We start from the raw sequence: 72,089 nt of genomic DNA on the forward strand, positions 1-72,089 counted from the left end.
GAGCCTATATGGCAGGATGGAAAGCGTCTGACCACAGATTGGAAGCTTTGATCCTCGGTTTACCTTTTAGAGAATTGCTCTCGCCTGTCGGGTCCAGGTAAAAACCCACTTGTATAGCACATGGAGTATACAGTTGAAGTCAGAATTATTAGCCCCACTGAATATAACTTTTCCAACACATTTCTAATCATAATAGTTTTAATAACTCATTTCTAATAACTGATTTTGTTTATTTTTGCCATGATGACAGCACATAATATGTACTAGATATTCTTCAAGACACTAGTATTCAGCTTAAAGTGATATTTAAAGGCTTAACTAGGGTAATTAGGCATGTCATTGTATAACAGTGGTTTGTTCTGTAGACCAGGGGTGCCTGGTCTTTTTCTTATGAAGGGCCAAAAACCTTGATTGAGGGTGGTGGGCCGAAGGTAAATATACCAAACTCTATTACATTAAAGTTGCCATGGGGGATTTTCTGATTTATTTATTATTTAAAAATTACATTGCTTTTATATTTGAAAACATCACTTTAGATTAACTAATACAGTATATATTTTAAAACTTTACACTGAACTTATTACACTCTCAGAAAAAAGGTACATAGTGGTACAAATAATGTTCCTTAAGGTTGTAAAAGTTGTGTGTTATATAATACAGAAAATACCTCTTATGATACTGTTCTGTACCTTTTATGGTACAATTGAAGTGAAGGTACACAATTGTTCTCATAAAAAAGGTACAAAAGTGTTGGACAACTCCTTTATTACAATATCTATTAAAACAAATATGACTGAAAAGGCAAAGTGATTTTAAGAATAATTTCCATATTAAAACATGAATCATCATTTAAAAGCATATGTCATAAACAAAAGAAATTCATAAGCATTAATTATTAAGTTCTATAATACAAACAACTGGTAAAACAAAACTATAGGTATTGTAAACTAAACATTTAAGACATTTTTAATAAACATTTGGTAAGCATTTTCTGATAAATGCATTTTCATTATTGATATCCGCACCTTTCCATGATGCACGTGAGCTGGCAAAAGTTCTGCAACATTGTGCATGTCTCGTTACAATACTTTTGCATAATTCTACTTCTGTTTTAAAATCAAGTAAATAAATCAAATTAACTTCTAAGTGATTACAAAGGTGTTGTGTAAAAATTGGAGAAACAAACATTTTTGTGAAAAGTGTGAAATGTTTAGAAAAAAATAGATCTTTTGCTTTATGTTAAAGTGTTTTTATTCGTTATTGTAAATGGAAAAGGGGCATTTACACAAAAATAACCTTTTTTAAAAACATTGTTTATAGATGTATTTGAAGTTTTAAATTTACTGAAAATACATTGACGCATTTTGGATAAAGCAAAATGCCTTTAAATACTTCTTGAAGGAACACATTTTATACTGTTAAGGTACAATAAGTCTTGTCACTGTAGTGGGACCTTCATGGATCAGATTTGTACCTTTGATGAAGGCACAGTATTGTATCTGCAGGTCTTAAAAACCAAAGGTACATTTTGTCCTTAAAGGTACAAGGGTCAAATTAGTTTCTTTGTTGTAAGGTACAATTCTGTTCCATAAAAAGGTCTTGCTCCAGTGACAAGGGTTTTTACCTTCTTTGGTTCAACATTGTACCATTTTTTTCTGAGAGTGTACAGTAAAAAAAACAATCCCGTTTATAACAGAATGGAGATGCACTAGTCAAGCTGCACCTGTTTTTTGCCTTTTATTTGCTCACCAATGTCTTCTGTTTTGTCCTCTATTTGTTGAGTATTTCTATTTTTTTAAATCAGACTCATTTACAACATTTAATTCAAATGTTTATTTTAAGTTCACTTTTTTGTAGCTCAGCAATAAAACAGACAAACAAATTAACCAAAAGAATTATGTTGAATTAGAAATTACGTTCGCTGTTAAAGGCACCCTCCCTATCATTGTCACTATCTTTCCATGTGGGATGGTGAGCCAAATCAAATGTTACCATGGGCCTACTTTGGCCCGCACGCCCTAGCTTGGACTTCTGTGCTGTAGACAATCAATAAAAAAAAAAAAAAAAAATCCTTAAGGGGGCTAATAATTTTGACCTTAGAATGGTTTTAAAAAATTAAAAACTGCTTTTTTTCTAGCCGAAATAAAACAAATAAGTCTTTCTCCAGAAGAAAAAATATTATAGGAAATACTGTGAAACATTCCTTGCTCTGTTAAACATCATTTGGGAAATATTTGGAAAAAAAAATCACAGGAGGGCGAATAATTTAGACTTATATAACCGTGTATATAACACCAAAACCAAATTCACACATATGACAACACACCTCACCTGTTTTAGGCTCACAACATGCCTTGTTTATTAAACAAATCATTCTCAGATGGACGAAATGCTGTGTAAATGAGTTTCTTCCTCATGCTCGTTTTGTGTTTAACAGCCTGGCACTAATTTGTTAAAACATCAGGAACTATTATCACAGCGCCGTCTACCTTAAAGGTGAAATTCTTGATGCATTGTAGCATTTATTGTAAGTGTTAAAGGCACAGTACACCCAAAAATGAAACGTCTGTTATCATTTACCCTTTATAGACCTTTTTCACAGAATGCAAAATTACCCATTATGCTTTGCGTGTATGAGTAAGAAGGATACTTCGAACTTTCGGTAGTGCTTTATGCACCATTTAAATTGAATTAATTTTTTCTCAAATATATTACCATCCCAAACAAATATACATCATATCGTTTGATACACATACAGACAAGTTGATTGAAAGAGTGGCACAAAGTGAAAACAAATGGTCCTACACAATACAAACTAACTAAATGAAGCATAAACTGCTCCCGATTAGAATCAACATGCAAATCAGCCAGCATAGTATCAGTAATTTCCTTTTTTTCTTTGTAAATTGCATGGCTTAACATTATGTACATACATCTTAAGTTTTATGCCAGTAATATGGTTTGCTCTATAATGCGGTGATGTATTGCGTATGATGTGTGTGTGTGTGTGTGCATTAAAGAAGAGCCCGCTGAGCACATAGCACACTTGAACCACATCTGACAGAAGTATAACAGCTTTAACACAAGTTGTGCATCCTAAAAACACTCTGTAAGCCACTCAAAAATGCAATCAATTGAGATTTACACGTTGTAAACGCTGTAAATGGAAGTTCTAAGCATCCACTCGGAAGATGCTAGCCGCTATAGCGCCCTCTATGGCACAGCGAAGAAAAAGGTCTTGCAATCCTGTTTGAGTTGCTTCTGTTAAACACAAAAGAAGATATTTTGAAGAAAGCTGACTTATAGCATTTGTTTTTCTTCCATGTAAGTCAATAGTTACAGGTTTTCAGCTTTCTCCAAAATATCTTCCTTCGTGTTCAACAGAAGAAAGAAACTCATAAAGGTTAAGAATCACTTTTGGGTGAGTAAATACGCACATTTTCATTGTTGGGGGGTGAACTATCGCTTTAAGACTGCTAGATGAACTCTCCTGAACCGATGCTCTTGGGCTCACCTGTGTCCAATCATCAGCGTTGCATAAGCGCTAAAACAACATTAATGGTGGCCTTTAAATGACATTGCTACCAAGGTGACCACCTCTATATTGTCCACCTGCTGATTAAATTGCACCAGGACAGGATACAAGACTGTACAGGGGATTAGTCTTTAAGTAATCACTGGAAATAGTAAAAATGGCTATGCGTTATTCAATAAGGTTTCATTAGTTAATGTATTTGTATAGTAACGAATATTTGACAGCATTTTTTAATCATAGTTTAACATTTACTAATGCACACTGCAAAAAAATGCCGTTCTTACTTACAGTTTTTGACTTTCTAGACCAAATAACAAAAAATTCTTACATCAAGAAGCATTTTCTAGACAAGTATGCAGGAGGGTTTTGTTTTTAGAAATAATGTATCAAAATTAAGGGAGTTTTTCCTTAAAACAAGCAAAATGATCTAGTTTTTGCTCTGAAATACCCCACTGGCAGATTGTTTTCCTCATTCTAAGGAAAAACTCACTTTATTTTGACATATTACTTCTGAAAACAAGACAATATTTTTACCTGTCTAGAAAATGCTTCTTGGTTTAAGATTTATTTTTGATTTGTGAACTAGAAACAAGACAAAAATTTTTGTTTTTTTGCAGTGCATTATTAAAATCCAAATTCATGCTTTTTAAAGAGTCATGAAACCCTCTGGATGCTGTCCTCACTATTCTCCTCTTTGGACGCGCCGGCCCTGAGTGCAGCAGATCTCCTGCCCTAACTATTTCAATCATTAGACCTGCTGGTAGTCTGTATGATTTTAAACATAGGCGAACACTGCGGCACAGATGTAGGCGATGTGTCTGAATGGTAACAAACTCAACTGATAAAAGCAATAGTATCTGGATGCAGCATTTTAAGATGCAAGCTGAGATGACGTCACTGTGTGGGGTGGGGTTAGGTGAGCCCATTCAAAAGCATTGCATGCAGCTCAGATTGCATCTGCACCAAGCCTGCAGCCAGACCCCTATTGATAAAAGACAAAGTCCGCCATTCTCCAATGGAGTATATGCACACAGACTTTTAATTTTAGCCAGCCAGCCTCAGTGCTTCCAGCGAAATGTCTTTATATTATAAAATTGCTACGTTTTGGTCTGGTTTCTTGAAAGATCAGTGATCTTCACTGCCTAATAGATGTATGATATAAAGTGGGTCTCAGACCAGACAAGAAGCACTGCATTTATATCCATTTTCCCCTGCCATGTCTTTAAAATATGAACATTTATTTTACCCCAGTATTTTCAATAGAGTTTGTGCATGATCCTGATGGCACTAGTGGTCACACGGTCTATCATCTCTTTTAATGCTTGAACAACTAAATGAATGCTTAAGTCTATTTAGCTGAATGTATTGTTATTACATTACAACATCAATGCTGTAAAAGGAAAATAGTCACATTAAGCTTTCACCGGAGGTTTATCATTGGCTGAAAAACACTAGCTCATACCCTATTCTCGTACAGCTCTCCTGACAAAAATGCTTGCTACATACAAACAGCTTTGCTGTATCAGCCCTGACAGCATCACAGGGAAAACCATGCAACAAACCCCCGTGGATAATGGAAACGAACACATACGATCTTTCACAAACTGCTAAATACTGCGTGCCATGCGTGGCTGTGGTCTCACAGCTTGGCAGGTCTGTCTCCAGAAAGAAAGTGCTGTCGTGAATAAAGAAGCAGGGTCTTCTCATAGGATAAGAAAGCTCAGCTATGAATAATAATGAGAAACCGAGATGTCATCTCTGGACAGGCAGTGCAATTTTTGACTATGTCACAGATTTTGATCCCACCCAAAAGTAAAGTTTATTTATAAACTAGTTTATAAATTAATTTCGTGATCCTTTATACTTGTCTTTCCATAATGCGTTGCAGTTTGGAGTTTGGAGCAAATGTGCACTTGACTCACGTAATCCAGGAGTATTTGCATCACTCTCCCCGCCAAGTGTGCCATCCATGACACGCTAATAAACTCACAAAACAAAAAAAAACACACACAGATCAGAATGCACAATTAGGCCATCATTAAATAAAGATGTGGAATATTTAGGAGAATGGGGACATCTTTTATGGTGCATTTGTATTGACCACAGAGATCACAATAAAACAAATGAAGTTTATAAACTAATTTCCAGAGGATCACATGCTTATGATTGCTTGTGGCTGGTCCCGCATTATCCAATTCATGATTCACCAATCAGACGATTCCTAGGCCACTATAAATACCCTAAGTTCCATATAACAGCCATCTTCGTTTTGAAGAATCCCCCCTTCCACCCCTACTCCTCCTCTTTTCCTAGATAGGTGGCACGGTGGCCCAGTGGTTAGCACCGTTGCCTCACAGCAAGAATGTCACTGGTTCTAATCCTTACCAAGCCAGTCGATGTTTCTGTGCAGAGTTTACATGTTCTCCCCGTGCTCACGTGGGTTTCCCCCGGGTTCCTTCCACCGTCCAAAAACATGCAACTAATCCAAATCGGCACAATAGACATGCTCCTAGTAAGCAGTCTTAAGAGCAAATCACTATCTGCTCATTAGCTACTAAAGCAGGGGAGTTCTCGATCTACCTGAGCTCAAACTCCCCTCTCACCTTGCAAACGGCAACGAGCCCCAAGCTCGAGGATTTTATGAGCTCAGGGCTCTCTCCAGGGACAGCATGCCAAACACGCTTTACAATCAATCATCAGCTAAGTGTGAACTCTTGAAATGATTTTAGACCTTGAAGATGAAATTAGCTGACAAAAGCTCAAAATTATCCAGGTTTATCCACAATTAAAGCTAAAAGTTGATGCTCAACGCACACAAATCTGTTAAAATCTCAAATAAAAAAAGGACTTAAGGATTTCTTGAAGCTTTACCATTAGTTAACATCTTTAATTTCACTAACATTAGCATAGATGAATAAATATTGTAATAAATGTATTGTTTATGTTAGTAAATGCATGAATGCAACCTGATTTTAAAGTGTTACTGTGACAATAATTAAGTGGCTGAGTTCAAGGTGTGATTTATAAACCAGATTCATAGTAAATCATGCAATAAATTCTGAAGAATTCTACCTTTGACATGGTAAACCGTTACTGTATTCTTAAGCACTGTTAAATAAGACCTTGACCTAAATGATTCAGAAGCTGTTATGTAAGGTGTAGGGAATGTGCTAAACGTTGTGATTAATTCTAAGGAAGTCTGCAGAGTTTTCATGGAGTTCTGCCAGTGCGGATTCCTGGTTACACCTACTGTATAGGCCACTCGAATCAAGTAAAGCATGCACACCCAAAAACAACTACTGCCTATGAAGTCAAAAAAAACGTACCAATACAATATGCCTGAAGGTATGGTTACACATCAACATGCATTCAAACAGAAAACGTTTGCATCTGTGTGATAACGTTGTCAAAACAATCCCCGTTCTCACAGATCTGTGAAACTGACTGAATTGCTGTATGCACGCCAGGCCAGTAGTTGGCAATTTCACTCAGTATATCCTCTGTTGTTGCTTTGGTTGGCAAGTGCTCATGCATGCTTAAAGACTGATGCCACTGTTTTCATAAAATTGTGTTTTAGTTTTACGTGAATGTGATGAAAGTGATGGGAGTCTCAGTAGAAGACTGGAACATTTGGTTTGGTGCTGGTTAGTCATCGATCTCAGTTGTAAGAGCAAAAAATAATAACTTGATGAATCATCTGTTGAACTGCATCCCAATTATCATGAATACTGCAGAAGACCTACTGAAACCCACATGGACTCAAGATTCTCACAGAAATCAGTCAAGTCTGGTGAAGGATAAATCATGGTTTGGGGTTACATTTCAGTATGGGGGAGATCTGCAGAGTGAAAGGCAACATCAACAGCCTGAGGTATCAAGACATTTGTGCTGCCCATTACATTAGAAACCACAGCAGAGGGCAAATTCTACAGCAGGATAGCGCTCCTGCTCATACTTCAGCCTCCACATCAAAGCTCCTGAAAGCAAAGGTCAATGTGCAACAGGATTGGCCAGCCCAGTCACCAGACATGAACATTATTGAGCATGTCTGTGGTCAGAGGAAAGAACAGGCATTGAATATGAATCCAAAGGATCTTGATGAACTCTGGGAGTCCTGCAAGAACGCTTTCTTTGGCATTCCAGATGACTTTATTAAGAAGTTTATATTATATATCTATATATTCTACTGTACATTATTTCTGTAAAGTGACAAGAGATTTATCTAAGCAAAGTCAGACCTTACTGTCCGAATTAAAGAATTAAAAAGCAAGGCTTGATCTTATTAATCAATCATTAATTAATACCCAGCCCCCTAAATGAAACCCCAGCCCCTACCAAAATATTACATTTCAGTCGGACATACCAACACAATCTCACGGCAATTCGTAATTCTTCAATAGAAATCTGCTCTATTATGGAGCCAGCTAAATTACCATGAACTGGAGTTTCAGTTATTTCCGTATTTACTTCACGAGGGAGAGCAAGAGGTTGACGCTTGGTTCAGGCACAAATTAAGCCCTGTTATCGGCGTTGAAAGTGTGGAGCTGGGGTGGTGGAGGGATGCTGAAATCGAGAGAAAACAGAGGTAGCACGTGCTTGACTATTTATAGTAGTTTGGTCTGAAGTTGATTGTATAATAGAATGATTGTCGATAATGATATAGACTCATCAAAACTGATCGTGCTTCCCCCGACATTACATAGTGCATTGTGTGTCATTTGGGACACAATAAAAACCAATAATTGGGTTATGTTTCTGCCTCTAAATTTGAAGACATTTCTCTAAACCGTTTAGATTCCACTTTAACTATTATTCCAACAAAAATGTCATACCCTCGCAATTTCCATTCAGAGAAACACATCTAATGCTTTCTCAGGAGTACTAGCGGTCTGACCTTGCCGTGTTTCGTTCCTGGTTATATCTGTACCAACGTGGGAATAAATGTATTCAAGTGAGAGTTCTCGTTATCTTGCGTATTGTATTTGAGCATATTATGGAAATACACACTTAAATGGCCTGATTAATTTTCAGGGTAATTGACTTTGAAATATTATATCGCGCACTGGCTGTATAGTGCACTGACTTTATTTTCCGACATGGCACTTGACAACAATAAGACTCTTTTGAAAGGGGCCAATGGGAAACCCCCTCTCGCAGGCTTGATGCAGTTTCAGTGCCGCTTAACACAGCGAGCTAACATTCCCCAGCGGGCTCTGACCGCCGTGTTATCTGTCTCTTGTGTTGTAGCAGTATTGCTTAACAACTCTCGTATGGTATTTGGCGCTTATCTCAATGGGCAATCTAACCCTGCGGAGAGAGAGCACTCGGCTCCGCTCTCCCAGCAGCCCAGCAGGTAAGCTGAACCCCGGGCCTTGAGTTACGCTGCTCTCCCGGGCTCGCTTTTCAGGTCAGTGGTTGCTGCGCTGTCGGATTCGCCGCACAAAGAGTACAAGAGAGGCCCTGTCTGCAACCCCTCCACAGTCTGGACCTGGCCAGAACTCCCTGGTGTTTGTGTGAACGCCGCGGTCGGGTCCGTTTGAACAGAAACACTTTAAAAGACAAAGCTAGAGGGAAGAGTTGACTGAGTGTGGATGCTCAAGGAGCTCGATGTAAAATGGGAGGAGAAGCAGTACGAGACCCAGGGGAAGAGAAGCGGTATGGCAAAGACTCAACACTTCCACAGGATACAAGTTAGGGAGAGTTGAGGAAAGACCTCCAGTGAACGCCTAAGTGTGAGAACAAAGTAAATAAATGAGGAGAGGCAGGAACAGGGAGGCCTCGTCCACCTACATTTCCACAGTCGAGCTGCACCAGACATGACTCTTAAACGGGAAGGTTCTTTATTGGCATCAAGGGCACTTTGGTTTACAGGCTCTTCATGAATCAAATTCTTCATATTATTCATAAACCAAAAGTGATTCTTCTACACTGAAAAATTAACGTTGTTTATTAGTATTTATCAGTGCTTCACTGCATTAAAGTTTCCAAAAGTCTTTTTACAAAAAAAAAAAAGATGTTCTTCACGTTAAATCTGCCTTGAAGTTTCTGTGCGTCCATAGAACCTGAAAGATCCCATGTAAGCATTCAATTTTACAAAATGTTCTCTAGATTACAACCCAGGCTCATTCTTGTCGAGTACCCCTATATATATTTCTTTAGAGAGCAAAATACATCCCAGGGGCTGCGTTTTTATTTTTTATTTTTTTATTTTAGTTTTCGCTAATCCACCAGAGGCCGCTGTGTACACTTTTTTTCAGATCTCAAATTTATCTCGCGAGTGCCGTTCATGCCTGCTGTTCACACTTAAATCCACCAGAGGCTGCTGTCGACTGACTGACTTACCGACTGACCAACAGACCAATAACCCCACCCCCTCTTTCCCTAAAGCCAACCAATAGTGTTTTAAAAACAATTCAGAAAAAGAAAATCCCTCTGATTTTACCACATTTTCAGATTTTACCACATTCTCACCCTGTTATTTACTTGTTTTTGTTTTTTAGCTTTTGTTTCTGTCTTACCTGCTTTCTGGAACTATTCACTGCTTCACTGGACTTGAACCTCGTTGTCATGGTCAACTCCTTTCTGTGTCTCAAGTCCACCGACGTACATGGCGAGCTACTGGACAAACTGCTAACAACAGGAAAGCCGTCCATATGGAGGTAAGCAGCCAGCTGCTAAGCGAGAAAAGGAACGCCATCATACTGCCCCATAGCGTTCGTTTTAAAGATGAAATGCAGCCATACGTAGCTCTGGCTACGTTTTCAGAATGAGCCTATGTTGTAGATTAAGAACTGTTCATCGAATAGAACCACACTGAAAAAAGTGTTGCATGCAAAACTGTTGCAAACAATTTGTGTTGAATTTAAACAAACAAATTATATTTAATAATGTTCAACTTAATTTTTTTGTGTAAATTCAGCGCAAATAAATTGTTTACAACCACTTAATGTAAAAAAATTGAGTAAATCCAAGGAATCATCTTTAAATATTTTTTTTCAGTGCAGAATGGTTCTTTTTTTAGCATCAGAAGTTCTGCAAAAAACATTTTATATTCTTTGACTCTTTCCAAAATGTTAAAATTTAAGTTTATAAAAGGGTGTTTCTACAGTGATGTCATAGAAGAGCTTTTTTGGGTTCTACAAAGAACATTTCAGTGAACAGTTCTTGAATGAACCATTTTAATAAACTGATAACATTTTACGAAGAACCATTTGAGGAATGAAAGTGTTATATGGATTCCAAAAAATAACCTTTGTTTTAAATGTTCTTCACGCTAACGCAAAATGGCTCTTTAAAGAATAGTTGACTGAAAAGATTTCAGTGTTTTTATCAGCATTGATGGCTCTATGCATCCATGAAAACTTTAACATCCATTGAATCATCCAATTCCACAAAAGGTTCCAGAAAGTTCACTTCAAGGTTCTTGGGGGATCTAAAAGTATTAGCATCAGTGTTTTCACAAAAAACTCACTATTAAATATCAGAGGGTTTCACACAGTGAGCATCTAGAACTACCAATTTTGGTCCTTTACAAAACTTTTTAGTCCACAGTTCTTAAACAAACAAACAAAGTCTTTGACTAGTGGCACTGATGTACTGTATTTATTCAGTGGTGTTTAGGGTTGGTTGGGGCGAACTACCAATTTTGGTCCTTCAAAGGACTGTTTAATCCATAGTTTTTAGTTTTTTGTTTAAAAAACACCCTTTTTTATTCTAAAGATCTCTTTGGCTAGTATATCTGGCATTCAATCAGTGGTGTTTGGGTAAACTACCAATTTCAGTCCTTCACAAAACTTAAAAAAAAAAAAAAAAATGTTTCTTAATGTCAAGAACTCTTTGATTAGTTTATCTGGCACTGTTGTATTTATTCAGTGGTGTTAGGGCAACTACTGTACCAATTTGGGTCCTTCTCAGAACTTTTTAGTTCATAGTTAAAAAACCCCATTATTTTTAGTGTGAAGATCTCTTTGACTTGTATATCTAGCTCTGCTGTATTTAATCAGTGTTGTTTGGGGTTGGCTGGGGTGAACTAAAAATTTTGGTCCTTCACAGAACTGTTTAATCCATAGTTTTTAAAACAAAAACACACAATTTTTTTAATCTGAAGATCTCTTTGACCTGTATATATAGCGCTGTTTTTACTCAATGGTGTTAGGGTGAACTACCAATTTTGGTCCTTCACAAAACTTAATCTCCAGTTCTTACAAAAACAACTGTTTCTTAGTATCAAAAACTGTTTGGCTAGCATATCTGGCACTTTTGTATTCATTCAGTGGTGTTGGGGGGAACTACTGTACCAATTTTGGTCCTTCACAGAACTATTTATTCCATAGTTTAAAAAAATAAAAAAAATTTTTAGTGTGAAGAAGTCTTTGACTGGTATATCTGGCTCTGCTGTAGTCATTCAGTGATGTTTGGGGTTGGTTGGGGTGACTGTTGCAGTTGGGCAGAAACTCGATCTGACCTTCAGCGACAGCAGCGCTCCCTCCTCTTTCTTTCAGTCTCGCTGATACGTCTTTCCCACCTTCCCGTCTAGCCATGGCTTACTATGACGAGGGGCAGAGATCAACACCCTGATGGCCTCAGAGCCAGGTGGAGGACACCCCATCTATCACAAGAAAACCACTTCAGTGATGCCCGGACAGGACAACAGACCCATTGTGGGTGCAGGTGAAAGTGCTGAATGCGAAAGCGCAAACTGAAGGAGCGTGTAGAAAAGTTCCTGTGGTCTGAAACGTTAACTCGGCCACCTATTGTTTATGCTTGTTCAACCTCAGTACATACAGTACACTTCCAGCGAATCTACTTATATGAATACATCAAGTTATGTAATGGCTTCACAGGAATTCACAAGGAAATCAGATCTTTAGCACATAAATTACTCCATATTTCTTAATTACTCGTCCGTGTATTTCCTAAAATCTCTTTCCTACTAGTGTAGATACAAAAAAACGACAATGTAGTGCAAATAGACCATCACACTTGAAAATACACATATAGAAATATTGGCAATTTGCACGGGCCACATAATTCATTGGTGACGTAAAGATACTCAAACAGCCCCATGTTTTGATGTGCTTGGTTAAAGAGCTGTCTGCGGGAGATTTACTCCACGGGTGATTCAAAAGGCTCCCCGTCATTAAATGAAATAAAAAGCGTACTTTACAACAGGGAACTCCTTTAACCAACCGCAGGTGCCGGCATTGTTCCTCCTCCGTTGTGTCTCTTTGTGTGGCGCTGTTTGAAAGGGCAGCAGTAGCCGTGTATGCTGAGGTTAGCAGAGCCCGCTGTATGCCAGCAAGGTGTGCCCTGCATTCCTCTCAAACAAAACACACACATACACACACCACCTGGACAAACCACTCGGCATGCTTGTAAAACATTTTGTACAACTTTAGGGCTGACAGCATGAGATGAAGGAGCATTACACTTGTCTTGCTTCAGAAATGTAGTTTCTCATCTTGAGATCAACGGAACCAGTGGTACAATGGAAGACACAGATGTATTGGATTCAAGGTCATCAATGATGCTGCAATGTACTGTAAAATACACACTTCTGCTGAGTTCTGACTGTATGATTTTCAAAGTGTCATGGATTGTTTCACACTGCATGACTATCTGGGTTAGCATTCTGCCGCTGTCTTGTTTACACTGTAGGATGGATCGGTGACAAAGGGTTTCACACTGCATGACTTTACAATAGAAAGAATCGCAGATAACCTTGTCTGGATCCAAAAACTACGTCTCACACAACCAACACACGCGAGAAGTGACATAGAAACAATGCGGGATCTCGTAGTATCTTTCATTATTAACTACATAATGAGAAAGAAGCCTTTAGTGGGGTAGAAAATCTACTTATTTTGCTCACCTGGCCTTTGAAGGGAAGTAGCAGTTTCTCCTCAACCTTTTTTTTCCCTTTTTTGACCCGGTTGTGATATTGCTGACGACACAGGTGCTCCTGCTAAATTTACACTAGTTTTTCCTCCATTTCTTGGGTTCAAATGGACTGAGGAGAAGCGCTTTTAACTTCTTCTCCACCTTCAGCTGGCCTGCAGATACCCACACTAGTGGATGCTGCTCTCTCATTGGCTGTAGGTGATCGCAGATGTTGTTTTCTGTCAAAACTCATTCAAACAGCATGATTTGAATCGTCGACAGCTCCAGATATTTAGCATGCCAAATATCTGACGGGTGTCGGCGACTCGTCAGCGATTCTCTTAGATCGCGTCTTTGATAGTTCATACTGTGTGATTTTTACTCGTCGCAGAGCCAAAATCATGGCTGAAATCAGAAGTCTGAACTCGACATTAAGGTCACTTAAGGTGTGTAAAATATTCACTTTGCACATTAAAGTCTAAAATTTACATCTGCATTTTTGGGGATTTTTGTTTGTCCGCCACATTCTGTCTGGTCAAGTGACGACCTTCTCTATTTTGCCTTTAACTTGTACAGTGGCTCTGAACAGTCAAAACACCTCTCAAAGTGCGTTTTTAGGTGTGAAAAAGGGATAAAATCGAACCCCATTTGAATTTTTTTATGAGGGACGAAAGTTACGGAGGCAGTATATCAATACGATTGACACAATGTGAGGTCGAATTTGTTTTTAGCGTGCAAAAATAATGGACGAAAATTTCGTCTTCATGTCCAGGAGGCATCTGAAACAGATAACCGAGCCACCTCGAGAGAAGTCAGCTGAGGTGACTCGGACATCTGTTTCAAATGCCTCCTGGACATGAAGAAGAAATTTTCATCCGTTTATTTTTGCACGCTAAAAATAAATTCGACCCAGGTGTTCCAGGCACGTCCCCGAGGAGGAGGGCTCGGGGAAGACCCAGGACACGCTGGAGGGACTATGTCTCTCGGCTGGCCTGGGAACGCCTCAAGATCCCCACCGGAGGAGCTGGAGGAAGTGTCTGGGGAGAGGGAAGTCTGGGGTTCTCTCATAAGACTACTGTCCCTGTGACCTGGCCCTGAAGAAAGCGTATGAAAATGAATGAATGAATGAATTTTGTATTCAGTGTGCAATCCCCTTTGAGCCACGGTCACAGTTTGAGAATGTGAAATTCTGTTGGACAGTGCTACAAAAAGGGGCCAGACAAAATAAACATATTTTAAAGGTCTGCAATTTTTGATCGATCTGTCTTATGCATTCATGTGACATGAAATCACAGGTTCACAAAACTTGACCCTTTCGAACACAGTGACATGCAAAACTTGTTAATAGGGCAAAAGGTGCAGTGTGATCGCAGCTTTACTGTCCACTTTATTTTCAGTGCACCTTTTTAACTGCTTGTAAACACATTTTCCGATCAGCCAATCACATTATAGCAACTATAACAGCATGTAGACGTGTTCAAGATGATCTCGTGAAGGCAAGCATCAGAATAGGGAAGAAAAGCAACTCTGATTGTGTCAGATGGGCTGGTCTGAGAATTTCTGAAACTGCTGATCTACTGGGATTTTCACTTACAACCATCTCCGGGGTCTCCAATGAGTCATTTGGAAAAATAAATTATCCAATGTAAATGCCTTGTTGATGGCAGAGGTCAGGCGAAAATGACCAGACTGATTCGACTCGATGCAAAGGCAACATTTACTCCAGATGTCTGTTGAAGAGTGATTCTGAAAGTACAAACCTTGAAGAAGATGAGCAAGCGATGGAAGAAGAAGAGCACATTGTTGATGGTGGGGTATTAATTAGCCTGTTGATTTTGATTTCTGCGCAGGTAGTAGATGCCAGATTTGCACGGTGCCGGTAGCAACATCAGTAGTAGTAGACCTGCTGGTGGAGTTGCCAGATTGAGGTAAAAATGCTTTGAGATTAGAATATTTCATCGCTTGTCTGAGGTGATTTGGTAACTTGACAAACATGGACAAAAAGGGATTTTTCGTAACTAGATTGGGCCATACAATTTACGAGAGTTTCCTGGGAAAATTACAAAACAGAAGGGTAGCGGGAAATGGGTGTGAAATACGGGAGTCTCCCGGGAAAAACATGAGTGTTGGCAGGTCTTGATTTCTGCTTTCACATTCAGATTCTGGGGGTTAGAATTTGGCATATAACATGAATGCATGGATCCATCCTGCCTTGCATCAGTGGTCGGATTATTGGTATGGTGAATATTCTTGGCAGCCTTTGGATACCAGTTGAGCATTGGTTAAATCTCCAACTACTATTGTTGTCAACTATGCAATGCATCCTTGCGTAAATGGATTCACAATCACCAGATCTCAAACCCTTCGAGCAGCTTTGGGATGTGCTGGAATGGAGGATTCACATCCTGGATGTGCAAACAACTGTGTGATACAATCCTGGACCTGAGGATCTATGATGAGTGTTCCCAGAGCCTTATTTTTGCGCTTTCTCTTTTGCTTGATGTCTAAAAAGACAAAGAAGCACATTCACCTGTCAACAGGAAGTTTACACTAAGTTTTAACAGGTAAGCTCTGTTTAGTTTCTCAATGGCGTTTGATTAAAATTGAGGTCTGTAAATGGTTTTGTTAGTTATGACACTTTTCCACAGCCTCAGAGAGTCATGTGACCTTTAAGGCTTGTTTGATAGGCTCAAAAAGCTCAAGGCTCGGTGTAAGTTAAACATTTTTTCTAGTTTGCATTATGAATACGGATCGCCTCGTGACTGTTGACACAGCAAAGAAAGGAAAGTTGAAAAGGTTGAAACATGGGAGGCATGGTCACATGAGGAGAAACATATCCGCTTTGCCTTATACTGTATTTTTCTGTTTGTATTGTTTGTGTGCATTTCCTGCACAGTCAATCTACTGTACTTTTCCTTATGAAAGGCCAAAATCCAAACTTGATTGAGGCTAATGGGCCGGAGGTAAATATAGTTGCCATTTCCTAATTAATTTAATAATTTTTAAAAATGACTTGCTTTATATTAACTAATACAGTAGTTTTAACATTTTATGATGAACTTATTACAGTAAAAACAAAACAATCTCATTTATAACAGAATTACATTAGTTTTTTCCTTGATTTGGTCACTGATGTCTTCTGCATAGTCTTCTATGCGTGACAGTATTTACATTTTTAAAAACGCAGATTAATTTACAGTATTTAATAGAAACATTTAATTTCAGTTTGCTTTTTTTTGCTAAAAAGGTTATGTCAAATTAGAAATGATCATCTCTGTGATAAAGGTAATCACTCCAACTCTCTCCATCATTCTCACTCTCCTCTCAGATGGGATGGTGGGCCAAATCAAAGGTTAGAATGGGCCAACTTTGGCCCGCAGGTCTTATCTTGGGCATCTCTGGTATATGTTGTGGGAACTAAGCCAGTTCTGAAGGCAAAACAGTCTTTAATATATAAATAAATTAAATTAAATTAAATCCAGAATATGAAAAACGGCATTAAAAGAAAACAGAAAATCGCTAAAATTCTGATTGGTGTTTATTGGCATGAGGGCGGGACGGCCTGTCAGTCACATGAGATCCACCAGTAGCAATTCACAGCCATCCGGTGCATTCAACATAGGCTCATTCTGAAAACGTAGCTCCATATACGTTTCTGGAGATCGCGAATTATGTAGCTAGAAGAACGTATGGGGCGGTATGACGCTGTTCCTTTTCGCGCTTAGCAGCTGACCGTTTACCTTAGCTTTGCAGCTGTTACCAGTTTATCCAGTAGCTCGCCATGTACGTTGGTGGACTTGAGACGCAGGAAGGAGTTGAGCATGATAATCGTTCGAGTCCGATGAAGAATGGTTCCAGAAAGTGGATAAGACAAAAGCAGGAGCCAAAAAATAAATAGCCTAGAGGTTTACGCACTGACATGGGTGTGCCAAGTTCGAATCCCGGCTCAAGGACATTTTCCGTCCCTACCCCCTTACTTTCTCCCACTTTGCTTCCTGTCTGAAATACCGTCCTATCCACTTAATAAAGACTAAAAGGCCAAAAATTAATCTTTTTAAAAATAATAATAATAACATAAAATGGACAAGTAAATAACAGGGTGAGAATGTGATAAAAACTGAAAACGTGGTAAAAAAAATCAGATGAGGGCTTTTCTTTTTCTGGATTGCGTTTTAAAATTGTAGATTGAAAGGGAAGGGGGTGGGCAGGTCAATCGGTACTTTTGAAAACACTATTGGTTGGGTTTAAGGAAGGAGGAGGGGTAAGTCAGTCGATGACAAATCAGTAGGTGACAATGGCCTCTGGTGGATTTACGTGAGAAGAGCAGGCGCGAATGGCACTCGCGAGAGAAATTTGAGATCTGAAAAAGTGTACACAGCGCCCTCTGGCGGATTTGAGAAAAAAAACCTGCACAAAAACATAGCTCATGGGACATATTTGGTGCTCTCTAGAAAGGTATATAGGGGTAGGTTTTCAGAATGAGCCTAGTTTGAGTGCATTCCACACAGACAAAATCCAGCCCATTTTGTTTCTCTCAGATATACATCACAATAGGAAACAAAAGACTATTGCAACATTGTGGAGAAATGCTAAAACTCTTCCTGTTAGTCATCTTTTTTCCCTTTTTACATGCCTGTGGTCATATATACCGCTTATGGTTACCATATGTAAATCGGACAGTATTATTAACCCCTAGCTCTAGTTTTATTATCGAGCATCTATAAAACTCAGACTTTATGTGCTGCATAACCTGAACGAAAGCAAAGCGTTCCTGAATGGATATAAAAGCACCTACAGGAAGAATTTCCTGTTCTTTTGCAATCATGCTATCACTGTTTCCTCAATGTTTTTTCCCTCATCAGCTGGTTTAAATGGAGATGAGTTCATTTGTGAAATATTCTTAATTATCACACATCTGATGTCTTCATTTAATGTGCACATCAGCTTCCTGACTGGGGAGTTTTTAACTGCTAGAAGCACAACCAATGTTAGTGTCTTGATATGAGACACCTCATTTTAGTTGGAAAAACGTCTCTCTTTTGCTCTCACTCTCACCCTTGATGTCCCATAGTCGTCTAGGAAGAGAAAGAAACACATCCTCGCCTGTCACCAGGAAGTTCACACCAGCTTTAAACAGGTAAGCTCTTTTTAAAGTTTCTTTACTTTTAGTTTTGCTTCGTTATGACACTTTTAGAGCTTTAGGGAGTCACGTGACGTTTTTAGACTCGTGTGATTGGCTCACTTTCAGTCAAGGAAAGTTTCAAAAAAGATTCTGCTTTGCATTATGAATAGCTATGGATCGCCTTGTGACTGTTGACACAGCAAAGAAAGCAAAGTTGAAAATGTTGGAACACAGGAGGGACGGTCACATGACGAGAAGCATATCCGCTTTGCCTTATACCGTATTTTTCTGTTTGCATTGTCTGTGTGTGTTTGTTGCTCAGTAAAAGCAACCTTAAGATCTCTATATGTCATCACTATAATGCCTAAAGACTTCAAAACGTCGTCCTACACAAACATCTCCAACAAAAGTCAACTGTAAGAAGAATAGCGCGGATTATGGAGGGCTGTTGAGAGCTTCCTGTCCCTGCCCTTTTATAAAATCACTGGAGAACTCTTATGATATGCATTTACTAGACAGTTTCAGCTAATGATTATAGAGTTCTCCACTGAGTCACAGTGGATGCCCGTGAGCAAACACTGCGTATTAATTCTTCAATATTTACTCCTCAGTTGGCTGCCATACCTAGTTATTAGGATCTTTTGAATGCATTTTTTGCTGCAATTCGAGGACATGAGAAAGTATGCTATTTCTTTCTCTCCATAGGAGGTTTCTTTTGTAACCCGACAAATATGAAGATTGAAAGTAATAATAGGCAACTGCAACTGGTTGTTTTATGTAATGCCTGTAAAACTACATCAACATATGGGCCAAAGATGAGACAATTAATTTTGGTAGGTCAAATTCAGCTTATCGAAGTGTGTTTATTTACATTGAAAGCATACTAAATGCAGGTGAAGTGTTTGCTTTAAAGGAGACCTATTATGCCCCTTTTTACAAGACGTAAAATAAGTCTCTGAGTGTGTAAGAGTGTGTATGTGAAGTTCCAGCTCAAATTACCACACAAATAAGGTTTTATAAACGCTTTGAATCTGCCCCTTTAAGGTTTTGATCTCAATTGTGCCATTTTGGTGGCTGTCACTTTAAATTCAAATGAGATTTTTTAAAAGAGGGCGGAGCTACAGCGTAGTGGCAGATTAAAAACAAGACTAAGGTCCTATGTTAATGAGGGAGAGATTGTCACTATAGTGGGCGGGGCTTTACCCCTTTGATGACACGTACAAAGCAAGAATGGCAATCAAAAGTGTTTCTGCAGACATAATAAACAATAAAATTAATGCATTTTTAACATTATAATCTGGTTATATTCACAGACTGTTGTCACATAACTCTGTTTAAACCCCTTATAAAAGTGATTTCTGCATAATAGGTACCCTTTAATGTTACAAATATGTAAATTAATATATTAATGAGTATTTTGAGACTGCGAATGTGCCCTTTAATATGTCACCTGATGATTCTTGCTCAAAATATGCTTGACAATATATATTTTTTGTCAAATAAACAATTGTTACGTGACTGACACTTAGTGGGTGGCATGTCGTGATTGTGCCAAGTAGGATGTGATCCTGGATTAACATCTATGTTGATCCTGACCCATCATTTTTGTTGGAAAATATAATCCATACCTATTCCCTTCCTCTAAACCCAATCATAACTGTAAATCATTCACAAAATTAGAGGGGAATAATAGTTGGATAACAATCATGTAGAAGTGCATAACACTAACCAACATAAACTGTAAACGTATGCCTTAATTCTGATTGGCTGATTGGAATGTTTTTCCAGGATCAACATAGATGTTAAACTAGGAACATGTCCTACTTGGTGAAATCAGGTTAGGGTAGTGGGTGTCTTCTGTAAATTGCAGTAAACAAATAGTAGTTTGTAGTAAATTGAGAGTAAGTTGTGATGCTTGAAAACGCATTGCCGTCTTTGACTCATATACTGAACGGTAAAAATGCAGGGTTCCACACAATTCCTTTATGTTGTCTCAAGACAAATCGATTAAGTTAGCTTACAAATAAGTGGATTGAACATAAAACAATTAAGTTATCCCAAACAAACTTAAGAATTGGGTTGTTTCAAGTTGCAAAAACAAGATTTTAACTCAGAAGTTGAAAAGTTACCAATGTGGTGATGTGATTACATCACCACATTGGTAATGTTGTGTGTTACCAATGTGATTGACTGTGGTGAAAAGTCGGTCGCTACATATTTTACAGTCCAGTAAACGACTTTATCTTAAGAGTACGATCACAAAACTCATAAAAACATTAAGTGCAGAACATTATTAAGTATACATATAAATAAAAGTTATTTTAATCCCTACAATATGCCCATTGTGTACAATAAAGAGCGTTAATATGTAGTAAAATGAAAGGTACCAATGCATGATTGACTGTGGAGAAAACGCATTGTCTGGATATTTTAGCCCATAAACGACTTTGTTAATAGAAAGATCACAAAAAACTCACAAACATTAAATGCAGAACATTAGGTATACATATAAATAAAAGTCATTTTAATCTGTACAATTTGCACATTGTGTACAGTAAACCGCGTGTTAATATGGAATAAAACGAAAGTTACCAATGCATGATTGACTGTGGAGAAAAGCATCACTAAGCAGTGCAATATAAAAGCCATCTGTCCATTCTGGACGTGCACAGGAGAGTAGAAGATTATGTGCGTTGAGATAAAGAGAGAGAGAGAGAGAGAGAGAGAGAGAGAGAGAGAGAGAGAGAGAGAGAGAGAGAGAGAGAGAGAGAGAGAGAGAGAGAGAGAGAGAGAGAGAGATAGAGAGAGAGAGAGAGAGAGAGAGAGAGAGAGAGAGAGAGAGAGAGAGAGAGAGAGAGAGATCTGCGCGCTGTACTAGTCAGTGTGAGACTCTCAGCACGCACCGCGCGCTTTTCTATCTGGAAACTTTCAACAAAAGGATTCGTTATAAACTCCATTACCTTCATGTCGGCACTGCTGAATATTTCCTCACCGATGCTATGGTTACCTTTATTACGGTATGTATCCTTTAGAAGTTTGTTTGCTGGGATCGTCTGTTTGCTGGGTGTCTGGAGCGCTCCTGGCACCGTTGCGCATTTACGCTGGTTCCCAAGTGCAATTTACTGGTGGAAAAAGTGCATGGAGTGGGGGAAAAGAAAATGCATGTCAAACAAGGGGGGAAAACACTGTGTAACTTTGGAATAGTATCCAAAAATGTAAGCCTTAAAGCGTGTGCGGAACTTTTTAGTGCATTTGGGAAGAATGTGAGCTGCTATGCGCCTCTCGCGCCTCGGGCTTGAAAACCAGTACGGGCAAATTCACTTCTCAACTTTCACAGATTGCTCTTCTCTTTATGCACAAAAACAATGAATGATGAAACTGTTTTTTTTTTGTATTGAGGCATTAATATGGTTTTTTAAAGCTTAACAATTTATAAATGTAGCGTAGATCTTTATATATGACTGTAAATGCATGCATCGATTGTTTTTTTGTGTATGCACTCCTAAAAATAAAGATTGCAAAATAGTTAGAACATTGTATTGATCCTTTCCTAAGAGAATTTTGGTATAAATAGTGTTTTAATAAACTAAAGTGCCTTTTACGCACTGAAAAGTTTCCATAGAAGTTCTCCATGAAGCTTTTTATACCGTGTGTTATTTGGAAAAGCTGATAAAAACAACATACAGCGCAAATGGAGTCTACTTGGAAACACTTTGCTCTTTGGTCTTTCCTCCGAGAGCTGGCTGAGATTGGCAGGCAATCCCTAAAATAGATAATCCACATAAATCTGAGCTGGAGATGCTGTTGGTTCGTCGCTCGCGAAGCCCTTCAGGTTTTGTCAGTGGCTTTTCCTGTTCGTCAACTGGCATGTGTTTTTGCGCTTGTGTGTTTGATAGCCTTGTGTATTCCTCCACAGTGTGTTTCTGCGTATGTTTGCCTGCTGTGCGTGTCTTGTGCAGACATGCTTCAGAAAACGAGCATCTGTCAAATAAAGGATCTGCCACTGAGGGTAAAGGGTTAATGCAAATCATTCAGATTTACTAGTGAACATGTGGCGGTAGAAATTTGGGACATGCGGTTTTCTTTATAGAGTGAGGTTATCACAGAATTTAGGATATTGCATATTTCGGTCACTTGTTCTATCAAAAAGATATTTGGTAATTATTTTATGAGTATTTTGAGTAGAACATTCAGTTCCAGGTTCTTTGTATTGAGTTTATATGCATAAATGGGTCAACAACAAAAGATTTACTGTTGATACCTATTTAAATGTAATTTGGTGTAACAGTAATTTACGTACCAAAACATTTCGTCAGGCACATTTGGAGCAGGAATCATCTGATGAAATATTAAAACACTCTTTTGACAGTGTAATATTTCCTGGAAAAGAATGACTCTATTAACACCAGTGTTGATTCCAAAATTAAGCGTGAACTTATAAAAAGTCCCTTCAATGGGTCAATAAGTGGCTACAAATGTCTGCAAATTGTAAATGCAAGTTTTTGTCATTTAAATATCTTTAAAATAATAATAATAATAATAATAAAAATCTCCCATAGACATGTGAATGAAATTAAATGCATGTAAACCCCAAAACACCTTTAGATACAGTATTTGTTTGATCAATTTTGATTTATTTGTATACATTACATTTGATATTTTGGGTATCAAAATGGTACATCTCTTCTTTGACTCGTAACCACTAAGTTATACCAACAAAACTAAATTTTTATGCATTAAATTATGCAAAAATGGCTTTTTAAAGTCAAAAACACCTTTAGAGACAGTATTTGTTTGATCAATTTTGATTAATTTGTATAAATTTCATTTGATATTTTGGGTATCAAAATGGTACATCTCTTCTTTGACTCGTAACCACTAAGTTATACCAACAAAACTAAACTGTATGCATTAAATTATGCAAAAATGGCCTCTTAAGGTCAAAAATACCTTAAAATACTGTTTTAATTTAATACATTTTGATTCACTTGTATGCATTTCATTTGATATTTTAGGCATTCAAATGGTACAGTACATCCCATCTTTGACACATAGCCACTATGTTATAAAAACAAAACAAATTTTAGGCATTGAGTTATGCAAAAAAATGGCCTTTTAAAGTCAAAAACACCTTTAGATACAGTATTTGTTTGATCAATTTTGATGAATTTGTATACATTTCATTTGATATTTTGGGCATCAAAATGGTAAATCTCATCTTTGACTTGTAACCACTAGATTTTACCAACAAAGCTAAATTTTTATGCATTAAATTATGCAAAAATGGCTTTTAAAGTGAAAAACACCTTTAGAGACAGTATTTGTTTGATTATTTTTGATTCGTTTGTATACATTTCATTTGATATTTTGGACATTAAAATGGTACAAATCATCTTTGACTCGTAATCACAAAATTTTACCAACAAACTAAGTTTTATGCATTAAATTATGCAAAAATGGCTTTTTAAGGTCAAAAATACCTTTAGATACAGTATTAATTCAATACATTTTGATTAAATTCTATACATTTCATTTGGTTTTTTGGGCATCCAAATGGTAAATCTCTACTTTGACCCGTAACTACCGAGTTATACCAACAAAACTACATTTTAGTCATTAAATTATGCAAAAAATGTCATTTTAAGATCAAAAATACAGTTAGACACAGCATTCACTTGATTAATTTTGATAAATTTTTATACATTTCATTTGGCATTTTGGGCATTCAGATGTTACAGCTCATCTTTGATCTGTAACCACTAAGTTATACCAACAAAACTCAATTTAATGCATTAAACTATGCAAAAATGACTTTTTAAAGTCAAAAATTGGCACATTTACATTGTGTTTAATATCTCTGTAGACTTTTGCTCATACACACAGGTTTTATTGCAGTAGTTAACAAGATAACCAATTTACTTTTGTGATTTTCTCCATTATTGTGGCTGAGACACATTTCCAGGCTTGTGCTTCACCTATAGTGGATTTTAAAAAAAGAAATAAATCTACAACCAGTTGATTAGTATCCTAAAAATAATGTTGGCTCAAAGTGGAAGGGTCACTTTATCACAGGTCACTCATAACCACTTTTTTTTTGTGGGCACTAAGTTTAAACTGTGGGAAATTTTCAGTGACGTCCATATATGGATGGTCTCATCATAGAATACCTTATGTATGTGAAACCATGCAGACGGACAGCTAAACAAGGCCATTTATCATTAATTCATCTTGATAAATGGGATGTTTTCATATCTGGGAAAAAAAGCATGGCATGCTAGCAGACCAAACAGTCAGGAAATGCACTGACAGACTCATCAGCTCAAATGGCAGATGGCAGCCAGGCTGAAATACATCATTTATCAAGACCAGGTTCAAAGAAATGAAGCATTTCTTAGTAACTCTTCATTTCCTTAGCAGCTATTGATTATTGTGGAGAAAACAAAAGCAGGGTTTATAGCTCGTGACAGCACAACAATAAACTGCACAGCTTAACAGCGCAGAATATGTAATCGCGTTTGTTGTCACGTTCACCTTATCAGCAATGATATTATATGACAACATCTGAAGCGTGGCATGATGGGTAGACTAATACTTTCATACTTGCAATGAAAGATTATATGCTGGTGTTTTAAGAGGAATTTGATTGTTCATTTCAGTACACTGTAAAACCCAACAGTCAACTTTATTAAGTTAAATGAGTGTAGATAACTCAAACTTTACTGAAAGTTAATTCTACTCATTTGAAAAGAGTTTTGAACTCAGTGTTGAAGGTAATGAGTTAATTAAAGACCTCATTACATCAACTTAAATGGAGTAATTACACAGTATTCATATTGATTATTATTATTTTTTTTAACTCAAATGGTTTGTAGCAATCAGTTTCTTCGAACAGTTTGAGTTGCCTTAACTTATAGGGTTTCACAATACTCAGTTGGTTTAAGTCCTCTTCATTTATTGGGTTTTTCTGTGCTCAAGTTGCTTCGTTTACTCAAATACATTAAGTTCACAGTAATCATTAGTTTTTGAACTTAAATGGTTTGTTGCAATCAGTTTTTCCTCAAATGGTTTGAGTTACCTTAACTTTTTGGGTTTTTCAGTGTAATAAAACTCTAATAGAAACTAAATAAAATAGCTACTAATAAAATATGCAGTTGATTGAGATCTCGCCTTAAAATAATCCTAAAGTATCAGTTTTTATTATTATTAAATTGCAATAAAGAATGGTTAAAAGGCATTCAAATGCAATATTAATAATTATATTTATATTATTTATTATTTGAAGTAATATGAAGATAAAATGTTAATAATTAAGTAATTATTGTAACATCAATATTAAACTAAAATAATTATATTGGAAAAACTTTGTAATAAACACTATAAAACCCAACAGTCACCTTTATCAAATGAAATAGTTGAGTGTAGTTAACTCAAACTTTACTGAAAGTTAATTCTACTCATTTGAAAAGAGTTTTGAACTCGGTGTTGAAGGTAATGAGTTAGTTAAAAACCTCAATACTTCAACTTAAATGGAGTAAGTTCACAGTACTCATAAAAATTTGTTTAACTCAAATGGTTTGTAGCAATCGGTTTCCTCAAACGGTTTGAGTTGCCTTAACTTTTTGAGTTTTACAGTACTCAGTTGGCTTGAGTTCTCTTCATTTATCGGGTTTTGCTGCTCAAATTGCTTCATTCACTCAAATGGATTAAGTTCACAATACTCATTAGGATTACTTTTTGAACTTAAATGATTTGTTGCAATCGGTTTCCTCATATGGTTTGATATACCTGAACTTTTTTGTTTTTTCAGTGTAGTTGTACTGATAAAGTTGTGAATTATGTTTGTATAGTAGCATTTCATCTTTATTTTCAAGACTGGTGATGTAGACTCTCTAGATAAATCTTAATATTTAACCAATGCTACTGCTAAGCGTGCTGTAAGCGTATTTGTGCCAGACATTATGTGGTAATGATGGTGTTTGACATGCTGTGGTTGCCACTTAAACCACATCACATCACATCACGAAATCAATTTCGTTTGTTGATATTTTTATTATTGTTATTAACATTGTACACTGTAAAAATATCCATAAATTGGCAGTTTTCCATATTTTGCGATTCATACATTTTTCATAATTGATTCATAAGTCTGTTTTTTACAGACTTAACTGTCTCTACATTTATTTCTTAAACAATATATTTTCTCAATCTACTAAAATGCTAATAAAAGGCACTTTGGAGCCTGTTAATTAAAGGATATGTTTACAGTGTAATGAGGAGTTTATCAGAGTTTTGTGTGTGTGTGTCCCTGTCATAATGTTTTAGTTGGCTTAATATAACAAAAACAGTTTAAAATGTTACACATTATACTCAATATTAACTTTTGGAAGTGTTTCCAATAATTTCCAAGCATGCTGCACATGCAGATATTCTGGAAAACAACACTAGCCTTACTAAATCATAAAAGCCCCATTGTTTTTATTGGCTTTTTAATTGACTTGAATTATGGCATTGTTAAAACTGAATTCTAATAGGCTTCATCACACAATCATGCTTTCAGATTGAAAAATATGCAGCTATGTATAAAAATTGTTTCATATTATATGTAAAACAATCGTTTCAAAATAGTTAAATATTTAATCGATTGGAATATGCACAAATATATTTGCTAAATACCAGCTAATATACCCTATATGGCCATACAGTATATCAGATTTCTCTATGGGGACATTTTAGAAATGTTGTGCTTGCACACATTAACCCTTCGACTGCCCGCTCTACCAAATGATTGACCATGTTTTGACTGTTTTAAATAATGACTGATAAATCATTTAAAGTGTGACTGTTTTAAATAAGTTTACACACACAGCATTGTTGGTTTATAAAAAATCAAACAAACACAATCCTGTGGTGCTACTACACTCAATTTTGGTTTTATGGAAAAAAAAAAACAACAACAAGAAAACATGTTAAATGAGAATCTGAAATATTTCATGGCATACTTAATAAATAAAGATGATTTAGTGTTCAAAAATGATTTATTTTGAATATATTTTCAAATAAATTGGTCTTACACGTCATGTTTTCAGCTAGTTCTAAGTCAGAATTATTAGCCCCCCTGAGTTATTAGCCCCATTGTTTATTTTCCCCCCAATTTCTGTTTAACGGAGAGAAGATTTTTTTCAACACATAATAGTTTTAATAACTCATTTCTATTTCATAATAACTCATTTTTGCCATGATGACAGTAAATAATATTAGACTAGATATTTTTCAAGACACTTCTATACAGCTTAAAGTGACATTTAAAGGCTTAACGAGGTTAATTAGGTTAACTAGGGGGGTTAGGGTAATTAGGCAAGTTATTGTATAACGATGGTTTGTTCTGTAGACTATCGAAAAAAAATGAGCTTAAAGGGGCTAATAATATTGACCTTAAAATGGTTCATAAAAAAAATTAATCACTGCTTTTATTCTAGCCGAAATAAAACAAATAAGACTTTCTCCAGAAGAAAAAAATATTATCAGACATACTGTGAAAATTTCCTTGCTCTTGGGAAATATTTAAAAAATAGGAAAAGAAAAAAATCAAAGGGGGACTTATAATTCTGACTTCAACTGTATACATTAATTACGATACTTTTACCATAAACTGACATATCAATCATTTGCTAGAGGCTGATATTTTAGAAATTATGGGATGTGTTGAAAAAAAATGTGGCATTAGGAGTTAAGAAATGTAATCTAAACATGTTTTTCTGGGTGGGGCAGTTAAAAGGTTAAAACAAAAATTAGGATATTGTTCTAAACAATATATATTGCACAGCCTTATTTATTTAAGATCTATTTTTCCATTTGTTTTAACTTGATGAAAAAAGCTTTTGTCTCGTCTTAAAGGCACAGTTCACCCAAAAATGTAAATGATGTCATCATTTACTCATCTTTCAAACCTGTTTGAGTTTGTTTCCTCTTGAACTGGAAGGAAGTTATTTGCACGGGTGCTTGAAACTGGCAGCCATTGACCACCATATTATTAATATTATTTCCCTACTGTGGATTTTGGCTACTGGTTTCTTTTGTGTTCATAATAAATTGCATAAATGTTCAGAGCCACTTAGGCTGAGTAAATTGTGAGTGAATTCAACATTTGGTCTTGAAGTATGCCTGAACATTTTACAAAAGTCTTTCTGTAAGAGTTCAGATGCATTAAACATGAAGCTGCGGTAGACATTTCAACCCTTCAGAGTGGGCAAGTGGCTTCACCTTTTGTAGTTTGTATCTCTGACAAAGTGTTGCTGCCAGCTGCCAAACAGCCATCTATCATATTACATCAAAACAGAAATCTAGCATGCTCACGTTACCGACTCCAAGATGCGTTAATTACACTAACTGTTGCGTTTGGCGGTGCCATGTCAAACCAAGAGCACGTTTATTTTTCTACAAAAAGCCAGGCTAATCGCTAATGCCTTCCAGACTTTTTAACACTAATAGTCTGAGTTCAGTTTTATGGCATCATGCTTTAATAAAGACACCTGACTTTTGGGATTTAATTGCAATTATTATAATGGGCTCATATTCACTGCTGACTCCGCAAAATCAGCTGTTGTGATGATATGGAAGGCCATTAGTTTGACAACAAAATAACCACACCATTGTTGTTCCCAGTTCTTGCTGCATTTCAATTTTTAGTTGCCTCAAATTAACTTTTCTAGTTATCTCAACTGACTGGCAATAAAACTGACTAGAAATATTACGTTAACCATCAAATTACTTAAAAAAACATTAGTCGAAACCTGATTAACTTATTAAAATAGGTTAAAGAAGCATACATATATTTGTTGTCTTGACTAATTGGTTTACAGTGCATAAATATTACTTGTTAGACCAACATGGAGACTAAAATGTCCAGTTTTGAATCATAAAGAGCAGGTCATATGCTATTTTAAAGAGTCCACCTACAACGTATTTTGGTTGTGACGTCAGGTGACCAAAATTTAATAGCGTCAGCTGACATCTAATACCAACGTCAGCTGGCGTTGATATTTGGTTGTTTTTAGGCATTAACAAAGTAAAATCCACCATCAGCTTAACGTCATGATATGACATACATAGAACGACAAAGTCTAACATCATTAGACGTTTATCTTTGTTTGGTTTTATGTTGTGTAATCATCTTGACATTGAAGTCTGACCTAAAACTGACGTTGGGCTTTGACATCAACCCGATTTTCATATAAAATTCAAAGTTAGTCTAACACTAGAGTCCAAGATCAATCTGTGTGATGTCCAATGCCTGCTGGGTTAACACTGGAGTCCTGTACAACAGGTTTAAATGCGTCCAAAATCAGAAAGCATTGTTATTTATTCAGGATATGCATTTAATTTCAGGATCATTTTTGCTAAGATTTCAATATGGTCAGTGTGAATGAATTCTCTGTAACCCCTCCCTCTTCAACAAGCCAACCCTGCTTTGATTGGTCAGCTGGCCAAAGTCTGTTTTGATTGGTCTTTCCATATGAAAGTTTTCCGTTAAAGAGTGTTTATATGTTGTTGGTAGGTGGGATTATGCAAATGTGGTACTTTTGATCTTAAATGATTGGTATCAAGTAAAAATAAAAATATAAGGAATTGTTAAGGCGATTCAGGACCGACTCCTGCTTCCAAAATCGCTTGCTACTCAAGTGCTGTAGGTACTACATTTGAATCTGAATTTACTACATAACCATTAGAAAACTATGTACTAAATAGTATGAGTAGTATTAGTAGAGGGGCGACATGGTGGCGCAGTAGGTAGTGCTGTCGCCTCACAGCAAGAAGGTTGCTGGTTCGAGCCATGGCTGGGTCAGTTGGGGTTTCTGTGTGGAGTTTGCATGTTCTCCCCGTGTTGGTGTGGGTTTCCTCCGGGTGCTCCGCTTTCCAAAGACATGTGGCACAGGTGAATTGGGTAGGCTAAATTGTCCGTAGTGTATGAGTGTGAATGAGTGTGTATGGATGTTTCCCAGAGATTAGTTGTAAAACATACGCTGGATAAGTTGGCGGTTCATTCCGCTGTGGCGACCCAGAATTGATAAAGCCGAAAAGAAAATGAATTAATGAATAGTATTAGTAGAATTTGGATGTATGTGGGTAGGTGGGATTGTGCAAATATGGTATTTTGTTCTTGTTGTTATATTTATATCAAGTCAAAAATTCCAAAAATATAACGACTTAAAGGGATTCAGAGCAGACTCTTTCATTTAAGAGACGAAGGCTGCGTCTGAATTTGCCTACTACTCAAGATAGTACTTGAGTATTTGAATTTGTGTTTGCTTCACGACCATTAGAAAAGTGTGTGCTATATAGTATAAGTAGTATTAGTAGAATTTGGGCATATGTGGGTAGGTGGGATTATGCAAATGCGGTACTTTGGTCTTGTTGATGTATTTGTATCAAGTAACAAATCCTAATATAACGACTTAAGGCAATTCAGAACCGACTCTTGGGGTTGGGGTTAGGGTTAGTGTAAGTTGACATGTACAAAGTTCCTTATAGTTGAAGGAGCAGTATCAGCAGATATTAAGCAGACAGTCTACTAATAGTCAAATAGACCATCAAAATAAAGTGTTACCAAACTATGTACTATGTAGTATGAGTAGTATTAGTAGAATTCAGATGTAGGTGGGATTATGCAAATGTGGTACTTTGATCTTGTTGGTATACTTAACAAATCCCAAAAATATAATAGCTTAAGGCGATTCAGAGCTGACTTCTTTTTTTGTGAAAGAGACAATGGCTGCGTCTGAATTCACCTACTACTTATATAGATACAACATTAGAATCTGAATTTACTAAACAAACATTAGAGAAGTGTGTGCTATATAGTATAAGTAGTATTAGTATAATTTGGATGTATGTGGGTAGGTGGGATTATGCAAATGTGGTACTTTGCTCTTGTTGATATATTTGTATCAAGTAACAAATCCCAAAAATATCACGACTTATGGCGAGTCAGATCCGACTTTTTTTTGAGAGAGAGAGAGAGACGATGGCTGCTTCCAAATTTGTCTTTCTCAAATTAGTACTACATTTGAATTTGAATTTACTAAACAACTATTGGAAAAGTATGTACTGTGTAGTATGAGTATTATTAGTAGAATTCGGATGTATGTGCTAGGTGGGATTATGCAAATGTGGTACTCTTGTTTATTATTTTTTTATCGAGTAAAAAAATCCCCAAAAATAAAACGACTTAAAGCAATTCAGAGCCAACTCTTTCATTTGATAGACAATAGCTGCGTCTGAATTCACCTACTACTCAAATACTGTAGGTACTACATTTGAATTAGAATTTACTATACAACCATTTGAAAAGTATGTACTATGTAGAATGAGTAGTATTAGTAGAAATCGGATGTACTACATCTGTTTTTTGTCATTATCACATGACCTACCTGCATCAGTAGCATCGCTTTACTCCCATTTATGAATTCTCTCGCATTGCATCATGGAAAAGTGTAGTGTTCATTGGATGCACTACACAATCTTACCTCAGAAATCTACTTCTCCAGAATTAGTAGGTCTTCCTGTTACTTCTTGTCTACTGATTATCAAATTCTATTAATTCAGACATAGCTCACCACTCGGTTCGCATATACTCTCAGAAATAAAGCTACGAGAGTTGTCACTGGGGTGGTATCTTTTTAAAAGGTTTACATTTGTAACTTAAGGGTCCTTATTATTACCTCAAGGGTACATATTAGTACCTAAAAAGTACAAAAGTGTATATCTTTAGGCGCTAATATACAGTCGAAGTCAAAATTATTAGCCCCCCTTTGAATTTCTTTTGTCTTTTTTTTTTTTTTATATTTCCCAAATGAAGTTGAACAGAGCAAGGAAATTTTCACAGTATGTCTGATAATATTTTTTCTTCTGGAGAAAGTCTTATTTGTTTTATTTCGGCCAGAAAAAAAGCAGTGATTAATTTTTTAAACCCAAATTTAAGGACAATATTATTAGCCCCTTTAATCTATATATTTTTTGATAGTCTACAGAACAAACCATCGTTATACAATAGCTTGCCTAATTACCCTAACCTGCCTAGTTAACCTAATTAACCTAGTTAAGCCTTTAAATGTCACTTTAAGCTGTATAGAAGTGTCTTGAAAAATATCTAGTCTAATATTATTTACTGTCATCATGGCAAAGATAAAATAAATCAGTTAGAAATGAGGGTTCCACTTTATTTTAGGTGTCCCTAATTATTATGTACTTGCAACAAAAAATAAATACAATGTACTTACTGTGTTCATAATGTATTTGAGATCACTTGTGGGGCTCTTGAGTTGGGATAGGGGTAGGTTTATAGACAGGTTTGGTGGTATGGGTATTTTTAAGGGTGGGTTAAGGTGTAAGGAATAGTCAAGAGTGTATTTACAAATGTAATTACAGAATTTAATTACAGGTGTAATTACATATAGATATTTAATCAAGCATAAATACACAGTAAATACTATTTATTATTAATTTCGGTGTAAGTACATAGTAGTTATGGACACTTAAGGTAAAGTGGGACTGAAATGAGTTTATTAAACTATTATGTTTAGAAATATGTTGAAAAAAAATCTCTCCGTTAAACAGAAATCGGGGGAAAAAATAAGCAGGGGGGCTAATAATTCAGACTTCAACTGTATATCTTTGAGGTACCAATATGAATCCTTTTTAAAAAGAGACCACACCACTGACAGCTCTTGTACCTTTATTTCTGAGAGTGTACTGTTTTTCACACACTATATAGTAAGGAAGTCTGCAATTTTGGACACAGCCAGTATCTTTATTTATCATTCAATAACAACTTTGCAGACTGTTTACATTGAAGGACAGCTACCTTACAAATTGCATATACGCTATATTTTTTAAAAGCCATATGAGCTGCTCTTTAAGGAATTTAGACCTTGGTGTTGCAATCACTCTAAATAGTGCCAACAACGTAAAAGCATTTCACATTTTTTCAGTTTAGTCGTATTAGCTTACACTTGTCATAGAACACAACTCTCAAGTGTGCTGGCCGATAATCAGAACTTAGCAGAAACACATGCCGACCGAATAAACAGTGTTAAGGGAGGTGTTGACACCAGCTGCTAAGAAGGCCAAACAGCTGCAGCGCGTCTCCATCACAAAACTCCAACATGACACCAGTTCAGTAAATGTGAACCGCAGTTAGCTAATGCTCATGCGTACGCAGCGTTTACACAGTCACCTATAAATCATAACAGCTGAAATGTTTGTCTTCCGATTGTAATATGCAAAGTCAGGGTGCGTTTGGCTGATTGCAACGAATGCCACCACTTGAAAGCTTTTCAAACACCGCAGGCCATGTCTTACATCGCGAAAGCATTCAAAAACAATCCAACATTCACCACGGTGATCCAGATGCAAGGGTCGGAGATGGAGGGGTCTGTTCGCTCGTTTAGGGGGAACATCTGGAGGCAATTGGACAGCATTACGGTTTAGACGCTCTTCTTTGAAAATCCCGTGTGGATTTCGTTTGCTGGCACGCCGCCTCCTAAGCCATCCTGAGTCCATCAACTTGGGTAGCTCTTCTGAAGCACCAGAGAAATATGTCCGCTCATAATGTCATGTTCTGTTGATTGATTCCATAAGGATAGCATGTCATTTTGCACGATGCCTTGCCAACAATTCAGTGTATTGAGAGCAACCGCTTTAAAGTGGCTTTTACCTTTTTATATTGTAGCCAGTATTGTGTCTCCAGAGGCATGCATGCACATGTTTCGATCGCAAACAAAAGTCACACAGTTCATAGTGTGTATGAATGGAAAAAACAATTTGATTCAGCTTTTAAACCTACTATGAAGTAAAGAAAGTATATCAGGCCCTGTTTACACATGCATTTTGCTCACACTTTATTTTAAGGTTCAATTCTCACTAATAACAAGCCAATAACTTTGATTTTAGCTCAATAAATTTCTAATTTGCTGCTTATGAATAGTTGTTAAGGTAGCAGTAGGTAGGGTTTAGGTATTGAGTACACTCACAGAAATAAAGGTATACACGAGCTGTCACTGGGGTGGTACCTTTTCAAAAGGTACACATTTGTACTTAAAGGGTCCATATTGATACCTGTAAAGTATATATTAGTACCTAAAAGTTTTAAGAGGAACACTTTTGTACTTTTTAGGTTCTAACATGTACCTTTGTGGTATTGATATGGACCGTTTCTGTACAAATTTGTACCTTAAAAAGGTACCACCCCAGTCACAGCACACGTAGCTTTATTTCTGAGGGATTATAGAATAAGATCATGCAGAATACATACTTGATAAGTACAAATAAACAGTCAATATCTTAATAATAGGCAGGTAATTATTGCTACTTCAACTAAAGTGTGACCTGTCTTTTGAGAACACTTGTGTTTGCATTTTGCTGAGAGCCTTCTCATTCAATCACATTCCTTGCACAAGAAAAGAGCACAATTGAAAGCAAGCGAATGAAAATATGATTTCTATTGCAATCCATTTGTTTTTGCTGTTGGTTTAAATGCATTCAGCTGAAGAAGCATTTGCTTTGTTAAATCAGTCTAGTCGAATGCATTTTCGACTATCTTTAAAAGCATGCACAAGCCTTTTATACCAGTATTTAGTGTCATCCATTTGTAATCACACTGACCAAAACAATGCATCTTAAAATTATATGTACAGGTAAATGTGGCCTCGTAGTCTGTTATCTCACGGATATTCTCTAGTTGGATGTCTAAGAACCCAAGAATTATAGCCTAAACTGTAACAAATGTCTGTTAATAAACCGTTTTCATACTATTTTATGCTTTACAAGTGTTATTTACAGTTGGGAATCACTTTATGCGACCTCCATCTCTGCTCTGTCAACTTTTGATGTTGAAAATTCAACTTTACAATTTAACAAAGTGACTTGTCTTGACGTTTTAGTAGTTTGAAATTGTATAATGTATAAGAAATAATATGTAGATAGATAAATAAGTCAGAAAACAGGATATATATATTACAAGGTTTTTGTAGCATAATATACAACACCAACCCAGGCAATATATCACTTTAAACTATTACAAATGTTCATAAAAGTCACTTTTTTCAAACCTCTCAAGGTTAAATGTTGCTGATGAAAGAGCAAAAGCGTAAAAACATGCATCACTAAATCCGGAAAACTTAGTTTAGCACATATGTTTGCTCACCTAATGAAATATTTTGGGTAAATATGTCAATGCAAACTAGCCATTAAGTGGATTAGTGGATGCAGGCTAAAACTCTATGATAAAGTCTCTGTTAGCAGTACTCGGTGGTGGAAAGAGTACTGAAAAATCATACTCAAGTATACTTACTCAATACAATAGTGCAAGTAAAAGTATCTGTTGTTAGTATTACTCAAAGTATGAGTAAAAAGTATCCCTTATACGAGTACCCAATAGTAGTGAGTATTAAACTGAAAAGTTGATGTGTTTACATGCAGTTTGTGCATGCGGTTTGTTTGAAAACGTAACATTCTGTAGTGCATTTAGTGATTGTTTAAGACCTTTTGATGATTTCATGTCATCATACAGTCAACATCCATCATCTTCTCATGCAGTCTAAACAGACTAAAGCCTCTGGGGTGATTGCATGTAAAGATTTTAGACTTGTGAAGACACAAGCAAAGATTTTAGATCTTCTTGGACACTTTCAAAAATGTCTTGAAATTTTTATTATGATGCAAAATTATTAGTATTTGATTGGACTGGAATTGAGGCGCATTGCACAGCAAGAAAATCGCTGGTTCGAGCCCCGGCTGAGTCAGTTGGCATTTCTGTGTAGAGTTTGCATGTTCTCCCTGTGTTCACATCCTCCGGGTACTCCGGTTTCCCCCACAAATCCAAAAATGTGGTACAGGTGAATTGAATAAGCTAAATTGTTTGTGTTGTATGAGTGTGTATGGATGTTTTCCGATGATGGGTTGCAGCTGGAAGGGCATCAACTGCGTAAAACATATGCTGGATAAGTTAGCGGTTCATTCCGCTGTGGTGGAATGAAAGAATGAACTGGAATTGAATGACTGATTAGCCAATCCCCATAGACAAGAAAGAATTAGTGACTGCAGGTTGAAGGAAAATAGTGGAGTAAAAGTACAGATGCAGCTCTAAAAATGTACTCGAGGCAAAAATAAAGCACACATTTACTTGTACTACTAAGTAAAGTACAATTTCCGAGAAAAACTAATCAATTACAGTTGGTTAATTTACACCACTGTCAATGCTGAGGAGCACAGCATGCCGCCCTGAACATTGTGTTAAATGGTGCATTGGCTGGTGTGAAGGCTGTTGCTAATCTCAGGCCAATCCTTTAGGAGTTAAAAGCTCAGGGAGTTGTAAGCCTCCTTGGCCTCCAGTCTTAGATGATGTGCGTAGGTGGTGCACAAGCCCGAATGTCGAGGCCACTGACACAGTGCTGTGAGAGATTAACACCTGTCAGACATGGACATGCTACTGTGTAGCTCCGAGGTTAAATCCAGAGTGCAAAATGAAATAAGAATGCTATAATATACTAAACAAAGCCCACTACGTTTTTCAGAAGGACTTGATTGGTGTTACTAAAATGAAGGAAACCTCAAGTGTTTATGAGGATTAATCCCGAGGCAAGCGCAGAGCTGTGCATCGAGTGGCCTAAACCAGTTAAAGGAGATCAGGGAGCAGATTTTGACGCCTAATGCTCCCGTGTCCTGGAATTCGAGTTCACAGAGAGTGCTGTTTTATGTCCCTTCATATTATGTCATTTTCAGATGCTAACCGATATAGCAAAGACCTTTTGTTTCCCAATGAAAAGAGCTGCTCATTTAGAAAAGGTCCGTGCATTGGTATCACAAGACTCAGGTTATATAAAAAGCGATTCCTTTTTGCTGAGATCAGACTGATTGTGGAGGACAGTCTGTGTGTGTGTGTGTGTGTGTGTGTGAATGAAAAGGAATTTCTTGAGGTGCTTTTCTTCCGAGGCCGATGGACTTGTGAGCTTCTAAACAATGCTGGCCTGTGTTTGAGATGAAAGTATTCAGTCAAGGCAGTTGCTGGGTTGTTATCTATCGCCTTCAACCCATCAGTTTTGGCTGCAGAGGAGCCGTCCTAGAGTAAACAGGAGCCACGGGTGATTTTTAAAAACAATATACTCCTCTGATCCCGTAAAGATCAGTCCACTCCTAGAGCAAATCTCGATTTGGTCTCAACCCGACACACATGTGACGACCTTTTAATGTGCGTTATGTGTTGTTTGTTGCATAATTCGAACACCCTCAAGTCATGCCGAATGAAGACAATGAAAAGTATCGGAGTGCTTGTACGTGTCCAACAGCTAATTGCTTTTGGTAATCGAATGACTTTTCGCAATTATTCAGAGTCTTCCTTCTCCGACCTAGTTTAAATGGATTAGGGCATCAGCAAATTTGGGCATTCCCAAGAAAGCAACCGAGTCAATTAGCGGCTCTGTCAGCTGACTCGGCCAATCAATGAACTTACAGTGTCGTTCCAGGCGCAGGCTTGGTGTGGTTTGGCTCGCGGTTGTGTGTGTGAAATTACCACCCAGGGAAATGGTCGAAATCATTCACCACTGAAAATCATCCAGTACTTTCATGCTTAATTCGGGTCAGGCATAAGAGTCTGTGTGAGTAATTTATAATGCTGTCTGGTTGGACTGTAATGGTCACTTTTTTACAATGTGAGGTTCCAAAAGAGGGGCGATGCTATGCCATTGAAGTTCCATTACACAAAAAATACTTTTGCTGCTTGTTTAAACTAATTTAAACTTATTTACTTATTTAAAATGAGTTGAAACAACACAATTCTTTAGTTTTTTTTTAGTGGGGACGACTTAAATGTTTTATGTTCATTCCACTTAAATTTGTAAAAATGGTTAAGTTAACTTATTGATTTGTGTTGGGAACTTGAAGCAAACCCAGCATTTTTTACAGTGTACACTCCATTTATTTTGTTGCTTGTTCAAGTACAAACTACTTAAGAATTGAGTTGTTTCAACTCATTTTAAATAAGTTTTTTTAGGGGGAAAACTTAAATGTTTTATGTTCATTCTACTTAAATCTGTAAAAATTGGTTAAGTTAACTTAATTTGCGTTGGGAACTTGAAGGAACTGTGTGAATGCCCATTTTTTACAGTATACACTCCATTTATTTTGGTGCTTGTTCAAACCACTTAATTAAAATGAGTTGAAACAACACAATTTCTATGTTTATTTTTTTTTGGGGGGGGGGGGGGGGCTTAATTGTGTGGAACCCAGCATTTTTGTTTACAAGCACTTACCTTAAGAAAACAACCCAGGTTCATTCTGAAAACATACCCTGGTATACATTTCTAGAGAGTGCCAAATACATCCCAGGAGCTACGTTTTTTTTTTTTTTGCAGTTTTTGTTTTCGTGAATCCACCAGAGGCCGCTGTGTAGGCTTTTTGAGATCTCAAATTTCTCTCGCGAGTGCTATTCGTGCCTGTTGTTCTCATGTAAATCAACCAGAGGCCGCTGTTGACTGACTGACTGACTGACTGAGTAATTAACTGACCCACCCTCCTCCTTCCCTAAACCCAACCGATAGTGTTTTAAAAAGCAATGCAGAAAAAGAAAAGCCTTTGCCTGATTTTTATCATGTTTTCAGATTTTACCACATTCTTACCGTTATTTACGTGTTTATTTTATTTTTTGGCTTCTGTTTTTGTCTTAACTGTTTTCTGGAACTGTTCTCTGACTCAAACCCTGTCGTCGTGGTCAACTCCACTCTGTGTCTCAAGTCCACTGACGTACATGATGAGTTAACTGGACAAAGTGGTAACAGCTATCCATATATGGGTAAGCGCGAAAAGAAATGGCGTCATACCTCCTGTAAGCGTTAATTTTAAAGACGAAATGCAGCCATACGTAATTCTGACTACATAATTCGTGATCTCCAGAAATGTATATTGGGCTATGTTTTCAGAATGAGCCTATGTAAAAAAAAAAAAGTAACTCCATTGTAATCATTTTTTTGACAGTGCATTTCTTCTTAGTGTTTCAAGAACACTCTAAATAGTTATTTAATTGACATCAATAGTTTCCTGGAGAACTTTTAACAACCTTCCCATTGCACCAGAACACTTTTATTGCGTTAAAGTTGTATTTTTCATGTTACTTTTACGATCTGTTTATTGAACGTCCTTTATTTTGTTTAAAAGTGAATGTTGCAAAACCTTTAACCAAAAACAAATATGAAACGCAGCATGACGTGTATCGAGGCCTCTCAATTTATTTGTTTTTCCCCCTGACTTTTATTGTATTAAGGGATTTACTGAGGCCCACAGTGAGTTTGGCTTTGGCTTTTTGTTATTTCATCTGTTTTAAACAGACTAAACCGCAACCACTCTTAAATACACTTTGGACCCCTGCGATAATATCAATATTATTTTATCCAAAAAATATCTGTTTGCATATTATTGCAAAAAAAAAAAAAAAACTCACTTGATTTGTGTATTATTTACACACATATCTATTGTATGACGTGGAATATAATGCACAAGATTTATCTTCTTCTTTGGTGTTTGCATTATTTGTACTATTAAATATTTTGTAATGTTTTTATAAGCTCTTAGCAGCTTAAATTGATCAAAAATTCTTAAATATATATTTTAAATATACATTTATTTTACATTTAACATACATTTTATTATATATTTTACATTTTTTTAATATACGAAGAGTTCAGATGCAAAAACCTCAATGCCGTCTGAAATATTCTTCTAAAATGAGCATTTTTATCAGGCTCCTGTGTGTAGGTTCAGTTATTTCACTCTTATGGCAAAGGATAAGTACTTTTCATAGTCTTTAAAGTGAAATAACTCAACAAACAAAGGAGGCTGAGAAAAATGTTCATTTTCAATGGAAATGTTTTGCATCTGAACTCTTCATACATTAATATGCATATGCTTATATCATTTTAATATACTCTAGCACAAGACTGGCACTGAATAAAAGTATCAGCTATATTATAGTACAGTTGTTTCCAAAGTAGGGGTCGCGAAATGATGAGCGGGGTCGCTTGGTGATATCCAAAATGTAATTTATTTTATTAAACTAGTAAAATTATCATACAGAGAAAAAAGTAATAGTTACATAAAACAGCAATAAAAAGCCATCAGCTTTTCAATTTTTTTGGCAACCTCTGAGGTGATTATATTATAATAAAGACTTTCCCAGTGATGGGTTGCGGCTGGAAGGGCATCCGCTGCGTAAAACATATGCAGGATAAGTTGGCGGTTCATTCTGTGAACGGCTGCGGCGACCCCAGATTAATAAAGGGACTAAGCCGAAAAGAAAATGAATTAATAAATGACACAGCAATAGCGTCAGTTGCAGCAGATTGATTTTATGGCATCAGGTTAAACTTTCTGACACCTTTATGGCACTCATGTACATTAAAAATAAATTTAGGCCATAACTGAACATGGAGGATGATCTCCGAGTGGCATTCTCCGAAATTAAATGTCAGATAGACTTGGGCCTATTGGTATGTGTGCACCATTGTGTGCAAGCTTTATACCTCAAAGGATATTTGGGGTCGCGAGTCACTGGCATTGTTATTTTGGGGATCGCGAATTGAACAGTTTAGGAACCCCTGTTATAGTACACTGTAAAGTAATGCTGGGTTCCAAACAATCCCTTCATCTCGTCTCAACACAAATCGATTAAGTTAACAAAATGCTTTTTATAATTTTAAGTTGATTGAACATAAAACAATTGATTTGTCCCACAAATTTGTAAGAACAGCTCATTTTAAATAAGTAGTTTGCAGAGATATTTAAACTAGATGTCGCCTACGCTATTGTTGTCTATTGGAAGGAATGCGTCAACAGAGCCACCATTTTAGTACAGGGTAGCACTCCTGAAATGAATGACCAAGTTGTAATGGAGTTGTAATATACACATATATACCTATGATCGGGAGTTTTCCCAGTGGTCAGTATGAAATTTTTTTTTAAATTACGAAAATTATAATTTTACATCACTTTTCTACATCGATGGATAAGTGACCGCACAGACATTGCCGACAAAGAGCGTGTGTTTGTGTGCGTGGAAATGTATTATCCTCCCTCACTGTTAAATTCGATCTGATCCATGTCCTGAAACTCACCCGCTCTCCTGCTTTCATTTCTCATTCTAATAGAGTCCTATATCCCTCGTTTTCTCCTACACCAAATGGGAGCTCTTGAGACCCACTTCTATGCTAAATGACCAGAGCTCAGGGTTCTCTCCCAGGACAGCATGCCAACCCTGCAATTAGTATCAGGCATCAGCTTGGAAGCGGATTCGAATGCTATCACTCGATTGAATAGGCTTTATCAGCAGATAGATATGGGCCAGTAGAGGCCTTCTGTGCATACTGGTATGCTCAGAAGGCTGTTATCATTGATCCAAATGGTTAATCCGTTATGATTAATAAGTTAACGAGAATTATTTATATTATTCATTCAATTTCACATTAATTATATTTATTGTTTAATTATACGTTTATCCCAACCCTAAACACAACCATTACAGTAATGTAAAAACAGATCTGGATCTGGAGTCTTCTCTATTAGTATAGCCGATTAAGCATGTGGATGGATGATAACAGCCTTTTGTGCCTACTAGTAGGCACAGAATGCCCCTACTGGCCCATATCTATCAGGTGATAACCACTGACGCCATTCAATCGAGTGATAACATTCGAAGCTAAGTGTGAACTCTTGATGTATAACCGAGCGTAGCATTAACATACCGCTTTTTTAATTTGTGGTTTTATAGGATTAAACAAAAACCTCTCTTTTTTGGCCCCTTCTGGAATGTTTTATCTGCTATTCGTGCAGGAAGAGATACGACTGCACATCTGTGCTCCAGTGAGACACGAACTTCCTGCATTGATGCAGCATGACACCGCACATAAATGTCATTATTAATACGAGGTTGAGAGGAACGCTTTAGCAAAGCCTCAAACTGTAAACTGATGATCGTTCAGCAAGGGATCACGTTATCCGTGCTGTCCAGAAGGTCCCTGACAATGTTTGCAGCACATGAAGAAACTCAGCTAAGTATTTGAGAGCAGTTAAGAGGATGCAAGGGATTATCAATTCAAACATGGTCGAAACGGATTCAACCGCAGAGCCGAAATCATTTGTTTTGTGCTATACATGAGGCTTTAAGAGAAGGGAGTTGACTGGAACGTGCTCATTATGGGCAATTTTTTGCAGCTTAATGAAGAAGAACCCTTTTAAAAGCTTACCGGACGTATACAAACATAGCCGAGCATTTGATCGCACTTAAGAGGATGAAAAAGATTATCTGTTCAACCCTGGTCTCCAGTTCCAAGTAAATTTCCACCCGCCGTTCACCTGAACGAGCCCAAATCAGCAGAGTAATTGACATTCATTCCAGTGTCTTGTGCTTTTGTACACTTTCTCTCAGGGGATGTGCAGTTCGTTGGGTGTACAGTCAGGGTAAGAGTGGTGCTGGGTGAACGGATGAGGAAATGGGTTTTGATTTAAAGTACAGCTAAGTTGTTTTCTGTACAATTACAAGTGCCTTTTAAGGAAAGTCTGTTCATTTTGCGACCATATCTATAACTCTTTCTGACAACTATATCAGGGAAACAATACAAGTCATCCCTATTTGAATGAGAGAATATAGTAAAATCTGAAATATACATAATACACTCCCTGACAAAAGTGTTGTTGTCAATCCCAGTTGTAAGAGCAACAATAATGACTTCTAGTTGATCATTTTAAAAGTAGCAGAAGGATTCAGATGAATCATCTGTTGAACTGCATCCCAATCATCACAAATACTGTAGAAGACCTATTGGAACCCGCATGGATTCAAGATTCTCACAGAATCAGTCAAGCTTGGTGAAGGAAAAATCATGGTTTGGGGTTACATTCAGTATGGGGGTCTGCAGAGTGGATGGCAACACCAACAGCCTGAGGTATCAAGACATTTGTGCTGCCCATTACATTACAAACCACAGGATAAGGCAAATTCTCCAGCAGGATACTCATGCTCATACTTCAGCCTCCACATCAAAGTTCCTGAAAGCAAAGAAGGTCAATTTACTCCAAGATTGGCCAGCCCAGTCACCAGACATGAACATTATTGAGCATGTCTGAGGTAAGATGGAGGAGGCATTGAAGATGAATCCAAAGAATCTTGATGAACTCTGGGAGTCCTGCAAGAACGCTTCCTTTGCCATTTCAGATGACTTTATTAATAGGTTATTTGAGTCATTGCAGAGATGTATGGATGCAGTCCTCCAAGCTCATGATGGAGTCAGACACAATATTCATTCTTTTTCCACTGCAGCATGACTTTATAATCTATACTTGACATTATTTCTGTTAAGTGACAAGACTCTTGTCTAAGTAAAGTCAGACTTTACTGTCCTAAATAAATGATTAAAAATCAAGTCATGATCATGTTTTATTTAGGTAAAATAAGCATTTTAAGGGTCCCCTTGAAACATTTCTGTTGTGTTCTGTTCTTTTTGCAAGTGTTGTGAGAAAATGCAGTGTGTTTTATTAATTTGTTTGTGTTGTGAGGATTCGCTGCACGTGTGCTGTCAAACAGATGAAGATCTTTTCTTAACTTGCTGGTGTTTTTTTGTAATTGCTTTCTTAAATTGCAGCACGCTAAGCTTTCTCGGCCACTGTACAATACAGTCAAATTCAGAAAAGGTTGTTAGTTAAAATACTTTATTAGTTACTAATAACTTTAATTAACTAGTAACTAATCGCTTTTATTAAGTGTATTTAAATACATGTATTTAATTGTTTATCAGTCATTGTTAAAAATCGGTTTCATTATGGAAATTAAGCTGTTATTTAGCAGACGTTGTACTTTCTCTCATTCACAGCTAGTATAATGAATATATGTATAATGCCTATCCTCATTTCCATAGCAATTACTTTAGTGGGTTAAATAATATGTGTTTTATTTGAACAAAAAGTCCTCATGAAAGCACTTTCATTGCCCGGGATTTGTGTTTTTGACCTTCTTTTGATTCTCGTCAGATTTACCGCCTGAGGAGTGTCTGCAAACTCTAATCATTTGTGTCGAGCTAATTTTACTGAAGAATTGAAATTCGATTTGGCTAATCAACTTTAAGCGCATTAGCTGAGTCTGGAATTAGGCTGAATTCTTTTACAGCAATTTGTTTTCTGTCATTTAATCAGAGCTTCAGTATATTGCACTTATTGTGAACTCCAGAGGCGAAAAAATGGGTCAATAAAACGTGTCATTTTCTGCGCCGCCGCCCGTAAGGTGACTTTGACCCTCTTTTGATGCATTGACATATAATTGCAAGCATCTCCCCTTGCCAAAAAGCAAAATCAGCGACGCTTATTGACTGATAATGAGGACGAAGTGATTAAAAGTGTCCTCTAAATGTGTCTGATTCACACTCCCCCATTCACTCATTTCTAGATTTCCATAAACAGCAAAGGTTAATGCTCTTACAGTGTAAACAAACAATCGACAGCATGCACCAATGCATTTATTTTTAACACAATCCAGGTGAACTACTCAGAGCTATTCAGAAACAAAGCATGCGTTCAGAACAAGAGGACTTTGTGTTCATTTTCATCACTGAAGTCTAATTTAAAAGGCTCATTTATGTAACAAACCAAGCAGCATGATATTATCGGCCACCATACTGAGACCTTTCAAACCCTGTGGTTCTTGGAAAGCATGACTTGTGGTTGTGGACAGAGATATAGGAGCACCCGAGGCTGATTAGAGATCAGGGAAGAGCGCTGGCTATTTATTTCTCTTTGATGTACTGTACATGTAGCAGCTGTAACCTCTGCAACACCTCTGTCTTGCTGGATCAGTCTCATCATTAGTCTTCAGCTTTGGCTTTTTTTCTGCACTGAACTCTGTAGTTTATGTCTAAATTACTACTGAGCTGCTCGTTAGTTTGACGTTAAAGGGATAGTTCACCCAAAAATGAAAATTCTGTGATCATTTATTAATCTTTAACTTGTTCCGTGCAAGTTTGGTTTTGGTTGAGAACAAAAGAAGATATTTTAACAAATGTTGTAAAGCTGTAACCATTGACTTCCATTGTAGGAAAAGCAAAGACTGTGGAAGTCAATGGTTATAGGTGTGCAACATTCTTCAAAATATCTTCTTTTGTGTTCAACAGATTACAAAACCTCGAAGCTTGGTTTTAGTTGAGAACAAAAGAAGAAATTTTGAAAAATGTTGGAAACCTGTAACCATTGACTTCCATAATGGGAAAAGTAATTACTATGGAAGTCAAGGGTTGTAGGTTTACAACATTCTTCAATATATCTTCTTTTGTGTTCAACAGATTATAAAACCTTGACGTTTGGTTTTAGTTAAGAACAAGAGAAGATATTTTGAAAAATGTAAACCTGTAACCATTGATTCCGTTGTAGGAAAAGCACATCGTGTGGAGGCCAATGGTTACAGGTTTACAGCATTCTTCAAAATACTTTATTTTGTGTTCAACATAATATAAAAGCTCAAAGTTTAGTTTTATTTGGGAATAAAATAATATATTTGGACAAATGTTGTAAACCTGTAACCATTGACTTCTACAATAGGAAAAGCAAATAGTGTGTAAGTCAATGGTTACAGGTTTACAGCATTATTCAAAATATCTTCTTTTGTGTTCAACATAATATAAAACCTAAAAGTTTAGTCTTAGTTCAGAACAAAAGAAGATATTTTGAAAAATGTTGTAAACCTGTAACCATTGACTTCCATGGAAAAAACAAATAACATTTTTAATAAAGCAGACTCTTATTTAAATGCAGTTTTATCAAGGATAAACAAGAAACATTGTTATAAAACTAGGTGAAGTCCCACAGATTTTACATTATGCCATTTTTAAAACTGCACATGGTCATCGTTTATTTAAATATTCTGGGGCATTGCAATGGAATAAACTAGCTGTGGATATCAAAAGTATTATAAATGTGGTTAGTTTTCATTTAAAATCTAAATGCAGGCCCTTAAGCAGAATAGTATGTTTATTAATTTAATGTTTTTTTAATTATTGTATTTGTATATACTTTTATTATAGTATCACAGTCTACCAGGTTTACAACATTCTTCAAAATATCTTCTTTTGAGTTCAACAGAATATAAAACCTCAAACTGTTTTGGAGTAAATGATGGCAGAATTGTTATTTTTGGGTGAACTGTCCCTTTAATATGTTTTGCTACAGACTCCGTAATGCAGATTCTCTTGCTTAGTTTTAATTCAGATGATCTCAAAACACAAAGCAGAGATGTTTATGTCAAAGTTGAACATTAAAGGGATAGTTTACCCCTTTGTGATTATTTACTCATCTTTAACTTATTCCAAACCAGTTTGGCTTTGGTTGAGAACAAAAGAAGATACTTTGAAAAATGTTGGAAACCTGTAACCATTGACTTCCATGGTAGGAAAAGCAAATACTAAGTAAGTCAGTGGTTACAGGTTTCTAACATTCTTCAATTTATCTTCTTTTGTGTTTAACAGAATATAAAACCTCCAACTGATTTGGAACAAATGATGGGAAGACTTTTACTTTGGGTGAACTGTCCCTTTAAGATGTTTTGCAGCAGACACTCTAATGCAGATTCTCTTGCTGTTTGATTTCAGATGATCCCAAAACACAAAACAGAGACGCTTATGTAAAAGTTTGACTTTAAAAGGATAGTTCACCCAAAAATGAAAATTCTGTGATCGTTTACTCATCTTTAACTTGTTCTGCATCAGTTTGATTTTGGTTGAGAACAAAAGAAGACATTTTGAAAAATGTTGGAAATCTGTAACCACTGACTTCCATAGTAGAAAAAGAAAATACAATGGAAGTCAATGGTTACAGGCTTCTAATAATGTTTAATAAATCTTATTTTGTGTTCAGCACAATATAAAACGTCAAACTTTTTGGAACATTTTTTGGGTGAACTGTCCCCTTTAAGATGTTTTGCAGCAGACACTGTAATGTAGATCCTCTAGCTGAATCAGTTTAATTCAGATGATCCCAAAACACAAAGCAGAGACGTTTATGTGACCCGCCAAAAACATGAAAGCAGCCGTCGGTGTTTGGTTAGTCAGAAGTGTATATATGTTGGCACTTTAATCACGTTAAACACTAAAAACAATTGAGTTAGACACCAAAAATCCCTTTTTTGGCAACAGCTTGTAATCCAACTAAAAACAGAGAGAGACTTTCTTTGACTTCTTCGATTGTCTATGAGAGCCTGTATGAATGCTTTATTTGAGGGTGCAATTCCTGCTATTAACAAACCGGTCTTTCAGCTCAGTAAACAACACATTAGCTACTCGTTAATGCTTATTAATGTGGTAGCTGCAGGTTTAGGCTTTAGATAGGATTAGGGATGCAGAATAAGATCAGTACTAACAAACAGCCAATATCTTAATATAAGCAGGTTATAAACTAGTAGATAGTAGTGGGAATGAGAAATAAAGCCACTTTGTACTGTAATATCAATGTATCATGCAAAGACAGTGGGTTTATTTAAATTAGAGTCCAAAATTGATGTATTGTATGTAGTTTGAATTGTAATCAGATGAAGAACCATATATGGTAATTTCATTTACATATGTAACAATATAATTGTATAATGTAGTCAATGACTATATGAAATAAAAGTCTTGTAATAACCGCCAGTAACACTCCAGGGGGTTTTCATTGAGTTGTGCCCTATAAAGGCACAACTGTGTTATTCTTATGTGCTCATATGCTGAGATGAATCTGGTGAACTGTCCCTCTGGACTGCTGTTTTCTCATTTGTCTTGTGCGTTTATTTTGTTTTCTGAAAACAAAGAGCTCAGCAAAATAGTACAGATGTTCATTTCTGAATTTAGGGATGTTATTAGTATATCGCCATAAAAATTATTTAATTGAACTCATTTAACTTCTAATTTAGGGTGGCACGGTGGCTCAGTGGTTAACACTGTCACCTTGCAGCAGGAAGGTTGCTGGTTTGAGCCTCGGATGGGTCGGTTGGCATTTCTGTGTTGAGTTTGTTGGCGTGGGTTTCCCCCGGGTGCTCCGGTTTCCCCCACAGTCGAAGACATGCGCTATAGGGGAATTGAATAAGCTAAATTGGCCGTAGTGTATGTGTGTGTATGGGTGTTTCCCAGTGCTGGGATGCAGCTGGAAGCGCATCCGCTGCATAAAACATATGCTGGATAAGTTGGCGGTTCATTCCACCGTGGCGACCCCTGATAAATTAAGGGAATAAGCCGAAGGAAAATGAATGAATCAATGAACTTCACAATGGATAGGCTTCACTGTGGCTATAACAGGCCAATGAATAATATTCAGTCTTCTGTATTCTGTTGCAAGCAGAGCTGCACGTAATGCTTCTAGTGCTACATCTAACCCCACCACTCACAGTGATGTCACTAGCTCCATTGAGTGCATTGTGTCTGACATCGCAAGTCTGAAATATGCAGTCTCAGCTTGCAAATCCAAGTCTGCATCCAGATACTATTGGCATGAGTGGTAAATTAACGTTTGCAGTTCACCGAATGGCCACCGGTGTCGCTATTAAAAATTCTCCAAATGCCTCCGTAATTTCTTTTGTCATTGTTGATGTTTACCAAAAACATGATGCTTCTGATAATTGTCAAGTATGGGCTACTACTTATTCTTGAAAATAAACTCGAAGGTTGTTAACGGATTGCTAGCATTATATAAATGATATGAAAAGCCACACAAGTATACGCTAGAGCAGTGTTTCTCAACCACGTTCCTGGAGGGCCACCAGCACTGCATGTTTCGGATGTCTCCTCTCTCTGTCACACCCATTACAGGTCTTTCAGTCTCTGCTAATGAGCTGATAATCTGAATCAGGCGTGTTTGGTGAAGGAGACACGGCAAATGTGCAGAGCTGGTGGTCCTCCAGGAACATGGTTGAGAAACACTGCGGTAGACCATAATCTTACCTTATTTAGCATGAGAATCTGCACAGCTCGCAGTGGATAGTAATATTAAATGATGCAATGTGGGAAAAAAAGGCAGAAGTGTGTTAAAATAATACAGCAGTTCACACAGAAGGACCTATTAGTGCATGCATTACTCAATGAGTTATTACTGTATTGGTTTTTTATTCATATAAGCTCAGGTTCATTCAAATATTAATAGCTTTAGATTTTAATAATGCATTGATGTGCTCATCAAAATAACCATAAACCTAGATTAATCACCGCTTTAGATGTATTTTTTATTGATTGTCCATGCTTAAAACAAATTGTTAACAGAGAAATCGAGGAATGCATGTGTAGTTTCCATGCTTTTACAATAAAATCCTTCAAAAAGACTCAAAGGAGCTTTAAAGTACAACAAAAGTCAAGCTGTGCACTTTACAAATCAAGCCATAAGTCAAAAGCTCTAGTCCCTTTGAATTATAATTGCATGTAACCAAGTTCCAGCACAGATATAAAAGTTATAAGGGTGAATAAGTGATGACAGATTACTTTATAGGACGTTTACTCTCATATGACGCACACTAATGGAGCTCCATTTCTTTAGCAGACTCTACAACACAGGTTTCCCTTTGGGAGTTTTGCACTTTGCGGTTTCGGTTTCATGCTATTACGCTCAGTCATGAAACAAAACACACACCGGGGCCAAATGGATGCGCCAGGAGCTCAAATAAACATGCCACTGCAAACTTCCTTGTGTATTTGAATGCATGTCACCACAAGTCATCTTTCAGCACACAACCGGTGTTGCAAAGAGTATTCAAAAAAACATACTCAAGTAAAAGTGTCATTACTTACTCAAAAATTAAGCATGAGTAAAAGTATCTGATGTAAATATTAAGTAAACGTAAAAAGTCGTTTACATGCAGTAAAAGTCTTATACAAGTACTCAAGAGTAGTGAGTATTACATTGTTGACATGTTTACATGCAATTTGTGCATGTGTGTGTGAAAACGTAACATTCTGTAGTGCCACAAGTCATCATACAGTAGCCTGAAAACAACGTCGGAGTACAACGGAATTGAAGACCCAAATGCAGTTTAGTAGGAGAATTGTCAGGCAGGAAAAGGTCAAAACAGAGACAAATGGGAGTACAGGCGAATGGTCAGGACAGGCAGCAAAACAACATAAACAAACAAACAAGAAAGGCAGGGCAATGAAACGCTTCGTAAGGCTCACTTACAGTATAACAAGACTCAGCAAAGAGTGTGTGTGAATGAGGTGTCTAGTCCTAGTAATCAGTCTATCATGACGTTCCAGCTAGGGGGGATCAGGAACTAGTGTTTGAGTGCAAAAACCTCCGGGCGTAGTGGTTCATTAAAGTGGCAGATGTGCAGCGATTTGCAAATATTTTTTCATCAATGTCTCTCGTCTATTTTTTTGTGTCTTTTGTGTTTTAAGATTGTTCAGTATGATGTGATTTGATTGGATGGGAATTACAGGTCTGATTATTCAACTTTAGCCAATCACCAAAGACAGGAAAAAAAAGGTTGAAGGAAAACAGTGGAGTAAATGTTCTTAAAGTCCACATAAACTGGAAAATGCAACAAGTTTTTTTTTCTGTATTATCATGCAGTTCCTAGAGAAATGGAATATTAGATGAGAAAACAGTGGGTGTGGCTTGTTTTCTCTACTGCCAGCTGATTGGATGTAGTAAAGAAGGCATTTCATTCAGAAAGATCGGGGAAAGAGTTTCGAGAGAGTTATTACAACCTAACAGACTCCTCCTCATCATCATTTCTGTTTGTTGTCAAAACTGACAGATGTAGGGGCGTGGTTAATATGTTAGCCCCGCCCAATAACATCAGACCGACCTAATCTGAGAATTTAACTGAAAATTAAAATGTTCAGATTTCAATTTTAGGCAAAGTATTTTTTTTTTCTTAATGACATGCATAGATGAATTGTTTACCACAAAACTAGCAACGTGAACTGATAAATCAATATGCTTAGTTTTGATTTCATGCGTGCTTTACGAAAGCCTACTCAAATACGGAGTAATTGCAATTTGTTACTTCACGCTTACTGCTAACTACAGTAGTCAACATTTGAAGTAGATCATGACCTTTCATCAAATTTGTCCTAAAACTATTGAACAACGTGCAATCTTGTCCTAGGACAGTTTTGAAAAACATTTTTTGATTCACTTCGAATGTTGACTACTGTAAATGACCTTTTGCCATGCAGATGTGCTGTAGAAACACCACTTTTATTAATTATTTTTTGTCACGCAATATCAACAATGAAGGTACGTTCCAAATTGCATACTTATGCACTATTCTACACTGTAAAAAATAAATCCGAAAAATTTATGGTTAAAAAACGACAGCTGTGGTTGCCAGTATTTCACTGTTAGAAATACGGTATAAACCGTAAAAGTAATTTCTAATGTTTACAGTAAACTACCGTACTTCATTCATTTATAGATGTAATATGTCTGTATTTTGAATTACCAACATCTACACATCTTTTGTTACACAGATAGACACGTTAACACACCCATATGCAGGTGGTGATGAGGAAGTTACATAATGAACCAATGAAAAATTAGATGTAACATAAACCTCTAATGTACATAACTGATAGGGAAACAACTAAAAAGATCCATAGGAATGTCAACAAAAAGCATAAAAAGGATGTGCCATGCAGGGAATTCTGGGAAAGTCAATTTATGGTTATTCGCCGTAAATGTTAAGGAAACGCACTGTTAACCTGGTTACAGATCTTTACTGTAGCATTTTTACATTTTATTTTACCGTTGAAATCACGGACATTGTGCATTGTGCAAGTGCATTGACTGAATTAAGTGCACTTTAAATACCTGGATTCAGCACTTCACACACTCGGTGGTCATAGTTTTGCTCAAGTGGCAAAAGGGGCGGAGCTATCAATCACTGACCTTTCTTTTACTTCATTTATTTTGGATTGTGAAAGCAAAATTCTCCTACGGGAGTGATTATGCCACCTTCTGATGGTGAATGCGCTTATACTCATGGCAGGTACTAATTTGGAGTTTAGTCATTTATTTTACTAATTTGGCAACCGTCAAACGTCATCTGAACAATTTTTGGTTAGTAAACGGAAACGTTTGGGATGACTCTACTTTCATATACAATGCTGTTTACTGTGTAAGTGCATAAGTACATAGTGGATAAGTGTATAGTGTGCCATTTGGGACATAGCTTAAATTTGATGAGAATTCTGTCGCTAGTCCATGAAAATAATTTAATTTGCTCCTACAAGGAAACCATGCTCACACAAAGCGTCTCTCCTGTTTCTCCACAGATCTTACAGGTGAATCTAGTGATGTCCATCTTGCTGTACGTGATGTTCCTCGCGTACCTCTATGGTATCTCCGCCTCTACGATGGACAAGCAGCGGCCCACGCAGGATCCCATCAACGCGCTCATCATAAAGCTCCTGCAGGCCGATATCAGCCATCAGAAGCAGGACGATGTCGTTCCCTCCTCCACCTTAAATGTGTCCACAGTGACCGACTACAAGGAGAAAGACAACAATATGCCCATGACGGATATTTCAGCGGAGTTATTGCGTCAGCACAAGCGCTACAACTCTCCACGTGTCCTTTTAAGCGACCGACCTCCAATGCAGCCGCCGGCTTTCTACCTCATGGATAAATTCATCAGCGGTCAGGACTCCAACAAGACGCGGCAGAAACGCTTCGCCGAGCACAAGAGTTACAGAGGAGAGTTTTCGGTGTGCGACAGTGAGAGCAATTGGGTTATAAACAGGACCTCGGCGGTGGACGTTCACGGAAATCATGTCACCATTTTGGAGTTCGTCAATAAACAACTCCAATACAGGCAGTACTTTTACGAGACCAAGTGTAAAACTCCTAAACCCCACAGCAAGAGGCGCTGTTTGGGTATTGATGAGAAGCACTGGAATTCGCAGTGCAAAACCACGCAATCTTACGTTCGAGCGCTTACTCTGTACAATTCGAAGGTGACTTGGAATTGGATACGATTAGACACGGCATGCGTCTGCGCGCTCTCAAGGAAACATAGAAGGACGTGAAAAATGGTGGAAAAATCACTTTCAATTCTCCATTGTCTTTCTAGTGTTCCCTGGGGGCTGTACATATATAAATTATTATTTAAGTTATATGGAATGCATATAGTTTATACATGTCTATGTATAATGTATAAAGATACTTGTTATTTATTTAAAAGTTATAAAAAAAGAAAGACCGACTTATGAGAACATGCATTGCCGCTAAGCTAACAGGAGCATTGCATGCTGAATTGTGCCTTGCTCACGTATCAGAGTCAGAGGACACTCCACTCGACCTGGACCTTGGGAACAGTTGCAATGGAAAAACACACAGATCGCTCAATATCATGTTAACTTCAGTATTGTTCACGAAAACCAGTTTTTCTACTGAAACGGGCTGCCAGTATATCCTCTTCGTGTCTGGGAAAACAAATCACAGTCGGGATGTTGTATGAAAAATATGTAAGCATACATTATGTGTATTGAAACTGCATGAAATACCTAAGAAATATATCTATATTTTTCTAAACAAACTCGTATTGTAGGTCATGAAAACATGATGGTAGTTATTTAAGGCTTGTGAGACTGATGGACATCAATCAAAACTTGTCACTATCCTGTCAGGACCGAAAAGTAATCCCAAAACTACTTTATTTACTATTCCACGAATTAGTATTTTAATTCAAGATGGCCTTCTGAAAGTATTTAGGCTATCATTTTTTTATGTATTCGGGACAAAAACAGCTGAGTATTTATTTGTTTGATCCACTGATAAAACTACTGCTCATTATGGTGCATCTTAGTAGCCCTTAAAGCTCCTTCCATTAGCAACACCCTTCAAACAAGCCCCACCCACATATATATCAGAAACCAACATGAATCCCAGAAATAAGCTCACAATCCTTCCTGAACCAGTGTTGTCAATTAGCCAATTTGTTTTCTAGTATCTATCTAGTTTCACAGACTAATGGTGTCATCTGTTCACAGAAAAGGCTTTAGCTATTTTCCACTGGAAGCAGTTGGCAACACTGGGAAGAACATACAGACCAAAAGTGATTTCAAATTTGGTTTAGTATTCAATGTGGGTTGTATTCTGAGTTCCTGGGCTCCTCCCGCTTGCCACGGCCCTATCAGATACTCCACCTCTAGTCTGTCAGAATCCAATATGGTATATTATTCACAATCCCAGCATAACATGTCAACCAAATATCGTCTAGTACTCCAAAGATTGATTTTGGCTTGAATTTTTATTCTTGGACCTTCTGAAAATATCAAGGCTACCTTTTTAAACATTGTTTTCAACATATACGCTGAGACAGCAGATACTACTGCTCATCGTTGTGTAGCTTAGTCTTCCTGAAAATAAGCATTGACTCTTACCACTGGCCACACCCATTCTGAAAAGTCCCACCCTCACTTTCCAGAACCCAATCTGGGATACCAATCACAATCCCAGAAGAACATATGGACCAACAATATAGTATACCTAGTATACTGTAGTAAAAAACGGATTTTAATTCTAGATGGCCTTCTCAAAGTATTTAGACTGTCATTTCTGAAAACACACACTGACGTTGTGGAGATTCATCATTGTGCAGCTTAATAGCTCTAAAAATGAGAACAGACCCCTCCCACTAGACACACCCTTCTCATAAACCCCTCCCACCCTTGCCAGAATCCAATCTGGGATACTAATCACAATCCCAGCAGAGCATATGGACCAGCGATATCAAATATCCTGTACTATATAATAGCAAACATGGTATATTTTTACTAAATGGCCTCCTCAAACTATTTAGACTATAATTTCTAAAAACACACATGGAGATTCATCACTGTGCAGCTTGGAAGCTCTAAAAATGAGAATAGATCCCTCCCATTAGACACGCCCCTCTTATATGCCCAACCCACCCTTTCCAGAACCCAATCTTGGATAATCACAATCCCAGCAGAACATGTGGACCAGTGATATCAAATATCCTTTAGTACAGGGGTGCCCAAACTCGATCCTGGTGGGCCGGTGTCCTGCATATTTTAGTTACAACCCCAAATGAACACACCTTAATCAGCTAATCAAGCTTGTTCAAGGTATATTAAAACTTCCAGGCAAGTGTGTTGAAGGAAGTTGGAGCTAAATTATGCAGTACATCGGTCCTCCAGGATAGTGTTTGGACACCCCTGCTTTAGTATGTCATAGTAAAAGTTGTATTTTAACATATGGACCAGCGATATCAACATCCTTTAGTATACTGTACTAAAAGTGGTATTTTAATTCTAGATGGCCTTCTCGAAGCATTTTGACTATCATTTCTACATTGTAAACCTTAATGTTGTCTTTACTTAGACAATTAAGTTGACTGAACATAACTTAAAATGTTGCATTTTGGTCCTATCACTGAAAAATATGAGTTAATTTAACTTATGTACCATAAAAATGCATAAACTTAAGATTTCAAGTGTAGTGAGCTCAAAATCATAATTAATCCTTTGAAAAAAAGGTTATTTTCACAAATGTAGTCTTGACTGTAAAATTCTAATATGTGTAACCTTTTAAGGGGTATAGACTTAAATTGTTCAGTTCACCAAACTTAGTACTAAGTTTGGTGAACTAAACAATTTAAGTATAGTCTACAAAACTGGCAAGTTAAATAAACTTAAATATGCAAGGTTTGAGAGACTCCATTACTCAATTAAATTGAGGCAACAAGTTTACTCAATTAATTTAGTTTAGTCAACTTATTAGGGTTTTCAATGTAAACACAAGTGGAGATTCATCACTGTGCATCTAAGTATCTCTAAAAATGAGAATAGACCCCGCCCACTAGACACATTCCTCTCATAAGCCCCACCTACACCTGCCGGAACCCTGGAATACTAATCACAATCCCAGCAGAACATATGGAGCAGCGATATCAAATATCCTTTAATATACAATACTAAAAGTGGTATTTTAATTCTAGATGTGCTCGTAATTCTAGATTGAGTATAATTTCTGAAAACACACGTGGAGAATCATCACTGAGCAGCTTAGGAACTCTAAAAATGAGCATAGACCCCTCCCACTAGACACCCCTCTCTCATAAGCCCCTCCCACACTTGCCAGAATCCAATCTGGAATACTAATCACAATCCCAGCAGAGCATATGGAACAGCGATATCAAATATCCTTTAGTATACTGTATAAAAGTGGTGTTTTAATTCTAGACGGCCTTCTCGGAGTATTTTGACTCTCATTTCTAAAAACACACGTGGAGATTCATCACTGTGCAGCTTAGTAGCTTTAAAAATGAGAAAAGACCCCTCCCACTAGACACATTCCTCTCATTAGCCCCACCCACACTTGGTGGATCCCAATCTGGAATACTAATCACAACCCCAGCAGAACATGTGGAGCAGCGATATCAAATATCCTTTAATATACAATAATAAAAGTGGTATTTTAATTCTAGATGTCCTCGAAATTCTAGATTGAGTATAATTTCTGAAAACACACGTGGAGATTCATCACTGAGCAGCTTAGGAACTCTAAAAATGAGCATAGACCCCTCCCACTAGACACGCCCCTCTCTTAAGCCCCACACTTAAAAGCTCGGCCACCAAAATGAAGCTCACTGCATTGTTAAACTCTTTCAATCCTCTACTTCAACTGTACCACCATAAAGTGCAGCATGTAAACAAAAGGACACCGAAATGGGCCATTGCTAATGACACTGTAGTCTTACACAGAGGTAAAGCTGCCTTAAGACGATGTACATACGTGCAGAGCTGGGATTTGAACACGTAATCTCCCCCTTAAGAGGGTTTCCCTCTTGTCAGACTCATCTTAGGAGATAAGCATTCGCTGGTGCACTATAAAAAGGCCTGCTGTACATTTATATAAGGAGACGTGCTCAGATGTTAATAAAGAGGACTGAGCTCAAGACACATCAGTGTCAGTCTGAGCTCATACATGCATTTATATCACAGTATGTATTTGATGTACATCTACTGTTTGGTAACAAAGCATACCGGAGCATTTTAAATCAGCAGGCAGCTGTGGCTCGGCTTTTCTTCAGGCTTATCTTTGTGACGCATGACTTCAGTCATTGGCGATTGGAGGCCTATAGGACACTAAGTATTAAGATACATGGTAACGCTTCACAATAACAGTACATGAATAATGATGTATTAATATGTAAACTAAACACTACTGTAATGGAGATCTATTCCTTCCAGTTCTCCACCATTTCCATAGGGACTCGGCACAAAGGATTTGACACGTAAAACCACAAACTTCCAATGCTTTTCGAAGAACTATTTACACTTTTCCAAGCTTCAACATAAATATGGTTTCGAAGAACGATCAAAAGACTGTCATATTATTTATTATAGATGTCCTTCCCAAAGTATTTTGACTCTCATTTCTGAAAACACATGTGGAGATTCATCACTGTGCAGCTTAGTAGCTCTAAAAATAGACCCCTCCCACTAGACACACCCCACTCGTAAGCCCCGCCCACACTTAACAGAACCCAATCTGGAATCCTAATCAAAATCCCAGCAGAACATGTGGACCAGTGATATCAAATATCCTTTAGTACAGGGGTCAACTAACATTCTGTCAGAAAACACATCATAAATAAGCCGTCAGTCTTCATTACATGATACCAAAACACACACTGATTATGACTGAAATTGTAGTTTGAGTTCGTTCTGTCATAACACTACTTGGAGACATGCTAATGCTAACTGTAAATGGACACAGCTCTACTAAACACCTATGAAGGGATCACTGAAAACAATAAGCATCAAACCTTGCCCCATTTATTGATCAGCATATAAAACAAAGCCAGATTGTGGTCCGAATTCATTACTGCATGACAAGAAGTGCCAAGACTTCGTCCTCCAACGTCCGAACATAATTTTCTATTAGCATGCAATCATCCCTTATAATGTGGCTATAAAAGAGAGCGACATAAAACTAGTTTACTGGAGTGGCACTAAAACCCAATAGCTTTAAATGGGCTTTTTGTGTGTTATTTTGTAGCTGACTGACTTGTGACCTAATATTCAATGCTTGTACTGACCACTAAGGATAAAACACACCTCTTTAATTCAATATTCTGGGTTGTTTGGGCCTCTATGGAGAAAAAAAGGAGGATTCGGTTTAGAAATGGCCCACACATTACATCCAAACGCATTGCCTTTCTTGTAACACACATTATTACACTGGAACATGAGCATCCCTAAATGATTTTCGCTCAGTCTTGGAAAGCGCTGCTGGTCTCGTGTGTGTTGTGTAGGATTTTATGCTGCTTTAAACCACTAAGACCGACCTTATGATGGACCAATGCTGAAACCCAAGGACAAGGACTCTTATATGCTGAATAAGGAAACTGTGCCAAAACAACACCGAACTCTATTTAAGGATTCAGACGTGAAATAAAAAAAAAAGGATGTCCAAAAATTGCAAGACAATCCCCTGTTTTAGTAAGAAAGACTTGTTTTGCTTGGTGGTCAATGTTTTAGTGAAGTAGTTTCTCTTGGCTGTACCCATAACCCATTGTTTGTATCTGTTTTCTGTTTTTTTTTTTTGAGAGCGAGAGAGAGACTTTTCCCATAATGCCTCTCCAAAAGTCTTGATACTTGAAGGAGCGCTGTTTATTTGGCCTGCAACATCCTCCTCTTTTTTTTTTGTTTTATTGCTGCGAGGGCAGTCTGTGTGAGATTTGTCTGAATAAAGTTTTTTTTTGCTAATCTTCATCCTGATTTTATCCTTTGGGGAAGTTATGTGAAAACTGTTATCTGTATGTTAAACACTTCAATCAATCGCAAATGACCAGGAAAGAACCCGAGGAGGTTTCCCAAGCTTCCAATGGTGATGATCTGTGCGTGCGTGTGTGTGTGTGTGTGTGTGTTTCTAATCAAACTGTGAGGGTCTGTTCAAAACTAGAGGAACCATGGGAAGGCGCGCAGGACTAAACAACCTTCAGTGACCTATAAATACATTGGTTTGCCAGAACCCACAGGAAGAAAATAGCTCTGGGTGATGGATAATTAGCATATAATCCTCTTGCGGTGTGTTCTTAAGAGCAAAGCCTGAGACGGACTGATCTTGAAAAATCACAGTTGAAAAAAAAAAAAAAAAAGAGTTCAATGAGGTGAAAGGACAGGCAAATGAGGATAACAAGTGATGGCTTTCTGTTTACATGCAGTAGCCAGCGCTCCAAATTGTGACTGTGATCACAGGATACAGTGGCCTTATCTGACCAAAAATATGGGGATAGGATTATGTTTGATAGCTCCAATGCTGCTGGATTCGATTATTTTTATTAGATTTATGAATTGATTTGTCTTTGATGTAGCAAGTCATATTAACTAGTCATTTGGGCCTGTTATGACCTGGACAAAATATATGAGATTTAGGATTTAGGACCCCTAAACATTGTCATTTTTGGCTTTTATTGAATATCTATCTATCTATCTATCTATCTGTCTGTCTGTCTGTCTGTCCGTCCGTCCGTCCGTCCGTCCGTCCGTCCGTCCGTCCGTCCGTCCGTCCGTCCGTCCGTCCGTCCGTCCGTCCGTCCGTCCGTCCGTCCGTCCGTCCGTCCGTCCGTCCGTCCGTCCGTCCGTCTGTCTATCTGCCATCCATCCATCTATACCAGTGGTGCTCAACCCTGTTCCTAGAGATTGACCTTCCTGCAAAGTTCAGCTCCAACCCTGATCAAACACACCTGAACCAATTAATTAGGATCTGAACAGCACTTGATAATTACAGGCAGGTGTGTTTGATATGGGTTGCCACAGAAATCTGCAGGAAAAGGGTTCGATCTCCAGGAACAGGGTTGGTCACGCCTATTTCTATATATATGTGTATGTGTACACTGACATATGTAAATATAATACACATCTCAGATTATATGTTCAGAACTACATATTACTTTCATTAATTACATTTTCTGGTAATTTTTTAGCTTTTATAAAATAAATAAAAAATGCTGAATACATTTTACAACCATTCCCTCAAATGTAATTTGACTCAATCCATGAGGCACAGGACGCCAACATGATGTCAGATTGATGTTGTACCCCATCTTGATTGGAAATGAAAATCGGGTTGACGTCAGAACCCAATGTTAGGTCGATGTCAATGTCCAACTTGAAATAGACGTTGCATTTTGGTTACTTTCCAACGCAATCTTAAAACAACAAAATATCAACGTCTAGTGATGTCGTTGCTTGACGTTGTGTAGCCGTTACCAATATGACGTTGGATTTTGGTTGCCATAACTGATGTATAAATGTCAGTATTTGATGTAATTATGTCATTGGTTTAAGATGTTGACTCGATGTTGGAGTTTGGTCGTTTTCCAGCGCAACCTAAAATCAAACAAATATCAACGTCATTTGATGTTGATATTGGATGTCACAATATCATTGTCCTTAGATGCTTGTGATTTAAATCTAACCCAATATTAACATCTTATGACGTTGTGTGTCTGCTGGGAATCGTCCACATGGAGGTAAGCAGTTAGTTGGTAAGCACAAAAAGGAACGGCATCATACCGCCCCATAGCATTATTTTTAAAGGAGAAATGCAACCATATGTTGCTCTGGATACATAATTCGCAATCTTCAGAAATGCATGTATGGCTACGTTTTCAGAATATGCTTATGTTGTCATACATGCTTAAAATGAACTTCAAGGCCCAGCTTACATCAAATAAATGTTCAAGTTCGATTTATTTATATACTGTAGTACGTTTCCAAATGGCCACAAGGCCGCACAAAGTGCTTTACAGGAAAGATACGATCAAGCAGTACAAACATAATAAACACAACAACAATAGGCACATCATGTAAAAGAGAGCATAAAAGATATAAAGTAGATTTATACTCAAAAATAGTTTGGTTTCAATGGCTAAATGAAGAAGGTAACTGACCCGTAGATAATTCCACCTAGTTAAAAGATGCTACCACAGTTGACCACACTAAAAAGGATTAAAAAAACAAGACCGTTGGCCCCCTGAGGAAGGGACTTCTGCTTTAAACGACCTAGAAAATAGATGAGTCTTTAATTTAGACTTGAAAATTTGAAGTGACGAAGCCATTTTTAATTCTAGCAGCAGCACGTTTTAAAAGCGAGGACTGGCTATAGCGAATGCATGTTCGCCCCTGCTTTTGAGGTGGGCCTTTGGGACTTTTAACAAAAATTTATCAGCGGAACCCAAGTGTCTGGAAGGAGTGAAGGCCACAATCAGTTGAGATAAATAATGGGGGCCTAGGCAATGTAAGGCTTAGAGAATAATTTTGAATTGTATTCTTTGTCTCACCGGTAGCCAGAGAAGAGAAAATGGAAGTGATGTGCAGATTTCCGGCTTTTTATTAAAAGTCAAGCTGCTGCGTTTTGCACTAACTGTAGGTGAGCGATCTGAAGCAGCCCAAAATAGAGAGAGTTGCAATAGTCTAACTGGGAAGTTAAAAGCGCATGTATGGCAATTTCTAGAGAATGTGAAGTGAGGGAGGACTCCATTTTGGAGAGAAGGTGAAGTTGGTGAAAGCTATTTCCAAACTCACTTGAAATATGTTTATTAAATTTTAAGTTCTGATCTAATGTAACACTCAGATTACGTACCTGGGGTGATCTGAACTCCTCCAAGTTGCTTAACCTGGGGCGTTTACAGTCCGATAAGTCATTTGGCACAAATATAATAACCTCTGTCTTCTCCTCAGTTAAAAATAAAACTTTCTCAGAAAGCCATGCTTTTACCTCCTCTAGGCACAGGATTTCACAACAGAGGACTCATTTTCCTTTTCGATTGACAGACAAATGTGTGTATCGTCTGCATAAAAATGAAAGTGCAGGCCACATTTCCTGAAAATAAAGCCTAATGGGAGCATATAGAGAGAGACAAGAGAAGGTGCTAAAATCGAGCCTTGTGGAAGACCACATGTTAACGGTGCCATAGTGGAGGAAAAGTTACCAATCTTTACAAAAAAAACTTCCTGTCAGAGATATGCAAGTATAATGCAAACCATTTGAGCACTGAAACTGAAATTTGACTTTATCACAACAGATGTATTTTGTAGACTGAATGTTAAAGGGGTCCACGAAGACCCTGCTCTGTTTTTAAAAGAACAAACTCACAGGCGAAAACATGTCTCGTTTCAGGTCTTAAAAGTTCAAAGTGACGGCTTTCAACCCTCGACCTTCACACCTTAACCACGACCCCACTGAAGGCCACGGTGGTTAAAACTTGTAAAACAATCCAAATACCTTTCCTCTGGCTAGAATGGAGAACCCACACACACCTCTCCGCAACAGACGACCCTCATCATATGATCTGCATTCCTGCTCGAGGTTTCAGCTTTGGTTTCTGCTAAAGTGTCCGTCTGTGGGGTCCAAATGCTCTGTTTACGTCAAACACATCTCCATCAAATTGGTGTTTTGAAGCGTGTGCACATTCCTGAAGGTCTGATGACATCAGTGAACGCATCTTTGACCCTGTGTACGTGTTGATTTATACAGATGAAGTCGAAATTATTTTGAAATATTTCCCAAATGTTTAAGAGAGCAAGGAAATTTTCACAGTATTTCCGATAATATTTTTTCTTCTGGAGAAAGTCTTATTTGTTTTATTTCGGCTAGAATAAAAGCAGTGATTAAGTTTTTGAAACTATTTTAAGGTCAATATTTCTAGCCTCCTTAAGCAATATTTGTTTTCGATTGTCTACAGAACAAACCATCCTCATAACTTGCCTAATTAACCCAGTTAAGCCTTGAAATGTCACTTTAAGCTGTATAGAAGTGCCTTTAAATAATATTTGACTAGATATTTTTCCTGTCATCATGGCAAAGATAAAATAAATCAGTTATTAGAGATGAGTTATTAAAACTATTATGTTTAGAAATGTGAAAAAATCTCTACGTTAAACAGAAATCAAGGAAACAAATGTAAAGGGAGGCTAAAACTATAAATACTGACCTGCGTTCAGTCTTATGGTTCCAATGAGGCATGATTGTCCATCAGTATGAAGCAAGTGTGAAGAAAACATTGACCTGTAACGACTCAATTAATCAAAAGTGAGAAGACACAGGGTTTTATTAGCACCGCGGTGAAGATTTTAACAGCCTTGTGCAGAAATATCTATGATGTCTTGCATATGTCGTCAGAGTATATTAGGATTTGTGGGAGTTTAGCGAAGAGCGCAAACAAACTGGAAACCCAAGAGGACACCTTATAAGCCAAGGTGAGATAAATAATACATTTGTTTATTGATTTTTAAATAAAACAGTGATTATTGCAAATACTTAAGATCTTCGGACAATTCATGCTATTAACTGGCTTATTTCATGCCTGTTATTAAGATATGAACTGTTCATTAGTAGTTATAAAGTATGATCTTATTCTGCATTCCTAATCCTACCCAGCTTCTACCTTACTAACTATTAGTAAGCAGCTAATTAGTAGTTTATCAAGCTGGTAGTGTCAGTTAATGCTTTGTTAATACACACTGAAATACATATTTGGATTTACATATACGTTTTGTTAAGGTAAGTGTTGCAAACAATTTATATGGGCTGAATTTAAACAAACATATTGAGTTACTACAGTTCATTTGTTTGATCAAATTCAGCTCATATAAAATGTTTGCAACCACTAACCTTAAAAAATGTAGTAAATCTGACGAATCATTTATGTACAGTGCAGTGAAATGTGACTTAAAGTGTTACCAGAATTTAGTTTCATTTAAAGAGCTTGTGAAATTGATTAGCAAGTGAATTTTGATCCATCTTATGATCTTCTTATTAACATGGATGGAAATTGAGACGTGAAGAGTTCAGAAGCAAAATCCTCTAAGTGCCGTCTGAAATTTCCATAGAAAGTGAACATTTTTCTCAGCCTCCTTTGTTTATGTTGAGATATTTCACTGTAAAGAACAGGAAAAGGACTTATTCTTTGCCATAAACGTGATATTACTGAACATCCACAGAGGATCCTGATAAAAATGCTCATTTTAGAGGAAAATTCAGATGGCATTTAGAGATTTTTGCATCTAAACTCTTCATACACACCACACACACACACACACACACACACACACACACACACATACACACACACATATATATCTATATATATATATATATATATATATATATATATATATATATATATATATATATATATATATATATATATATTAGAGAGTATGTGTCAGAAAAAAAAGTAACCTTGACTTGATGAAAAATGTGCCTTTTCTTCTTTGCTGCATTTTCAGGATGGCTCATGCGAAGAGATTTTCTCAGATTCCCATGTCTAAGGTTGTGTGTCTGTTTTTTTGCTCTGAGAATGTATCTGAATCTGTGCAAGATCCATTGGTAACACTTTACAATAAGCTTGTATTAGTTCAGAGATAGGAAATCTATGGCTCGGGAGCCACATGTGGCTCTTTGACCAAAAATATGTGGCGCTCCAGCTGTCTCTCTTTAATAAAATGTTAAAGTTTAATAAATGATAACTGTCACTAGAAATCAGTTTCCTATTGAAAATACAATTACAATTCCATTTATGTTGTATTTTCCACAGCAAAATGAATAAGAACTCAGTTTACAATAAAGGGACTTTTTAATAAATGTGATGCTGTGGTTTAACTTGAATCGCGACACCAGTAAAAGGCAAGCAACTTACATTTCTATGGTAACCTTACACACATAAATTCAAACAACATCATGAGTGGTGATGGCAAAAAGAAAAAAAATCTATTAATCCTGTCCTTATCCATTGTGAAGCGTCATATTTGTTTATTTTAAGTTGTGCATGAACAGAAATAAAGGTTTTGTTCATAAATAAATAAAGGTTTTGATATATACACACACCTCAATGGCTCTTTAAAAGTACATTTGATAAAGTCAGAAATGGCTCATTGCTGAAAACAGGTTCCTGACCCCTGTATTAGTTAATGTTATTTAATGCATTTACTATCATGAACAAACAGAGAACAATACGTTTAATACAGTATTAGTTTCTTTAGTTAGTTACTGAAAATAAAGTTGTTCATTGTTACTTAATGTTGACTGACGGTGCATTAGCAAGCATGAATCTGGATGTTAATGTAAGAGGCTAAATTATCATATGCTTTTGTTTATATGACAAAACGTGTTTTTGACTCAAGAAGGTCTATACTGACTCCAAAGACAGATACTGATAAGATCAGGGCCTGGTGTGTGGACTTTGGGGGTTTTAACGATGTGGTTACATGTTGATTGGTCAATTTTAATGTATAAGCATTTGGGCTTTAGTCACATGGTCAAGAAAGAAACAAAATAGGTGGTAAAGCGCTGCTCTGCTTCTTTTCCTTGCCTGTCTTTTCCTGGCCTGGCTTTTCCTGGTCTGCTTTCTTCCTCTGCTCCTCTCCTCCTCTGGAGTCTATCTTCTCTGACTCTCCTGCAATCAGGCTAACTTCTGGGTCTGCTCTCTTTGTCTCTCCCTCCATTGTCTCTCCTTCTACCTCTGGTAACTTTAATTTTACATTTAAGCTGGATACAATTTATATCATATGTTTTATCATTTCATAGTTGATAATTTTATAATTATTTTGTAACTAATTCAGTTGTAACCATAGAGAATTATTGTCATTAAATCATCTCATTTTCAAGTATTTGAGAATTACTTTTGATTTAACATCAACACTTAACTGTTCCATATTGCAATACAATACAATCACATAATATCAACGCTCTCCAACATTTATAGCTATTAATCCTGCCCTTATTTCCGTTTTTGGTATAAGATTGCAGAAGAATGATTTAACTAGAATGTACAGTTTTTACCATCAATACTGATCGTTTTTTAGTCATTCGGCAGAACTACAGTTCGAACCACTGTGGTTAAAACCCATTTCTGTATACATTAATAATGCATTAGTGAATGTTGAACTGATTTATTAAAGCTGTACAAGTTTAGTATTTACTAACATGGACAAATAACACCTTATTGCAGTGTTTCTCAACCACGTTCCTGGAGGACCACCAGCTCTGCAAATTTTCCATGTCTCCTTAACCAAACACACCTGATTCAGATCATCAGCTTATTAGCAGAGACTAAAAGACCTGAAATGGGTGTGACAGACAAAGACGACATCCAAAACATGCAGTGCTGATGGTGCTCCAGGAACGTGGTCGAGAAACACTGCCTTATTGTAAAGTGTGACCGATTCATTTAAAGCAGGCCTTTGCTTTGACCGCAGATTTAGCATGGGTGTCTGTAACATTAAATGAATATGTCGTGCATTGTGTTACTGTTTCTTTAGTGCATGCGGGATCTCTGTAAAGAGGAGGATTACTCTTTTCTGACCGGCCCGGAGAAGCAGGATCAGAGTCTGGAGGAGGAGAGCACACAGCAGGACAGCGAGAGGCTGGAAAAGTTAGAAGAAAGGGTACGTTTGCTTGTAGTCATGTTCTTGAAAGATAAACACTGTAAAAAAGGATTTGAGTGTTTGAAATTAGTTTTTGTCTTGTTTCTAGTCCGAATATCTACAAATTGTTAAATTAAGAAGCATTTTCTTGACAAGTAAAAAATATCAGAAGTAATGAGTCAAAATTATTTGCGATTTATTTATTTAATTAATTAAGTAATGTATTTTATTTCATTTTTTTGAGGACAGTCTGTAATTTTTTTTTTTTATTCTGTATTATATAGTACTATGTGTGGTCTTGTTTAATACCAATAAAAAATTAAATTGAGCTCTTCTTTAAAAGAAGCAACAGGGCAAGCTAATTAGTCTAATTTTATAGTGAAAAGATACATTATTTTTGCTTCTTTTAAGAAAAGACTGACACATTATTTCTAAGAACAAGTCTATTTTTAATTACTTAATAATTTTTAATTACTAATGATTGATTTTACTGGAAAAAAGACTAGAACTCTGAGTAAGAAAGCTTTTTTTTTGCAGTGTATATTATGCTAATCAAATGTTTCTAGTTTTATTTTGGAGTGTCATACAGTAGATTTACATCAATCTAAGGATAAAAACACATGTAAATACAATATATGAGTGTACAATATCTTAAAACATGTAGTCAAGCCCAAAATTATTCAACCCCCTGGAAAATTCTGACATAAAGTTGTTGTTCAAATGTTAATAAAAGCTGCGAAATATTTCTGCCACAATGATTGAATGATGATTTTTCCACAATTATAATGGCTCTTGTACATCGTCTTCTTATTTTTTTGAAAAATCCTGTGTCCTTTCTGGTAAAAAACTAAAAAACTTTAAATAAGAGTAACTTTAGGTCAGAATTTGCTGTGGATATGAATAATTTCAGGCTTGACTGTGTGTTGGAGCATCAGCTCTTTTCTCACACTGTGTGAAATGTAAAATGGTTAATGGATCCCCGACTTTGAGCGCCTACTCTGCTCTGATTGGTCAGATGGCCTAGTGTTGTGATTGGTCAGATGGCTTACTTTGCAGTCATTGGTCTCATAGACCAGCTCTACCCCAATTGGTCAGATGGCTTTCCTTTGTTCTGATTGGACAGACAGTTCAGTCTGTTTTTATTGGTCACATTTCCCCCATTTTACCCCAATTGGTCAGTAGGACCAGTGTTGGGAAAGGCCTGCTGTGCTATGATTAGTCAGATGGCCCAGTGTTGTGATTGGTCAGATAGCCGTACTCTACTGTGATTAGTCAGATGAATCATTCTGTTTTGATTGGTCAGATGACTCAGTGTGTAGTAACTGGTCACATGGGCCTACACTACTCCAGTTGGTCAGATGACTTCCCTTTGCTTTGATTGTTGGACAGACGGTTCAGTCTGTTGTGACTGGTCGAATTTAGCCTGTTTTGCTCTAATTGGTCATATGGACCAGTGTTGGGAGTGACCTACTGTGCTATGATTAGTCAGATGGCCCACTGGGTTGATCGGTCAGATGGCTGTGCTCTTCTGTGATAGGTCAGATGAGTCAGTCAGTTATGATTGGTCAGGGGGTTCTGTTTGTAGTGGGCCTACTCTACTTCAATTGGGCAGATGGCTTCACTTTGCTCTGACTGGACAGATGGCCCAGTGTTGGGAGTGGCCTACTGTACTATGATTAGTCAGGTGACCCAGTGTTCTGATTGGTCGGATGTCTGTTGTTGTGATTGGTTGAATTTGGCCTATTTTGTTTTGATTTGTCAGAGGGCTCAATTAGGAGTGTTTGGTCACATGGGCCTACTCTAATCCAATCGGTCAGATGACCTTACTTTGCTCTGATTGGAAAGACAGTTCAGTCTTCTGTGATCAGATTGCCCAAGTTTTCTCTGATTAATCTTGGTTCATTGTGATTGGACAGATGTCTCGGTACATTGTGATTGGTCAGATGGCCCAGATTTCATTGTGAGCTGCAAATGAAAGCCATAACTTTGCATCATGCAAATTTGTTACAGACTTACATTAGTTTTTCCAGAAAACTGAAATCGTTTCTTGCATTTGCAATACAAATACAAGACAAAAGTCTTAGGCCAGCTAAACCGTTATAGTGCTTAAGACTTTTGCACAGTACTGTACATTACACATTACATGAAACATATCAGAAATAGCGAAATAATGTCACTTTCAATGCATTCACTGAGCATTCAGCTGACTTGTGTGTTCCTTCAGGTTCGCCGGCGACAGAAGCGAGAGCAAGAGCATCAAGAAAAGCAACAGGAACTAGAGCAACAGCAGAAGGTATGTCCACTCATGTCAGGGCTACTGTCTGCAGTGATAACACTAATTATATCTGTCTCCAGCACCACAGCATGAGTCTGTCCAGAGCCCACAGACCTGCTCCATCAGACTTACATCGTCAGGCTAATTGTGCTTGATTGCATTACGTCTGCATTGTTCCTAACTTATCTGCACATGCAATGACCTTTGTATTGTAAGGCCAGTTAAATACACCAATGCATCAGTCATTTCTGAAAAAAATTAAATATTAAAAATACATATTTTTAAAGCAGGGGTTTGGTAGACAGTGCATTTTACTAGTTTTAAACACCCCCCACCCCCCAAAAAAATACAAACAAATAAATAAATAAAAAATTAGATGATTGATGCACACAGCATGCTTTGTTTTTATGTACTGTAGCATCTAGGATCAGATAAATAGACAATCCTACAAAAATAGTCTGTGCAAAAAAAAACACATATATCTTGGCATTTATTCTCAAAACACTGGGTGAAATGAGTGGGAAATAAAGCATTCTGTTATAAATTAAACAAAGCATGCAAGTTAATTTCAAAGTCACTTACAGAACATCATAAGGAGTTTGTTGAGATTTGATTTTTAGTCATGTAAACTATAGTTTGCTTTGTTTGTGTGTTGCATTTGCTGTATATGAAGCAGGGTAAACATGTTCTTCAAAAATAGCCTATGAATATCTTGGAGCCAGAAACATTTGTACACAGAGGGAACATGGTGGGAAATGTCCAGCTTCTGTCATTCCAAAACTAATATTGCTGACAGAAACACAAAGCAGAATATACATATATAACTCAATTTGTCCATGTTTATACTACTCAAATCCATCCAAAAGGAAGTTTATCAATTTTTCTACTTGCAAAAGTTGATGCCCTTGCTAATATTATATGATGTCGCTTTACATTATATATTTGAAATTATTATTGATTAAATGGTCTTACAGAAATCTAATATACGGACATATAATAACATATATATATATATATATATATATATATATATATATATATATATATATATTTATAGCAAACATATTTCAACATATACTGTATGTACACTACCTGACGAAAGTCTTGTCTGAGTTGTAAGAAGAACAAATAATAACTTGACTTCTATTTGATCATTCGGAAAAGTGGCAGAGCATCTGTTGAACTGCATCCCATTCATCACAATTACTGTAGAAGACCTATTGGAACCCGCATGGACCCAAGATTCTTAGAGAAACCAGTCAAGTTTGGTGAAGGAAATATCATGGTTTGGAGTTACATTCAGTATGGGGGCGTGCAAGAGATCTGCAGAGTGGATGGCGACATCAACAGCTTGAGGTATCAAGACATTTGTGCTGCCCATTACATTACAAACCACAGGAGAGGGCAAATTCTTCAGCAGGATAGCGCTCCTTCCCATACTTCAGCCTCCACATCAAAGTTCCTGAAAGCAAAGGAGGTCAAGGTGCTCAAGGATTGGCCAGCCCAGTCTCCAGACATGAACATTATTGAGCATGTCTGGGGTAAGATGAAAGAGGAGGCATTGAAGATGAAAACTCTGGGAGTCTTACACGAATGCTTTCTTTGCCATTCAAGATGACTTTAATAATAAGTGATTTGAGTCATTGCAGAAATGTATGGATGCAGTCCTCATGGGAGTCAGACACAATATTCATTCTGTTTCCACTGCACCATGACTTTATATTCTATACTGGACATTATTTCTGTTCAGTGACATGACTTGGATAGGCGACAAGACTTTTGTTAGGTAGTGTATATACTTGTGGTTCAAAAATACACATGTAAACAGCTATTTTTGCAATATTTTGAAATATGTTTCATACATGATATCCAGATATACAAATCACAAAAGTTTAAAATCTACACATCTGAACATTCTACAAACATTCAGAAACAATCTTTCCAATTGGATGGAATCTTAGCAGAGCATTCTTAGAACATATTCTGGGTGTTAGTTTAACATTCCAAATGTCCAGAACACATTCCAAAGTATGACATGATTCATTCTTTTTCAATTCGGCTTAGTCCCTTTATCAATCAGGGGTCGCCGCAGCGGAATGAACCCATAAGTATGACATCATAAAATAGAAAAATAAACTCTTTGAGCATTCTACTCTATAAACGTTCAGAAATATGAATTATGAAACATATTTTTATTAGCTGGACATTTTTATGTTACTACTTACTGATCCTACTTACTATAAACCTTTTTGTTAATAAACCATTTATATTATGAAAAGAACATTTATATCACTTTATGCTTTTTCAAGAAAATCTAATTAATCAAACACTTCCTAGAACATTCAGAGACATTGTGTTTTATAATTGAATTTTTATGTGGAGCTGTGCATCGATGGATTTGCTATTCAGTGTTTGGACATTGTAAAAGTACAATAGAAATAAAGATTCAGTTCCTGTTTATTTTTATAGCGCCTTTACAATGTAGATTGTGTCAAAGCAGCTTTACATAGAAGTTCTAGTAAATTGAAACTGTGTCAGTCCAGTTGAAGTTCAGTTTAGTTCAGTTCAGCATGGTTTAATTTTCACTGCTGAAAGTCTAAATACTGAAGAGCAAATCCATCAATGTGCAGCTCCTCAAATCTCAAGCAAAGCAAGCCAGTGGTGAGGAAAACAATTCACCAATTGACGGTTGGGCACGGCCATTGAATTGAAGATGAATTGAATTGAATTGAATATAAGCACAACAGTCTTAGAAAGTATTTGATCATGTTAAAATGCAGAAGCACAACCAGGCCGTTCATGTCTATGAGAAGAAGAGGATGGAAAATGCTTACATAA

General features: G+C 37.0%; 2 protein-coding genes across 3 annotated transcripts in view; both read left to right on the forward strand.

Moving 5' to 3' along the window:
• Positions 1-21,409: 21,409 nt before the first annotated feature.
• On the forward strand, positions 21,410-54,495 carry ntf3 (neurotrophin 3). Its single transcript, XM_056455135.1, has 2 exons — positions 21,410-21,553; positions 52,847-54,495. Exons 1-2 carry the CDS (start codon positions 21,536-21,538, stop codon positions 53,597-53,599), a joined length of 771 nt encoding a protein of 256 aa, XP_056311110.1. The 5' UTR covers positions 21,410-21,535; the 3' UTR covers positions 53,600-54,495.
• Positions 54,496-63,746: 9,251 nt separating this feature from the next.
• The window catches only part of LOC130222595 (UPF0746 protein DDB_G0281095), a 17,823-nt gene continuing 9,480 nt past the window's right edge, over positions 63,747-72,089 (forward strand). Inside the window, exons 1-4 of one of the 2 annotated variants that reach the window (XM_056455136.1) lie at positions 63,747-63,808; positions 64,841-64,883; positions 66,872-66,997; positions 69,201-69,269. In XM_056455136.1, the coding sequence (XP_056311111.1) occupies positions 64,842-64,883; positions 66,872-66,997; positions 69,201-69,269 (237 nt within the window). In that variant the 5' untranslated portion in view covers positions 63,747-63,808; position 64,841. The remainder of the gene's footprint in view (positions 63,809-64,840; positions 64,884-66,871; positions 66,998-69,200; positions 69,270-72,089) is intronic. The other variant, XM_056455137.1, reaches the window with a different exon arrangement.

Source organism: Danio aesculapii, chromosome 4, assembly GCF_903798145.1.
Source record: "Danio aesculapii chromosome 4, fDanAes4.1, whole genome shotgun sequence".
NCBI classification, from domain to species: Eukaryota; Metazoa; Chordata; class Actinopteri; order Cypriniformes; family Danionidae; genus Danio; species Danio aesculapii.